This window comes from Leptidea sinapis, chromosome 34, assembly GCF_905404315.1.
Source record: "Leptidea sinapis chromosome 34, ilLepSina1.1, whole genome shotgun sequence".
NCBI classification, from domain to species: domain Eukaryota; kingdom Metazoa; phylum Arthropoda; class Insecta; order Lepidoptera; family Pieridae; genus Leptidea; species Leptidea sinapis.
The window spans coordinates 1,805,711-1,877,799 of record NC_066298.1 but is presented as its reverse complement, the minus strand read 5'-3'; the positions used below and the strand labels follow the sequence as shown (position 1 = coordinate 1,877,799).

At 34.5% G+C, this 72,089-nt stretch overlaps 4 protein-coding genes and 1 pseudogene across 6 annotated transcripts; 3 read left to right on the top strand and 2 right to left on the bottom strand.

Moving 5' to 3' along the window:
* The first annotated feature begins 4,827 nt into the window (after positions 1 to 4,827).
* LOC126975005 (39S ribosomal protein L50, mitochondrial) lies at positions 4,828 to 8,977 on the top strand. Its single transcript, XM_050822793.1, has 5 exons — positions 4,828 to 4,968; positions 5,048 to 5,133; positions 5,246 to 5,442; positions 6,153 to 6,272; positions 8,785 to 8,977. The coding sequence occupies exons 1-5, from the start codon at positions 4,924 to 4,926 to the stop codon at positions 8,898 to 8,900; spliced, it is 564 nt and encodes a 187-aa protein (XP_050678750.1). The 5' UTR covers positions 4,828 to 4,923; the 3' UTR covers positions 8,901 to 8,977.
* Positions 8,978 to 11,831: 2,854 nt separating this feature from the next.
* Positions 11,832 to 15,505, bottom strand: LOC126974986 (uncharacterized; annotated as a pseudogene).
* A 7,364-nt stretch (positions 15,506 to 22,869) lies between these two features.
* LOC126974950 (rabenosyn-5) lies at positions 22,870 to 32,416 on the top strand. 2 transcript variants are annotated; one of them, XM_050822709.1, is made up of 6 exons: positions 22,870 to 23,237; positions 24,352 to 24,495; positions 25,724 to 25,941; positions 28,716 to 28,910; positions 30,924 to 31,181; positions 32,202 to 32,416. In XM_050822709.1, the coding sequence occupies exons 1-6, from the start codon at positions 22,964 to 22,966 to the stop codon at positions 32,274 to 32,276; spliced, it is 1,164 nt and encodes a 387-aa protein (XP_050678666.1). In that variant the 5' UTR covers positions 22,870 to 22,963; the 3' UTR covers positions 32,277 to 32,416. The 2 variants fall into 2 exon arrangements, with proteins under 2 accessions (XP_050678666.1, XP_050678665.1); XM_050822708.1 differs by having other exon boundaries at positions 22,870 to 23,392; positions 24,348 to 24,495.
* Positions 32,343 to 34,705, bottom strand: LOC126974924 (dynein axonemal intermediate chain 4). Its single transcript, XM_050822667.1, has one exon. The coding sequence runs from the start codon at positions 34,663 to 34,665 to the stop codon at positions 32,467 to 32,469; it is 2,199 nt and encodes a 732-aa protein (XP_050678624.1). The 5' UTR covers positions 34,666 to 34,705; the 3' UTR covers positions 32,343 to 32,466.
* Positions 34,706 to 38,277: 3,572 nt separating this feature from the next.
* LOC126974955 (uncharacterized) lies at positions 38,278 to 71,261 on the top strand. 2 transcript variants are annotated; one of them, XM_050822718.1, is made up of 5 exons: positions 38,278 to 38,334; positions 63,684 to 63,763; positions 64,907 to 65,353; positions 68,820 to 69,040; positions 69,885 to 71,261. In XM_050822718.1, the coding sequence occupies exons 1-5, from the start codon at positions 38,304 to 38,306 to the stop codon at positions 70,324 to 70,326; spliced, it is 1,221 nt and encodes a 406-aa protein (XP_050678675.1). In that variant the 5' UTR covers positions 38,278 to 38,303; the 3' UTR covers positions 70,327 to 71,261. The 2 variants fall into 2 exon arrangements, with proteins under 2 accessions (XP_050678675.1, XP_050678676.1); XM_050822719.1 differs by lacking the exon at positions 38,278 to 38,334 and adding an exon at positions 62,084 to 62,356.
* Positions 71,262 to 72,089: the final 828 nt, after the last annotated feature.

The window sequence follows — 72,089 nt, the reverse complement described above, 5'->3', positions numbered from 1 at the left end:
GTGATAACTTTTTAAAGCTGATATTGTTATATATCAAATAAGGCTTTATTGATTACAACACTTTTCATGTGGCTGCATATGTTGGCAATATTGTTGTCTCAACCCGAGTACAAATCAACACTGAATTTTGTGCTCAATCAGTTAATCCTGAATATGGCTATAGTTTGGTGGATTAAAGCACAACAATGGATATGGGCAAGTCATTTGCTGAGAGTACATGACAGCAGTTCATTGAAAATTCTCTCTGGTTGGACGCCACAATAGCCTCGCCTCAGCCACACCAAAAAAGAGTTAGAGAGAGTTGATAAAATGTGTGTCAAGTGAGAACCATGTATTATATTAGGCACACCCAACCTGGCAATTATCTAATAGACCAATGAATGCAATGGTGAAACATAGTTAAAGGAAGACAGAGCTGTAGCTCTGCAGGAAGAACAAGAAGGTTTGAAAGTTAAGTGTCACATAAACCAATGGACTAACCAATAAAAAATGCAAGAAAATAGAGTTAAGGAGAAAATTAAAGTTTTTTATTTCATTTCAAATATTATAGATAGCTTATAAATTTGTACCTACTAATATAAAAATTAGTAATAGGTAATAATAAGCATTTAAAAATGAAATGTCATGTTTATGATATTACATAGTTTTAAAGGTTATTAATCCTGACTTATGTGATTGAATTCAAAAGATATGCAAATTTAATAGTTTCTACATTATTTCCACTTGTAGTACAAATACTTAAAGCCACAGTAAATGTTATGATTTTTGAGAAATTGTGTTTTTAACATGCTACCATTGTAAGTTCTTTGGCAGTCAAGATTACAAAAAAAAATTAACAAAAAAATACCAAGTATCGTTAATTTGCCCCTAAGAATTGAAGAGTTCCATTACTTTGTTATGGATTCCGTAATCAGAAACTAAACAAACTCTCACCAAACTATCTTTGAAGTATATCCTTTCCAGTAAAAAAAGAATTATCGAAATCGGTTGGCGCGATATTGAGTTATTCATAAATTTATCACCAACTTTGCTTTATGTATGTATAGCAAATTTAAGACTTTTATGGTTTTCTCATGGATGCCACTGTCAGATCTGGACCAAATTACAAAGGGAACGCACGAGAAGCACCAGCTTTCAAATAAAAAAAAGAATTATCAAAATCGGTTCACCCAGTCGAAAGTTGAGGTAACAAACTTAAAGAAAAATTATTGAGAACCTCCATTTTTGAAGTCTGTTAAAATATAAATAACTTGCAAAATATTAAACTTCAACAATACTGAAACAAATATTAATTATGGTTAAAATCAAAATAGGGCCAAAACTTGTCCAATTTAGTATTTTCATCCTTACATAATAATTTATCTTTACATAGTTATTTTTATTTATGTAGTAGATAATAGAGTAATGAATTAAGAGGAAGCACATGGTTTGTAAGGACAGAAGCAACTGGCATTCTATTGTCTCTGCCTACCTTGAGGGGAACTAGGTGTGAGTGTGTTTGTAATAGTCTATATGTAAAACACTTATGTTGATGGATAGTATGCAAGACCTTACAAACAAGACATAAAAACAGTGAAAAAGTGAAAAGGGTCAATGGAGTGGGTGTGGCTATCCACAGGGATACCATAATTTTCCAGAGAATGTTGAGGATTTGCCAAACCTCTCATAAAAATAAGGAAGTTCTACAATTATCTTAATACTTTATTTAAGCTTTGCAACCCTATAACACACACATTATATTATATGATTATTATGACATACAGGATCAATAAATTAAACTTTAATACCAATTGATTGAAGTTAACAACAATTCTTTACAAAATGTAGATGTCAGTGTTTATGTCCTATGGTTTGATGTGCCATAGGCCTCCTCCAACTCCTTCCACTGTATTGTCTCTTGCCAATTGTGTCCATTGAGGCCAAGGTATTAGTAAAAGATCATCCTCCCACCTCTTCATAGGTCTCCCTCTGGCTCTCTTGGTTGCTCTCACAGAGTGATCTTGTAACTCAACTCTTTGATTGCTCCCTACTGTATGTACGGACCATCTCCACTTCGCAGATTTAAATGTTTTTGACTTGATTTCTGAGCTACTAATGTTGTTAGTTAATTTTAGACCTAACATACTTTTCTGATTTTTACTCAGGGACCATGTTATACAACCATAAGTTATGCATGCTAACTGTTTTTGTATATAATTTGTTGGTTTAACTACACTCAAACATGTGACCTCGCACCAAACATGAGCGGTAGCTAGCGGGTTCAAGTGTCTCATAATTCATAAATTTTGTTTTCAAATTAAAATTGTGTTTTTGTATACTCAAGGCTAGATCTTAACTTTTCATTATTTAGTAACATTTCTCTAAGAAATATTTGTTTTTTTTTATTTGCCGATTTGAGGATATTACTTGTCTGAGACATAATAATTTAAATATTCAATTTGCTGTTATTCTACTTCCCTTCTGTTGGTCATTTATTTAATTTTTTTGGCAGTCTCTTAGTATGTACTTAAAAATATTAGGTTTTTCTTCAAAAAGGATGATCATTTATTGATTTTAAATATATGTACAGTATTAATGTACTGTTCCAGCACAACTTTCGTGATAGTGACAGTCTAAGTAGTCATCAGATGCGGAGGAGTCTACTGATTTTAGTATGATTGTCAAACAGCTTTTGATTCCATAATTGACATAATTCACAATGTTGACATTTTTTACTAATCATTTTCTCAGGATTGACTGTACATATAGGCATAGTTAATACTGTCCAATGTTTTATAGTAATCAATGTAGGCCAGGTTTTTGGCCTATTTTGTACTTTTCCATAATTTACTTAACAGTGTCAATGACAATGGATCACATCATGTCGAAGTTGTTACTGAAAACAGCTCATACTGTTGGTTGGATTTCATTAAGAGATATCATTATCCTGTCCAGCATCACTTGCAAAGTCTTGGTACACTTATGACATTAGCTTAAAATTGCCAATATCAAAAATGGGGACAGCCATTTTTGTGCAATATGATATTGTGGGACTCATCCATTAATATAGAATTGAATAGCTTTAATATTTACAGTGTTGTGTACATACTTAACTTGGATTAAGAATACATTTTCATTCATTCACAAACTAATTTTTTAAACCAATATGGCAATTGGGTTCTTCGAGTAGTTATTAATTTGTATTTTTTTAATATTTGATTTGATTTTCCTATGATTGGACCACATATAAATTTTTTATCCAGTCTGACAAATATAATAGCAGTGTGTATTGAAAAAAGTTGTGTACTAATGTGGAGAGTGTAATGAACTCCAGACAAGGTTACCCTAGTGAACCAATGCGTCACAACCTTGCGACCTCACCATTCGAAACTGAATTTGGTACCATAAAATACGTCGGGCCTTTAGGAGACTCCTGATCATCAGACAATAATAAAAGCTTAACTAGTAATCGAGATTATAGGTGGCGCATGGTAATATTATTGGTGGAAAATGGAAATTCAGATGCAGCACGCAACGCGTCAAGTGGCAATGGCGCCGGCTAGCAAGGCGCGAGCTGCTCTGCGAGGACGAGCGAGAGCGGCCGCCTTCACCCTCCCCACGACCCTGCCCCCTCGCCTCACCACACACACACACCCGCCGCTAATCCTCCACTGAATACAATCTGATAAAATTCGCGCCAGCTATGAAACATTACGCAAAGCCTCGCAGCTCGCACTTCACACTACGACACCGCTGTAATGAATGACCAAACCGCTTCCTACTATCATTAATCTAATTGAAGCAGCCTTATGAATATAAGTGTAAGAAAGTTATTTCTTCGACCTGGCGAAACTAGTCTCACAAACGCAACTAAACGGTTTACGTTCAAATTAAGTAAATTCAAAATGACCTCTATGAGGTGGTAGCTTCCTATGGCCTCACTCAACTATTGTGACGATATTATAAATGTTAGCGATACGCCATGACTTCATGGCTCAAACTAAGATGCCAGGATGACTAAGACTTGTGCGGCATTACAGAGTTAGCATAAATTCTTCCATATTCAGGTTACAAAATATTTGATCGATTTCATTACGTCCCGCTACACATAAGGGTGAATTTTGTATGACAGCATAGCTAAATGATAATTAGATCGTTTGGACGTCGTGGATTCCAAATGATTGCAGATATACGACGGAGATTTAACTGGAACAATACTTCATAGCGGCAGTATTAACTATTATGGCAAGACGTAATGATTTCGAAAGAAAGGTACCTACGACTTCTTTCATCAATGTAAAAGTGACTTACCAAGGCAAAGAAGTTTGTGTGGCAATCCTCAAGACTAGCACCGTTTGTTTGGTGATTTTGATGCGTCATAGTAGTCCAGGGCACTTCATTTTCATATCACAACACTATAAACAGGTTCAAACTTAAAGAAACCACTCAAAATCTTAAAATCATCACCAACGTTTAGTGAAGTTTTCACCTTTCAATGGCGACTGGAAAATGGCGGATGAGAAACAACAACCCAAGCCGACACTAGCGCATAGGCGACTAGAATTGGAACTACAACCGTTCAGAAATATTTTCTTAACGTTTCTTTCTACGGAATCTAGAATAAATCCGTCGTGCTGATTAAAATATTTCCGTACATTGTAAATTCCATTCAATTGAGTGGTTCAGAGTAATTATATTATTAAATTATTATGGTTTTCAATGTATTAGCGAAGTTAATTGATATGTTGTAGTGATGACATTGTTTAGGATGTAACAGAATTCAAAATTCTGACATTCTAAACCCAAGAAAGCCGTCACTGTCATTCAGCACTCAGCAGACTGTCAAAAGTCAAAACACAAATCCCAAATACCTACAATTTACATTCAGTAAAATTACAAGATTGAAATTTTAATATTACATGTAAAAATTTAAATAAAACAAACATGTTAAGAAATCTTATTTTTCCAATAGCACGAACAAAGTTTCAAGTACGTAGCTAATTCAAATTTGCATAACTTCATACCCAAACATACATTGATTAAATAACGTCCTCCTTCGTAATTTCAGGTTATAAATATAAGAAATAAACAGAAAAAAGTGCCAAAAATTGATAAAAAGTTGCAAGCCGCCACGGAATCACTTGCTGCGAGAGGGTACAGTTGACATATTTTAATATTGTTGAGATAAGAATTAATGTCATGTAGCTGTGGAGTTGTCTGATATTATTTTGTAGTAATATTTACATATTACTCTTTTTATTTTTAGTTTCCTTCGCCCCAACAAACCTTGGGACCCACCAGCTAATATTGATGAGATGATACTTAAGATATGCAGTGAAAATGGATTAAATTCAAAATCTGAATTTAATTCCTTGGAAGTAAAATTTGTTGTACTAAAATCATGTTATGAAGAAACTGGACACAGTGTACCTAATTCTTTGTTACATACAATTGAAACTGTTGGTATGTAAGTTTTTATGTATTTTGTTATTATATTTTGTACAATAATTTTATAACTTATTCTTATTTTATGTAACTATTTCACACATAATTTAGCATGCCGTATTCACCTTAAAAGGTAATGCATTTAGTAATAAGACCCTTGTAAATTTGCATAATAATAATAAATGTATTATTGTTATTCCCACTGGTGAATCTTAATAAATAAGGAGATAATGTAAGTGATTCCATAATAGGGTATTTGAATGCATGAGAGTGTCAATAATAGAATTATATTGTCACTCAAGTACACTTCTTAATTAAAGTAAATTTATTTTCATAAAATTCTTGCCCTCACATTAGTACCTATGAATTTAATGACCTTGTTGTTACATTAATACAAAGGCACAAAGGAGGTTATTAAGATAAACATTATTATTTTTTTACAATTTAAATGTAAGTAATTTAGACAAATTAAGTCTTACATATTTTTATACTACGTAAATCTTAATTTTTTGATTATCATTTTGAATGAACAACCAAAATAATTATTTTTAAAATTATTGATTATTTTCCGCATCCACACTCAATTGATACATTTTGTACATATAGGTGAATAAATATCTAAAAACAAGACAGTTTGAAATGTCAGTCAGTGGTTCAGATGTTGGAGAAATTTGTCAGTGTCTGTTGTGATTTTTTTTGAGATAATATCATAAAACTTATTGTTTAAGATGACTTAAGAACCTTCTATGAAACACCTGTTGATGTAAGAACACCATTTGATGCTCTAAAGAAGATGGATTTACCAAAAAATCTACATGTACAGGAAGATTATGTCAGATTCCATCCTGGTTAGTATTTCCATATGTACATACTCTTAATACAAACTTTTAACATTTAAGTTCATAAAGGAGGAAAGAATAATGGTGAGAATGCATGTATTTTGGGACCCACTGAAAGAAGTGGCATACATCATGGAAACTTATTAAGAATTGTAGAATGTAACAAAACTAATAAAAAAGTAAATCGTAAGTTAGTCTAAAAAAGTGGGAGAAAAAAGATATACCTAAAAGTAAAATACCTATAACCTAAAATTATTAATCAATAGATTTCTATTGTTCAATCAATAATTTGTATCTTATGTCTATGCCTAATTAGATGCTCTAATAGAATCTAGCTTTCAAAAATTATGAACTTGGAATATCTGGAGGAATGCCAGTTTTTCTATGATAGACAATCCTGTTTCCGCCATAGTCAATCTTTGAGGATGCTTATCACAGAAAACGGTTCTGCAAGCTCTGTTTTTCTTGTACATTAAGAAGCCTAAGATGACGCTGTGAGTGGATTGGCTGGTGGTCTTCTGGTAACTCCTAACAAGAAGATGGGCAGGCGCTATCGAAAGTATGAGAGAACACTTTGCAGTTAGTGTTTGTCTGGATACAGCAAATGGCAAGACTGTGATATTCATAATGCTGAGTGCTGACACACTATAAACTCGTTATGCCTACTATTCGGCTTAGTCGAGCTAGTAAGTTCTTGGGTGATGTTTATTCCTTTACAACATGATCCCAGAAAATGTTCAATACAGATAGTATTGAACATTTTCCAGAGAGTACAGACAGTGGCCAGTGACAACACTAATTGCAGGCAAGGCTGCTCGTATTGTGTTGTCACTTAATTGAGTCTTATACTGTATTTATCACAGGGAGTATTCCAGAGAGCTGTGCTCCCTGATTTCTGAATTCCACTTTCACACGACATCCTATAAACTTGAATATCATTCCCATGATTTGAATGTGTGGCGTTCCTCTATGAGTCTACAGTGTGGCTTTCAAGAAATCATAATATTGATCATCGAAAGTAATGGAGGTGTGATAGTTAGACTTGATATTGTTTTGCACCTATATGCTATGCACCCAGATCTTCGCTGGGTGCATAGCATATAGATGAACACTAGAGTTTTCTAAGGCTGTTGTCTTGTCTGGAATCCAGTAACCTGTGGTGTGCGATTCACAGAGATGTGGGTATCATACGTACGTATTTTACCGCATTTATCATGGCCTGCGTTCTAAAGAACGGTTTAATCTGATTTTAACATTGCACCACACGCCGATACTAATATTATGAGTTGGGCTTAGCCACTAAAGAGGGGGCCAAGCGTAATTTGAAAAATGCTATTGATGCATAACTCAAAGTCATAATTCGGGCTGGCCAACAAAACTCCCCCACCTCCAGCCTTTCCCCGAAGAGTGCAATAGGGACAAATGAAAAATACTTACAAAAAAATTATGGGTTTTAGAGGTTTCGTATTCCCCTTTTTTTCTCCTAGGAAATCGAGCTACCAAAAAAAAACAATTTTATGAAATATTTTCAGGAAGAACACGTCTATGTCCCTACGCTTTCTTTTTATCTTAAAAACCTTTCAAATATTTTTTCGTATTCGTCTGAATAGGGCGGTATAAAAATGGCATTTTTTACCATGGTTGAGCCATATTTTCTTACGTCGTTACTTGATTGAAAAAATGAAAACGTAGGGACACAAATTCAAATATTTTTATTCAAAATAGGATATAAAATCACTAATTGAAAGTCAAAAACTAGCACCGAAAGTCATTTATGTTATAATAACCTTTACCACACAAACGTTTTTTAACGATTTCAGTCAGTTTGAGAGAGTACGACTTTTTACGTTTTGGTATTAAATAAAAATTTGAACTTATAATAATTTATAAGATTGTGAGTGACGAATTTTGTGTTTCATGTTTCAATAATTGATAAATGAAAATAATTGATTATTTTTTTAATTATGTGTTTAAAATGGCCAACGGAGACAATTTTGAATGGGTCTAATATTTTTATGCCTTCATATACATATATGAAGTAACTGATGCTACAGTAATAAATGTTTTATGCAATAGAAACAAAAGCTTCTTTTGTACAAAGCTCAATAATATTGTCATCTATATATATAGATGATATAATATAATAGATATTTCCACCGGTAATTGACTCATCACGAAATCTCAGAAACAACAAAGCCTACAAACTTGGAATTTCGAAGGTAGGTTCTTTCTAGGACGTAGGTGTCAGCTAAGAAACGGATTTGAGAAACTTCTCCCCTAAGGGGGTGAAAGGGAGGGTCGAAGGTTGTATGCAAGTCCTATGTTTTTGAAGTTAGAGACGTGAAAATCAACATTTAGGTTATTAACTTTAAATAGTAAAAATCTGTGTCCTTCTGAGTCATTTTGGGAAATCCCCTTGTATTATATATATAATGTGTGTTTCATTTAAAGAAGATTTTAATATGACATATTAAAACTACAAGTGTTCAATAGAAGCTTTACTTTGTATGATTTGTTTCAGAAAAAGATACACTATTCAATGGTCAAACAGTCTTTCCACAAAGTTCCACAATTGTGTCCGGCCTGAAAACAAGAAAGAAGTATGAGGGACACTCTGCTAAGCGGTCATGGCCTTAAATATAAATACGTTGAAAATTCTCTAGCGATAGTGACGAGATAGTGATTATAAGTTTATAATATAAATTAGATAATAACTACATGTTTTATTTTGTTCTGTATTTCCTTAAGTTAAGTCTTAAGAGATAAACATGCCAGTAAATCGGCAATGTAGCTGGCAAGAAAGTTACTGCCATGCATGTAGAAGTAGTTAGCACACTGCGGATACATTTGCAATTAATACTGGCATGCAAGTTGTGCCCTTGCATGCCAGTTATACCATCGCGTATACACAGGACAGTTTGTGAGAGAACTCGTACCTATTGTTGCGCCCTGCCGCGGCTGTTCACACGTGCCAGTTTGGCAACCCCCCCGCGTCTCCTCCCTCAACGGGCATGCAAGTTAATCAAATGTTGTGCTAGCTACGTGTATGCCAGTAAGCTTATGCAAATGACAGTAGCTGGTACGTGCAAGGAGCTGGTATGCTAATGTGCAAGCTACAGGGATGTGTATCCCCTTAGCTTAGCTTTTTTTAACCTTTGGTTACTTGGTAATTTCGCACAAAAACTCAAGGTGGAGACTGACTTGTACCGTTTGTTCGTACTTTTTAATGTATCTTTCGAACTCTTGGCTCAAGTGTGCTCCATATTTTCTTCTTATAATGTCAGACGTAGAGGTTATGTGTGCTTCATTAATTTTACTCTTCTAATGTAAATGTTCTCGTTTTCCACTGCGAGCAAGCGAGAAGACCAGTGCACTGATTTGTGAGCAGTGAACGTTGTTTTCAACAAACTAACACCGATTTTGTTTAAAGTGACTAATAAAAAAACTGTCATTATTATAACATCTGCGTTTGCAAGGCATCTTCACCTCTCTGCCTGCCTGCGCGATCCATAATCAAAACAAATTTAAAAGTTATTCCAAACTTCTCACATAGTAGTACCTTTACATAGAAATCTACCAAAAAAAAACGATGGTACGAATTTAATGAATATTTTTACCAAGTTTTACTGGTCGGTACAGAAATTTTGTAAGAATGTCGTTTTGACCGAATCATTAATTATTTAATTGGACCATTAGTGGGAAAGCAAGATATACATTTTAGGAAAGTTATATCAGTAACAGAAAGACAGCCTGCTACACTATTTTTTTACTCTTCTGGAGATTCTTTTATTAGCTTGGAATAAAAAATAGCTTCCCTTTTTAAAATTTCAAGATAACGAATAGACTTTATACGGAAGGAAGTCATTAAAGCTTTTTTTATTTAAGCTTTAATTATGTAAAGGTGCTTCAACAAGATGCTTCACTGCCTAAGAACAATAGCTTTCTTATAACGACAACTATTAGATGCTTGTGGGCATCTTGACACTCAATGGCATCTTTCAAATTGTGTAACTTACGCTTCGTGCTATTTTATATTGAAATAAATAAATAATAAAATTACTGATGATTTGTGAGTGTCCCAGTGTCTTTATTATTTTTTAGAGTAGATAGGTATTATTTTTACAAAGTTTTACTACGCAACCCGGCATTTTAGTTTCTATGTACTTATTTTGCAAAGTTTAACAGAACATATGGCAGGTCAACGTCAAACAGTATTAGTTGCCAAACTTTGCAACTACGCCTGCGGTATCTAGTTGGAGCGCAGCGGAGACCAATCCATAACTTAAGTGTAATGGTAAGTAATACACCATTTTGTTGTAATTTTTATTTAATACTACGTCATTTAAAAATTCAAATTAGCCGTTTAATTAAATCTTTATTTAGTCAATCAAATCACGAAGTTCCTGAAAAAATCCTTCACTCTTTTGACTACTCACGTTTTGACATGGGTGAAGCTACACTATAGTTGCCTGTAGATATCAGTCATGAAGTTGATGTTGCTGGAGTAGCAAATGTTGGAATTGTTGTTATTTGTGAAATTGGCTGGGATGTAGATGAATAGTCTTGTGAAGTAGAGTAGTCTTGTCGAGTATAACCATAGTTGGATTGATATTCATATTCTCCCCGGCTGCCATTATTTCTTTGGGATCCATGCTAGTTTTCCTTTTTTTTTACCCGCACGTGTAGGTCTCGTCTATTCGCTCGTAAAGCGAATCCAAACCATCAGCGCCTGTATGTTTATCCTTATTTGCACCATCCGGTTTTAACTTTAAAGCCCCATCCACACGCTTGACAAACAATGGCAAACAGCCAACAGCAAACACGGACGTGTGGATGGGTGTTTGTCGTTGTTTGCCTGTTTGTGTTTGTGATGGGCAGTGTTCGGCATCGGTGTCGGTTTTTCTTGCCAGATCAAAGTATGTTTGGCAAACAGTTTGCGACGTATCCACACGTTTGGCAGCGTTCAGTAATGCGCGCGAGCTTGCGGGAGGCGGACGTATTTTCTTGCTACACTTTTTCGATGGCGCGCAAAGCGTAAAAAATGTCTGATTGGTCAACAACTACGATTCTGACATTTTTGGAGGCTTATCAAAATGAGCCACGTCTCTGGAATCCCAAAGATGCCGATCACAAAGATCGGCAAAAGGTTAATGATGCATAGACTCGCCTCAGCATTATAATGAATAAAAGTGTCAAGGAATTGAAGACCAAAAAAGAAATACTGATGGCTACGTTCCGCAGACATTTGAAGAAAAAAAAAGATTCTATTCGGCCCGTGCAGGTAAGTTTAAATAATCAATAAATATTTGTCTAAACACCCCTGCTATGTTCCTTGCGAATAAATTTTATTTTTTCAGGATCCGATGATGTTTATACACCGGTCTGGTTTGCTTATGACCTGATGGAGTCATTTTTAGGACCGGTATATACCTGCTCAAATAACGTAAATTCAGAGGAAGTAAGTAAAACGACTTTTTTTCATTATGGTTTATTCATTCTTAATTAAATTTAAACTATCATTTATATAAAGATTTAATCAGATAAAGTTTTGATTATCTATTTGCAAGAATGGTAGCACTCTAGAAGACGTGACGTCGACTTAGAAGCTGATATTTTTTTCTGTGTAGAGCTCGACATGTAGAACGATGTACTAAAATATTACATTGCGAAGCCTCATAATTTTCGAGAAAAAAAATCCTAAAGTTACGAAAAAAAATACGATTGGCTTAAGTGTCGTTTGACAGGCGGAAGGGGCTATAAGTGGTTAAATCTGGTAGAGGGTGGGGCCCCGATTATAATGTTACCACTCTTATTACAAGGCAATGGATATTGTATCAGAAATTTCCAAAAAATGTTTCTAACCTCAAATCAGATAAAAAGCGTAATAAGTCTTCTGTCTGAGCCGCAAGAATATAGCTATACAGTCTGTATCAAAAAGGTGCAGTAAAACTTAAAAAGGTTAATTTAATATTTGAATGACCTTTTGGCACCTTTTTGTTACATCCTGTGACCTTACTTGTCCTTTTTATATTACTTACTACTTACTTAATGCTACTACTACTTACTTATCCTAATACTTACTAATTACCTATCCTTTCTATGTTGAGGGATAATTTTTAAATAATGTAGAATGCTAAGTAAATCTATTACAAAAATATAACGTAAATTCTTCCCTTATCTGTTTGGCATGCATAGGTGACCTACGGGGTACATTTGGCATGTTCTGAATTGCATTATATTCCTCTTCGTATTTTCGCCAAGATCCACGTGTTATTATTTCACCATTTTTGTCAATCGTATCAAACGTTCCTGGGGGGGTATATCTCTCTGGGGAGTTTTTTCGAAGGAAGTTATCTACTACATAACTTCCTTCGACACAGGTCATTGTTATTTCTGATACAGTAATGGGGTCTAAATAAATTGGACGACGGTAAATACGAAACACTGAAGCTAAGACTCCAAATGTGATTCAATATTCTTTTTGGTGAACCGATGTTATGCTGTCCTGGGTAGGGTTTCATAACATGCATGCTCAATGCAAAAGCACCATCTCCTATGAAAACGTATGGAACGTTAACGTCCGATCCAGGAAGTGGGCATGGTATAGGAAAATCAATTTCATTTTTACAGATTTTTTTCCACAGTAATGAATTATTAAAGACGCCACCATCGCTAATCCTCCCTTGGCATCCTATGTCAACAAATATAAATTTGTAGTGGGCATCAACTAATGCCAATAGAACGATGCTGAACGTTTTCTTATAATTTAAATATTCAGTTCCGCTATGAGGTGGACTTTCTATATTAATATGCTTGCCGTCTATGGAACCAAGACAGTGTGGAAATTTTCTTCTAAACCCTCTTTCTATATTCATCCAAGCATCAGCCGTTGATGGCATCTGAAAACAATCAAAATGAAGTAAATAAAAATTAATTATTTATTTCAGAGAGCATTGCCAGAAGAAAATGAAACTGCAGCTATAGAGGACGTAGAAGTTGTTGAAAATAGAGATTTAGAACAGCCTCTCCCTACACCAAAACCAGTGCGCCGTCGTCCAGCTACCGACACAGCGGAACGGCAAATGTCGTCTGCATTTGGACAGTTGAACAATATTTTAAGCAAAAGACAGAGGGAATATCCACCACCACCACCAAAAGAAGACGAAGACTGCGAACTTTATGGAAAATTACTAGCGAAAAAACTGCGTGAACTTTCACCGGATGAGAGGAAACTATTTATGTATAATATAGACACATTGTTTATAAATAGAATTAAAGACAGGCTTTTTAAGCGACAAACCCTATCTCCCCAATCAGCCCCTTATCAGGCATATTCTGTGCCATAACCAAAAACTTCACCAATTCCAATACGACCATCAACTTCCCAAACATCATATTCCGAACCTTTGCCAAATAATTCACCATCGGCTCCATATCGACCGTCATCTTCCGAAACCTCGTATTCTGAACCTTTGCCAAATACTTTAGTTTTAGGTTCAAACCAGCTATCAACCGCCCAAACGTCACAGTATTTACCATTGGTAATCAATTCACCCCAATCATTCACTTCTCAAAATCACGTTTATTTCAACCAGTCGGGCTCATAAAATTCTACTCCTACCATTCAAATAATATCCAATGAGTTGATTTCCCAAAGAACAGAAACAAACCGTGTAAATGAAGCTTTAATTAAAGCTTATGAAGACTTTGATCGTGAAAATTGAGATAGTTTAATCGGCTTAATTTTTCATGAATTAATTTTTCATTTCAAATTATTGATAATAAAAATAAAAATTTATAAAAAACAACTCACCTTTATTTCATTTCTTAGAACATCATTAATTGCTTTGCAGACTTCAGGTATAATTTTTGATATTGCTTGGGGAGACACTTTGAATAAATAGTGTTACCTTTTATAACTGTCACCACTTGCGATAAACCTTAGTGTTATTGCTAGACGATATTTCGCTGGTATAGCTTCCCTGAAGTCCGTATCTTGTTTCGAAATCAGAGGAGAAATTTTGTCTAGCAAATACTCAAAATCTGTGAAACTCATGCGGCAGAAGTTATGAAACTCCCCTGATGGTTCGTAAAGAAGCTCATTAAATTTTTTTTCTATAAATTGTCTGAAACGAATAAAAATTTTTAAGTAAAATTAAATAACACGGCAAATTAAAGCCCAAATAATAGGTCTAAAGCAGTACCTTATACGATTTCTATGTATTTTAATCATCCACCATCGTCTTTGCTTTCTTCTTTTTTTTTTATTTTTTCTCTCTCTTGCTTTAATTTAAAATAAAAATATGTCAACCCGAAAGTAATAGCTGCCACAAGCTCGTCGTCCGCCATGTTTGCCGATTCGCAATGTTATGAACGTTCGCCAAGCATGTGGATGGCTGTTTGTGTTGGGTGATTGTGGCTGGTGTTTGGGACTTTGCTGTTTGCGGTGTTTGTGACAAACAGCCAGCGTGTGGATCCGGCGTAAAATATTGTTACGAACACACAATGCACAAAGAAACTAGCGCCATCTAGCGTCAGCCAGTAAAACCACATAAAGAACAAAGACAACATGAAACCCTCTACTCAATACTAGATGGCGTTAGAGGAACTACTTTGGAACCACGGAACAGAAAAAACTTGTGGAAGTGGCATGTGGGTGTTACCCTGTCACCACCATTGTGTACTTTTTTTTTTTTTTTAATATTAATTCGTTCTTTCGAACAGGCTATAGCCAGGGGCCTTACTGCCTTGTCGTTAGTATTTTCATTTCTTTGGTATTTATTATTTTCACTATTTTGTTTTACAAAAAGTCCAATCCAGTTTTCTCATTTCATCTTACATTATTTCCATTTTCCTTTTCCAATTATGTATATTCGATAGCGAATATTTATAGTAGTTTCTTTCATCAAATCCAATCCAGTCTTAAAGTCATCAGTTATTTTACCATTTCCGTTAATGTATAATTCTCTAAAGAATATTTTCCATATTTTCCTTTTAGTAAGTCCAAATCCAGTAATATAGTCTCTAATAATTTTCCCCTTTTCTTAAAGTCAAATCCAGTGTAATTTGCATAACTTTTTAGAATAATACCTACCTATTTACATTATCTGTTCAGTTCGCGAATTGCGCTATGCTATTACTAGTTGTATATGTACAAGTTATAACGTATTTACATAATTATAAACAAATTTACAACGTATGTATCTACAAATTACAATGTATTTACAGTACTACATACAAATTTATACAAGGACATATAAGTTGATGTGTCCTTTAATAGATCTATTACTGAGAGCGGGATTATATTGGGTGCACCATATATTTCCAGTAGCTCATCCATCAGCACAAGGCGCTGTATGCCAAAGGACGAACAATCAAAAAAGATGTGATCCAGAGACTGATCTTGTTGCTTATTACAATGGTCACAAAAAGGAGAGGAGACAATTTTTTTGCGATGAAGATGAAAATTCAATCGATAGTGACCAATACGCATTCGTGTTATTGTAGTATAGAACTTTCTGTGAGCGTTATTTTTAAACTTACAAAACCAGGGTGTGCTATTAACGGGATTATCTAACAAAGTATACGAATGAGCCTTATTTTCAACTTCTGTACAATTGTACCAATATCTTCCCCAAAGAAGAGTCATACGCTGTTTTAGATTACTTATAATATCTGTATATGGTATGTTAATGTCTAGATCTTTGCAATCAGGATATAGGGATAGATCGGATATATTAATGATAGTTCTAGCTAGAAAATCAGCGCTTTCGTTTCCTGCTACTCCTATATGGGACGGGACCCAAACGAAATCCACTTTAATATCGATTAAACATAGTTCGAACCACAATTCCTTTATAGCAAAAATGATGTAATTGATGTTAGCACTCATTTTGTTATTTGACAAACTTTTTAACACACTCATACTATCACTAACTATTACCCACTTCTTATTAAGTTGATTTTGTTTCTTAATATGCTTTAAAGCAAAAAGAATAGCGACGGCTTCAGCAGTAAAAATACTGGCATATCTATTAATCTTAAAGCCAATACCCTTCCTAATTTCAGGAAGGTAGATTGCAAAAGAAACATTATTATTGTTTTTTGCGCCATCCGTATAAACAAATTTACAATTAGACCATTCTGACAATAATACATGAACCTCCTCTTTTGAAGTTAAATTTGGATCTATTACAACATTAATTGCAGAATATTTACATCGAAAAGAACCTGCATGGCAGGGAAGTATATCATTATTCCGATGAATATTTAAATCTTGTAGAAATTTAAAAAATGAAGAAAAATCTTGCAAGATAAACAACTGTCTCGGAAATGAAGACGATTGATAAGCAATAAGATTCTTAAGAAGATTGTTCGTCGGCAAGCTATAGAGCTTTAAAATAAATCTTTCTTTAAGATAACTAAATCTAATACACAAAGGAGGAAGGTTGGCCTCGATTTGCATAGCAGCTATTGGGCTAGTTTTAAGTGCACCCAATATTGTACGCATACATTTATTTTGTATTTTATCCAGACTATTAACAATTTTGCTGTCTGCGGCGAAACAATGAAAGCCATATTCAAAATGACTACGAATAAGCGATTTATACAAAATTAACAATATTTTAGGGTCCGCTCCCCACGACGGTGCACACAAAGATTTTAATACATTATAAGCTTTATTCGCTTTAATTATAACACTATCTGTATATTTTTTCCAAGAAAGTTTTGGAGTAAATGTTACACCTAGAAATTTTATGTCACATGAAATAGGCAGTGGAATGCCATTGTATAAAATGGGAGGCAATATGATGCGTTTACGACCAATCACAAAGACTTTTGATTTGGTTGGATTTACATTTAAATTAAGATAAGAAAAGTATTGATATAAATTTACAAGTGCTTTATTAATAGTAGCGGCTAAATTAATCAGATCAACTCCCGATACATAGACGACTAAGTCATCTGCATACTGTAGGTTTACTATATTTGGCCCCAAAATAAGGTTCAATCGTCTTATGTACATAATAAAAATTAAAGGAGACAATATTCCCCCCTGACAAACACCTAGAGAAGAAAGTCGTGGTCCATACAAATGTTTATTAAATTTTACATATACTTTTCTGTCAGTCAAAAGATGGAGTTACCAAAGTCAAGTCAAGAGCATTAGGACGCCAAGATGGAGATCCTATTGTGGTAGCTTGACCATTATTCAGAATAACAAGACCATTCTCATCTATAACCTCTAAAACATCTTTACCTCGAGGCAATGTATCAACACATCCCCACAACATGTGATGAGCATTGAAATCACCTGCAAATATCATTGGCTCTGGAATGGACTTAATTAAACTGTTTAAATTGTTTTTATTAAATGGAGGATTTGAATTGGAAGGACTGTAAAAACTCACAATACTCAGTTCTTTGTTATTAATTTTAATTTTAATGCAAACATTTTGTAGAGCACTATCAAAATATGTATTTATGTTAGAAAATGTGATATTATTATGAATAAAAATTGCTACACCATTGTGTTTATTACCACAATCATTCCTTATTGTGTTATAGCCTTTTATTAAAAAATACTGATGTGGTTTTAACCAAGTTTCCGAAATTATAGCAATATGGATATGATTTTCATATAAAAACCTTGTAAAAATAAGCCTATTACTAATAATACTTTGAGCGTTCCACTGCACTATATTCAATGTATCCATAATAACAATTAACTAGATGTCATTTTTCTAAAAGTGTTATTCAGAATTTCCTTAATACTATTTGAATTTATAGTTAACTTATCTTTATTCGTACAAATTTGTAAAACTGCTTCAACCAAGAGGTTCATAAATTTGTCAGATTTTATAAGATTGCTCAGGTGTGTGTCAATATACTTTGAGTTTAATTGAGGGAAAGCAGATTCATTGAAGAGATCTGAGTATCTAACACTACGGGACTTCACTTTGTTTTCTTCAATTTTTTGTTTTTTCAGAGGACAGGTAGATGAGATAGCTATGTGATCTCCACCACAGTTGGCACATTTTGTTAAAGTTTTTGGACACATTTTAAAATTGTGATTGTCAGAACATATGGAACAAACTTCATTGTTTCTACAAAATTTAGCAATATGGCCAAATTTCATACAGCGTAGACACTGTTTAATAGGGGGTACATATACATTAACCTCATGCCTCCAGTGATCAAGTGTTACATACTCAGGTAACAACGTTGATGCAAATGTGACTGCAACAGTTTGCGTTGGAACAAAGGAGACAACACCCTGTGGGTCCTTTACTCGCCGCATGAACCTTCTCACAGCAATAACTTTTTTACTCGATGCAATTAATTGATGAATTTTTTTGTTGGAGTAATCAGTGGGAACAGAAGTAAGAACTCCAGTGACCTCCGTTTCAGAAGCCGGAATTGAGGCAACCATCTCCAACTCGCTAAGTAACTTTTCATTTTTTAAAAATACATTCGCATTGTTAGGCAGGTCAAAGGTAACACCAACTTTAAAAGCATTAACGGACCTCAGGTGCAACACACCCGATACGCAATGCCTCCTGATTCCATTTGACAGACCCAACCTGTCCTTGTCTGATATTTTGACTTCACCCTGCTTGCGATTGAGAAATACAATAAATTCCTTTTTATTTGAATTTTCGTCGTATAACCTATAATAATTTGTCGCTCTATAAGGGGTATACTTCTCTTTATCCTTTCTTCTTACAATGAGACGTTCAGTCACCTCCGCGTCAGATACCGAGGATTCGGATAGGGGAAGTTCGTCTGCTGGTTCTGCGTCGCTCTGGCCGTTCTTCGGCCTTTTACCTGTACGCTTCCCCATGGCGATGGGGAAGCGCACTTAACAATTTATATATACAAAAATCGAATATTTATAAACCAGGATAAACAATTTACAAGTATGAAAAATATATGTACTATGAACAATAATTTAAACAATTTTTATTTGTATAAGCGCGCCTTCCTTCGTTCACTCGTTCCCGCCAAAAAAACTAAACAAAAAAACAAAACCTAAAAAAACAAAATATCACCATTGTGTACAAATGTCCTACTCTTTCTTTTTTTTTATGTTTATTTAGTGGCACGGGATGCAAATGTCCTACTCATTTTTTTTTTTTTTTTTTATTTATTTAGTGGCACGGGATGCAAATGTCCTACTCGATGCTCAAGTGATACCAGTCATTTGATATCAAGTGAGGCATAATTATCTTTGGAAAAAAATAACAAATATGCCTTATTGTGCCATTTTGCCAAATCACAGCCGCAATAAAAATACCTATGTCCAATGAAGGGATTTCCTATCATCGGTAATCATAATTTCCCGATTTAAATTTATATTAATAATAATAAGCAATTAATATTTTTTGTGTTGTGTAAAATAAAGAATTAAAAATGAGCCATAATATTACGACGTACGGTTCATTTACCTTTACGTTTAATCGATGTAACTTATATTAGAATAATTAATGTAAGCAGGAAAAATATCTTGCTACTCAACAAGCGCATGCATGTACATATCGATATAATTTCATCGAAACAAATTTTATCTTTATAAATTGTATTCAAGTATTGCTCTTTTCCATGCATCATGCGATAAGGGTGTAACTAAGCAAAATTATATGGTCGTGGTAATTGTGTACAAGAGAGACTACGATGAATTTAAATTCTAGCTAATTATTATTTAACAAATATGTGTGCGATTCCAGTCAAACGAAATAAGCGTTAATTTTTAAATATAAACAAATATTTTCAAGCTATTGCATAGCTTCTATCGCGAGAGCGGAGACCAAATCCAGAAATTCCGTAACGAAAATAACCTAACACTTACTTACTAGATCTATATACATATTTCGCCACGGTTATTGCAGTTGCCGTGGAAGTTATCGCGTATGCTTTTTGTGCAGAAGGTCTCAGGTTCGAGCCTGGGGTACGTCTTGATTTTTTTAATTTCTTTTTTTCTTCTTTATCGGTAATCGGTACTTTATCAACCCTGATAACATAATTTCTAGTTTTCACTGACTTTTCGATATGTTTATTCATTTTCGTACAAGACTAGGTATTTTGACAGAAGTCAAATCTATGGTTACAGAGTTCCTATTCCTTCAAGTTTTTTTAATATGTTATTTTTTGCAATTTAAGAAAAAGTTCTGAGGTTGTCATAATCACTTTAAGAATATGATATTTGATAATAATATTGATAATTCTGACACACTTTTTTTACACAAATTATCTTGCCCCAAGTTAAGCATATATAGCATATATAGCCTATAAATTTAAAGTTATGTCTTTTCGTGATTGTGAATTTAGGCCTATCACAAAGCCGGAATTATGTGTGTGTATAACATATTTAATAGATAAATGTGTGAGTTTAGCGACATCGGTTTCCATAGTAAAATGACATGATGCCACTTCTACTAGTTTTTTTCTGTTATGTGTGTGGAACTACATAGAAGTATAGTCTCGAAAACTGAATAGATGCGCACACTTTCTAGAATCATCCAACCCGGTCGATCACGTTCGCGCGAGTCAGGTACGTTCTAGAAAGGAACTTTCTGGAATGGTCTGGGACTCGTCTCGGCCCATATAAATAGCCGCAGGGAGGCGAGCCAGTTCGGTTCAGTTTGAGCTACCTTCGAGGTGACTTTGAAGTGAAAACTAGTTATAAAGAGTGATACCAGTGAAACCCAAGACTTGGCTACGAACTAGGACATCGTTAGTGCTTAGTGTTTGGACCTAGTGCTTTGCGTTGGACCTTGTGCTAGTGACTAAAGTCTTCAAAAGTGTCAGCAGGTCTTTTTCTCCAAATCCTTCGAACCCTACAAACCCACTTATCAATTTTACAGAATTGTAGTTAATGATAAAAAGTACTCTAAACCCACGAGCAAGTATGAAGAGGTGGATGAGTTTGGATGAAGCGAAAGAATTATGCCAAGATCGCGGCGAGTGGAACTCAGTGATCTTTGCCTATCCCTATTAGGGCGAGGCGTTATGTATATATGTATGCCAAAAACACCACAAGACAAGGCTGGTTTTACATCAACAAAATGACACATTATGGAAATTTTCTCCATTGCCTGGGCGCCTTGTATAGCAAACATGTATTATTACAGTCACCCAAGAAAAGCGGAAGCTATTTTTAAAACTATCAAAATTTCTATAATATTAGCCGTTGTGGGAACAAAGTATAATTTTATATATGTGAATGCTGGAAGTTAGGGCAGAATATGAGATGGTGGCGTTTTCAACAACTCTGAACTATATCAAAGAATATCAAATAAAATGCTAAATATTCCCGAATGGTGCCCACTAGCTTCGCAATCTCAAGACATCCCATCTTATTTCATTGGTGACGAAGCTTTTGCCATGTCAGAATATTTAATGAAAATCTATTTGGGATTTCACGCAAAAGGATCTATAGAGAAAACATATAATTACAAAGTTTGTATAGCAAGTAGAGTTGTGGAAAACGTATTTGGCATAATATCAGCAGTTTTAAGTTAACCAATGCTACTAGAAAAGGAAAACGTCTCTACTGTAGTAATGGCAATCACATATGTGCATAAGTTTCTTGCAAAAAGTGACGAATCCAGTGATATTTACACACCTCCAGGAACTTATGATAATAAAATACAAGGAACTGTCAGGCCAGAAAATTGGCGAGATGACACCGAGCTCAACAGTCTTATTCCTTTGGAAAGGAGACCACGTAGATCTCGTATAACAGTGCAACAAATACGTCAGGAAATTGCGGAATATTGTTCACAAGAGGGATCATTGAGCTGGCAAGAAAATTATAATTAGATAAACTTCGGTCCAACACAAATAGCAAATAATTAAATGCAAACCATGTACTAGCATATAATTACTTCGTCAGCAATATATACAGGGTGTGTCGATAATAATTCTTTTAATAAGCAGGTAATATTATAAAATAGTGTACCGAAATTTAGGTAGTATATTTTTATATCCCGTGCACAAAAAAATTACAGTTGCGGAAATAAAAAAAAATATAGTCAAAAATTTTATAGCCCTTTTATTTAATATTTCAGGCATTAATAGTAAAGTTATATAGGGTAAAGTCTGTTAATCAATCTGCCCTCCGAAAATTGCGTTTCATAACACTTAGGGAAGGTACTCAAATTGCCGGTGCCTGAAAGATAGAAAAAATTTGAGGACGGATAGTGTTTGATGTTCTTGTAAAATTCCCATAATTGCAACACTTGTTCAACAGTTGAATGTTCAAAAAGGGTTTAGTCGTAGTATTGTAAATATAGTTATAGGATTTGTTTTGTTTGAATAATAAAATTATTACTAAAAGAGTTTTATTTAAATGTATAACACTCGCGTTAATCAAAGAAATGATACAGTATGGATTTCACTTATAATATGCAATAAATGTAAATACCATATATAGACTATGGAATACATACTTGTTTCAACATTTACTGACGATAGAACAAAAATGAATTTCTATTCATCGTCACCTTGCACCTTGCGGCAATTTTTCATTGTTGTCACTGTCAGACGTCAGTTATCAAATGTCAGCTGAGCTGTGGAGTGTGGAGTTTTCAGTGTAGTTATTTCTGTATGTCATAATAGTCGATCTTGTGTTTTTAGATATCTGTGTTGAGATAAATTAAATATACAGAATAATGCCTTATTATTGAACAATTTTTAAAATGGCAACAGCTAATGATGATGAGATTTTAGAGGGTTTTCTGTGTCCAATTTGTAAAGCCGATTTGAAATCAGCTACTCAACTTACAAATCATTTTGAAACACAGCATGCAGAGGAACAGGATTTACTCAGGTCACTCAAAGATATCTTTGGTAAAGCTAAGAAAATAATTCTTAATGTCGATGAAAATGACCTAAAAGATACATTTGATCGTGCTCTTAAGATTAATACTCAAGATAATAATAGTTGGTATACTGAAGAAACACAAACGGTAGGTGTATCGCGCAGTTCTTCTGAATATTTCAAAGCTGTTCGATCTGCTAGATTAGAGAGATATGCGACAGAAACTAACAAACTGTTGATAAGACTAGATAAATTAGTTTCAAATATGCCAAATGAAGTAAATCAGCGTAAACAGCATGAGCAGGATGTGAGTACTTGATGATATATTTTAATTTGGTGATTCATGTTTTTGTATTACTCCCATTTTACATGAAATTATTACTTAGACTAAGTTAAAACCAAACTAAGCATGATTTAAGCCAGCATAACATGCCAATATATTTATTATATGATTGAATTTTGTGAAATCTGCATAATAAGCAGATTTTGGCTTCACTGTTAATTATAATGTTAGGTTTTAAGGACAGTATAATTTTTTTTGGAAAATAGAGTGAGGCAGGCCCTTGAAGTATTGCAGTGCTCTTTTTATTTATGTCGCCCAGCTTCTTCAAAGTTGCTTACATTATGATAGCAAGTTCTTGAAAATTTGCAAATATAAGATTACTAACTGACCCAGCACACATTGTATTGCCGATATTAAAATCGCGATACAAAAGTAACTGTTGATCATAGATGCGTGAAAATGTTGAAGTTGTATGTATTTTTTAATGCTGACTCATAATCAAACAAATTTTAAAAAAATGTCAAAAAAATTAAAAAAAAAATTGGTGTGGACCACTCTTAACATTTAGGGGGATGAAAAATAGATGTTGTCTGATTCTCAGACCTAACCAATATGCACTCAAAATTCATAAGAATTGGTCAAGCCGTTTCAAAGGAGTTTAGCTACAAACACCGCGACATGAGAATTTTATATATTAGATATTCAAAGGTTTGAAACAATTAATTAATGTTGTTTTTAAATTTTTCTATTATCATCTTTTTTAAACTTTTATTTTTAATTGGATCCTTTTGAGCTTATCATCTATTGACATTACATTTTCACTAAAATTGAATATGGTCGCCCTGCTTGTGATGAGCCCAATGGTTTGTTAATGTGACACATGGGCATAATAGTCAAATAATGGTATCACCACCAAGTTCCCTTTAACACCACAGCAGTCCTTTACAATTGTAAATAAGAAATTATATGTATCTTTCAGGTAGTCCCATGGTTGGATGGCTCATCAGTGAAGCTGTGTCCAAATTGTGCGAAATCATTCAGTTTGACAAGAAGAAAACACCATTGTAGGCTATGTGGATCAATTCTATGTCACGATTGTTCTTTATTTCTTGATTTTAATGTAGCCAGTAAGTTTATGTATTTACTATTTATTTTCATGTTATTTTCACTTGCTTTTTCTTATCAACTAATGTTTTTTTATCTTTAGTGTATTCTGTTGCAATATATTTGAATTGTAAAAATTACATCACATGGGGAAAAGCGATTCAATTAAATCCTACCTGTAACTTTTTTGGCAACCTGTAATAAGCAAATCAGAATGAGACATTTAATACATTTGACCCACAATACTGACAGATTTGTGATATAACTTGTTAATTTACAATCAATTTCATTAATTACAAGTATAATTACTCTGCCCTATGACGCGGTAGAGTGGTTCCTCGTTATAGGAAAACATGTTATAGCAGCACTTCTGTGTAGGGCATTTTTGTGATTTGTAATAATAATAATTAACCACAATTTGTTACAAGTATTTCAAACTATTTGCCTAGTTTTACTATTTTATTAAGGTTTACAACTACACAAATTTAATAAAATAATTTTGTAATAACACAATTGACACATGTGGAAAGGTATGTGAAGTCAATTATGAACTGTACAAGTCATTATAAATTTCACAGTACAAAAATATGTATGTGGGAAATCCCCTGTTATGGGGGCCATTATAATAGCGTAATATGAAACCGCATTATAGGCTGGATTACTGGATTACTGTATAATAAAATTGTCATAATACATAACACTTACACATATAAAATATAATTTTAAATAGGAACTTTCGGACTGTTGGGTTATAAAACAAAATAGTTTGGAATAGACCTCTTTTGTGCTGACTACCTCTATCATAAAGTCTTTGGAAAGGTCTTCCAGGAGAAAAAAACACTTGAATTTTGCCTCTTCTGACTTTATAAGTTATAAAATTATTTAAACCTTCATGAAATATTAATAATTACTAAATTTGTAAATGGCTATCTATATTACAATTTTATTAGTTATGGATCTATCGAAGGCCCTTCATCATCTCTGATTTGAATGTGGTGTGACTCATGACGATGATGATGATAAGATGACGTCTAAGTTATCATAATAGGCATAACCTATTTAAAAATCTATAAATTTTAAAACAAATGTGAATTTGTTGCAAAATGATGTTTTATTTTCATTATAGATGAATATTAAATTACACACATTTTTTTAATTTAGATAGTTTTTCTTGTGTGTAATAAAAAATGTATGCAGTCAAAAAAAATGTTAATCATAATAATTATTAGATAAATATCAATCTATTTACAGAAGGCATAGTAGATCCATCAGCTCCTCAAACATCGACTCCAGACCATGAAGTAACAGAGAAGAATGGCCTTCGACTATGTGAGCACTGTTATATGTTAATTGATCTCCGAAAGCAAGTACAAGATAGCCGTAATGCTAAAACAGCATTGATGACAGCTTATGAACAGATGAGGAGTTTGATGGAGCAAGCCTCACCTGCTGTGGCCATGTATGAAAAGGTATCTTCTTTGATTCTATTTGTAAAACTTGCCTTTAAAGCATTGACATACAATAAAAAACTAGATTCTTAATCACATATTAAATGGTCATCAAAAAATGTCCGAGCTGCGTTGTATGTATGTATACATTAACTTATACAGATAACATTAAAACATTCATTAAAATTATGACCTTATTTTGTGGCAGTAATGTTTAAAGTAATTGTATATGCTCGGACATGAACTACCCAGATCAGGTAATCCACTCTTAACTTTCTTTAGAATTATTTGGAAGGCCATGGGAAACATGGTGGAGTAGAGCTAGTACCTATATTTAGCAGTTTTTAAATGTTATGTCGGATGGCTTTGTAGCATGAAGTAACACATGGTTGTTAGTATAACTGTGCTAAATAAAGTGATATAGTCGTCGGTGATCAAACCTGTATATTATATTGATTTGAACCTGAAAGCCAAGCGGAGGAATGATAACCATTCCTCCGCTCCGAAACAAATAATTGTTTCATTGGAATATAGCATTATAAAAAAAGTTAGTTGCTTCTTTTTTCGGAAAATTAAAGTACGGTAACATTTGTAGACTTAATACATGTTTGCCCAGAGTTTTCCAAAATGTTTGCAAATATCGTCATCAAAAACGTCCTTCATCCGCGTTCTCATATAATCATTGCCCGCTAAAGATCCACTAATCAGTCCGAATCTTGCGCCTTGTATTTTTTTTTTAATTCCGACAATTAAAGATAAGCTACAAGATATATGCAGTCTGTAGAGGGGCTGAATGCGTTCCAAGAGCCCATTCAAGATATCCCTCAGGAAGAATGAAACAACAGCTTTATACAATGGTTCCAAATAATACAAAAGTGTGCAAATAAAAGTGTAAAAATATGGCTCCTTCTCGAGTCCAAATTACGTCAGTTGGTGTTACGTCAGTGTTGGGGCTGCTGCTTCGCCTGCCGACAGCAAACGTTGCAAATATGTCGGTTTCAATGAGTCTCACATCTGTGCCATTTGGTGTTGTGACACTTGGCCCGTGGGGCCCAGAAGCGCGGAGAATGTACAAAGTACTATCTTCTCGCTTCAATAGGGCTACTGGCAACCCAAGCACTGGCAGCTATTTCGGTCAACGGGTCAGCCTAGCTTTCTAAGGTGGAAGTGCTGCTAGTATTTTTGGTACGCTTCCCGTAATGATAGTTTTAATTTAATGTAATCATAGTATTTTTATTGAATTAGGCGTAACTTTGCGGAAATCCATAATTATACAAATGATTTGAGTTTTCTTTAGTGTTAATTCCGCCAATATTTAAAAAAAATCATAGTATTGTAAATGTAGTTACAAGATTTGTTTTGTTAACGTAATATATAATTTAAAAATCATATATGTATGTGTGTGATGTGTATTATCGGGTTTTTCATTACCTACTACGAAAATAAAATTGATATTGTAAGTACATATAAATAGGTACTAAAATCCAATTATAACAACAACATCATGACATAACAGATTTATGTTTTCATTCTATTTTTATCATGAAAGTATAAGACTTCTGTCCTATCTCACAATCTTTAACTTATGATCATTCATATGTAATGTTCATTACCTCTGCTATTTAAAACTGCTCCTGTATTATTAATAAAATCTCAGTAAAGTTATTTCAAGTTTAAAACTTTTTTGGTGTTTTAACAAAAAAAATAAACAGTGATAACTATAACAACGTAAGTGACCTAACAATAACAACGTCTAAAATGGAGTTTATCTTCTTCTATTACAAAACAGGGTTTACACAATTTAACTAAAATGTCGTAAAACACTGAAATGTACAGGAACAATTAAAGGAATGGAACGCATTTCTTGTCAGCTGTCCTCTATCTGTCATCATATAATCTAAATCTTCCACATGCATATGATCTATCAGTTAGAAACACCTTAGACAAGCTTCAGCTCGTGTTTAAATATAAGCAATTTCTAAGCATTGTTAAACGCTAACCAACAGAAAGACAGATTTGTAATAGAACTTTTTTAAACAAGTGTTAAACACTTGTTTCACTTTTTTGTAATAACACCGTACCAATGTCTTTATCTTACCTTTGTCACTACATAATTACATGACAGGAAGAAGTAATTTGAACTTAGAGTAACTTACACTGCATTTATTAATAAGACCGCGCCTGTATTGTATATTGATTAGCTCTTTCACGTTAATTTAGTAGGCAATAATAAAATATTCAGTAAACAATGGTATCTATTAAATATGTTATAAATTAGCCTCAATGAAAATAATACTATAATTTGGTAATATTTCTGATAGAAGACAAAAGTACCTGAGCACATTATCCGTCTTTAGGGGCCATTTATAAATTATGTCACATGTTAAGGGGGAGGGAGGTGTGACATTGTGTGACAAGAGGCGGGGAGGGGTCACGAATTTTGTGACATCATATTTTTCCAAAATATAATACTTTTTTATCTGATCTAAACTTGAACTAGAAAATTAACAAATTTTCATGCCTTTGTTTGTTTGATATTAATTTAATTGGAGATAACAATAATTTCGGAAGACTGCTGTTTTAATAATTCTATAAATTTCTAAAAGTAAATTTGCGAAGTACCTATGTGACATCACACTAGATAGGGAGAGGTCACACAATTGGGACCAGGTGTGGCAAGGACGGGTGAGGGGTCACAAAATCATGAAATTCTTGTGACGTGATTATAGTAAAAATGGGTGGCCCCTTAAAGGGAATGGTATCAAACTCTATGTTAATATTCATTTAATTTCCAGATGTGCCAAAGCCTGTTCGACGGTGAGTCGACGTATAACCTACAGGACGTGAACGCGATGCGCGGAAAGATCGGGAAGCTAGCCGAGGGTATCGACCTCCTGAGCAAGCAGGTGTCCCTGTTCCCCGCGAATCCCGGGACGCGTCAGGCCAGACTGCAGAACTCTATACGCCAAGCTGCCGCTAATTTCATCAAGGTAATAATAATAATTAGATTTTCCCATACATTATTTCAATTACAGCCAAGAATTCATTTATTATGAAGCCACTGCTACACAATGCAATGAATTCTATCGACGGTGCATCGTTTAACCGACGTTGAATTTTTTTTTTATGACAATAAGGGACGAGTCGAGCAGGATGTTCAGCTGATGGTATTTGATACGCTCTGCCCATTGCAATGCAGTGCCGCTCGGGCTTCTTGAAAAACCTAAGAATTCTGAGTGGCACTACAATTGCGCTCGTTACCTTGAGACATAAGATGTTAAGACTCATTTGCCCAGCAATTGCTCCAGAACGAAACAATAATGTAATAATAATTACACATTACTGCTTCACGGCAAAAAAAGGCGCCGTTGTGGTACACTTAGTCTAGCCGGTATCCTGTACAAAGGAGCCTCCCACCAAAGGATACCCTTGGGATGGTACTTCCCTATTCTTTTAATGCCCAGGGAAGCACAGGGTGATCTCTCTCAGAACACGATATTTTCCGAAGTTAAATAAGTCACGTCAAAAATAATTTGGTATTTTTTATTTCATATCTTTTATGAAAGCTTATTATTGAAGCATTGTAAATTGTATTTCGCCCTGTAATTTACCAAATGTTTTTGCAAAAAGAAATGCGGTTTCTATTTATCCGGATACTGGGGTCAGAAGAAACGAGATAGGGCTGAATAAAAAAAATGCTAAAGCTGTCAAAATCAGCTACGATTTGTTAATAAAAGTATAACATCAAAAGTTTTATAAATAACTAAGTATACCTGTGTGTTTGCGTTTTACTTATATTTTGAATTCATATTTATTTTTTAAATATAAAAACGAAGAACTATTTAGAACTCGATAGACATCCCTAAAACATATGTCCTAAAACATATTAACTCCTTTTTAGTTTCTGTAGATCTCGTTTTCGTCTTTTCAAGAAATATTATTTCTGTCTTATTTGATTGTTGACTCTCATTTTTGTGTTCCTTAAATATTAGAAATCTGTATTCTTCAAATAAACAAATGCACAATTATAACACTAAACTAAACGAACACAGAAGAACTTAATTTAAAGTAAAAAGTTTTAAATGGCCCGAATCTACTTGTAGAAACCCGTTCACTTAAACATTAACCCACTTATTCATAATAGTCTGCTAACCTAAAGCATTGCTAATTCGCACTCTGTCTTCGTCTATCGACCTAAGTCAGAATGAGAAAAAACACTCCTAAGTGTCTGTTTAAAGTTAGCGGACCATTATGAATAAGGGGGTAAGAATAATCTTTATGTTATTAAACTGGACGTAAATTAGTGAATTGCCAGCATAAATGAAAAATGTTGCCGTGTAATTAATAGTTGAAATATAAACAAGCGCTAAATAGGCTATAGACAAAGTAGAGACAACGTTAAGAAACACCCAGATTTGTTTCTATTCGACCGGTTAATTCGGTTGTAAAGAAATAATTTTATTAAGATAGTAATGACGTCCGGTTTTATAGTTAACTAGCTGACCCGACAGACGTTGTTCTGTAAGATAATAAAAAAATGTTTTTAATATATTTGTCAAAAAAAATTCAAAACATCAAGAATTATTTCGTAAAATATGCTCCCTGTTGTTATAATGAAATTGTTTCATAGCAGAACTTTCAAACCGTGCTTCAATAAATTCTCTCACAGAAAATATGTCCATACAAAACAAATATTGGAAATAAAAATAATTATGGGTCCCAAATCGAGATATAAAGTATCCTATCTCTCAAGTTGGACTAAACTGCACTCCATGAAGTAATCCCCATTTAAATCCGTTCATTAATTTAGGAGTCTATCGCGAACAAACAACGTTTCACGTAATTTATATATATTAAGATAATATTAAATAAACTGTTGTCATAACTTACCAATGAGTGAGACACATATGCGTGGTATCTTGATTGTTGAACAAAAACTATTGTGAACTATAGGTAGTATAGATATATAAATAGTTTACAGTTGAATATGTTTTATTATTTAGGGAGACTTGTTATCACTTCGCAAGTTACCCACGGAGGCGCAAATTGATGAAGTGAGGAGACAAAGATACGAACGAGCGCAGAAGAAAGTGGAGATGGAACGGCAGGCAGCGGAAAAAGAAAAAGAATGGAAGGAGAGAGAGGGTAGCAGCAGAGACAACTCAGTCCAGCATGATGACGAACTTAACCCGTTATTGGAACAAATGAATATTATCCGAGGGTACATCAAGGAAGCCCGCAAAGAATTAAGGTTTGAGGAAGTAAGTTGTAACACATGTTATTTTAAATTTAATATAGCGACAAGAATCACGAAAAAATCACTGAAACAGGAACATACCGCCATCTTGAAAAATTAAACTTAAATAAACAAATAGTAATGACCTCTTAATAATGAGTATGCAGCTATTTCTCAATTCTAAATAGATGATTATCCTAAAAATATGTATTATAATTGCTGGAAAAATATTTTTTTCTCTACTTTAAATGGAACTTCAATATACTTGATTTCAACACAAACCAGCGATAGGTTTTTCTACGTCATTTTCATGTAGTACGAGAAGCATTTAACTTCAAGTACCACTGTCATTATTTGACAATTGTAGTAACCTGCGAAAATTATTCGATAATGATTTCATATAATATTCCTCATGACATGGTTCATTCATCCAAGAACAAAAATTAAAAAGAGGTTCATATTATCAATGGAATCAATTACTTGCTGCTCGAGTAGTTTTCCCGAACCGATGCGACCTGCAACCATAGAGCATACTCTCAACTTGAAGGCGGGCATTGCATCTCTTGATCCCTGGTGTTTCGAATGTCCAAGGGCGGCTGCCACACCTCTTCCCATCATGTGATCCTCGTGCCCTCTTCTATTTAAAACAAATCTAAAATATATTTTTGATGGCTAAGCTATACCTTTTTTAATTATATGTGTATATAATAGTTCTTCAAATCTTAAGTTACTGAATGCAAGCTTGAGGACAGCCTTTTATTAAAGTGACCACTGCAATCCCAGTGAGTGTAGCGAATCAGTCGGAAAGATGGTTATATCATTGATAGTGTAAGGCACAACAAAATTTTCTTAAGTGCACTTTGGATGAACTCAACAAATAGGAGTACAGTGACGATAATAATCTAGAGAGTGTTGTGTTGTACTATAGTTGAAAAAGTTAAATCTGTCTATTGAAAATATTCGCAGGTTTAAGTTAATCTTGAATGTTTTTATTATATTGGACATAAGATTGGTTATGAAACAATTTGTTTTCTGATCGTTTCAGGTAGCAATCTTAGAAGAAAACCTCAAAGAACTGAAGAAAGAATATCATTTCCAAATGCTCTCTAACAAATCCTAGTCAATGTTAACTAGTTATGAATAATATATAAGTGCAACTTAAGTATTAGAGCAATACATTCACTGATATTTTAATAGTTATATAATTATTATTATTGTACATTTTATATTTATCTATAATAAATTATATTACAGTCATAAGTTGTTACTTTCATTGTAAAAAACCTAAAAAAAAATCTTATCACGTATGATTATAGATCCTGCTTCGAATATTTCTCTTTAAACTTTTTCAGCTTATCAAGCTGTCTCAATAGTTGTGGTCGCGTGCATAATGCGTTCTTGATAGCCTCGTCGAGTAAATGTTTTTGATAAAATGGTGGTATAGGTGTATCCTGTAAATGGAACGTGTGGACTCGACCCAGGGTGTCCCCGACGAAAACATTCTGACCAGACGATGAGAACTTCACGTAGGTCAGACAGACTTGCGCGGGGAATGAGTATTCGGCGCAGGGCATGTGGTTCTTGCGACGCAAGTCCCAAATAGACAAAACGTTGCCACTCGCTGACAATAGTATCGTTGAGTTGATGGGACAGAAGGCGATATCGAAAACAGGGCTAGGGCAATTAAGAGTCATGATAACTTCGTCCATACCTTCGATCCAAAATCTTATTGCGGAATCCGCGCCGCATGAAACTAACAGCGAGCCCATAAACGGAGAGTATTTCAAGCTGTAGACCGGACCGGAGTGAGCCCGGAAGACGTCCATATGTTGGTTCAGATAGTGCGTCGAACATTTGTGGATGCAACCCTCGTCTGTCCCCACCAGGTACACGTGCTGAATCCGGGGGTGCCACAGCATGCACAAAGCGGCAGGGTTCCTTGTTATGGCAACGTCAGCCTTAATGCATTGTTTTGGTGCATCCATTCCCTTCATCTGCCCTTCAACCGTCGATATTCGCATCATCGGGGTACAGATGAAATCATGGGTTTTGGTACTGGTGAACTTATTGATTCTTCCATCTTGGCAAGTTGCCATCAAATATTGACTTTCTTTGTCGGGACCTCTCCAGCTGAGGGCCCAGATTGGTTCAAAACACGGATTAGTATCTCGTTTGCTCTTAGCTACAGTTTTAATAGTGTACGACGTAATGTCTAATATCAGAACGTCTCCATTGACAAAGCCGCACCCCAACCAATTAGGGTTTTGATCCGAAAACGCAACAGACGTTACAGGATCGTCAAAATGATACGTCCTCTCTGGTATACAAGGATTCTTTGTGCACCAAACATTGACCAATCCCTTAAAACTTTCAGCGTAACTGTATTTACCGTGTGCTACAGCCAATATGTCTTCGTTTTTAGGGTTGAAAGAAACACTCGCTATGGGCCTATTAGCTGCCTCATCACATTCTAAAGTCCACAACGGTTTCATTGTATAGATATATATTAAATCTAATGATAGCGGATCCGTTCCTACTAGACCTCTGAATATTTTTTGAGCATCAGAGTATACTGTTGTGGAAAGAACTCTTTCTGTTAATAAGACTGCATCCAAGAATGGGGGCATTGTCGCTACTTCACCAAATATTTTTCCCTTCTTCTCATGTCCAGTCTTGTCTAGAACGACTCGTTTTTTGCGGAGTAATGTTGGCGCAGCCGACTGGTACAGCACCATTTCATCTGGCTCCATCGCTGGCTTTACATTCGCTAGTTTTGCGTAAGTGTCGTGCATGTCCCACATAGACGCGAACGCTGAAGCATTTTGTTTCTGTGGTCTAATAGCTAAAGTATGTCGAGACTGTAAGACGCATTGTTTAGTTTGGGTTTCTTCCATAACCATTTTTCTATTCTTACCCTTACCAACAGTTATGTATTGGTAGAATTCGTTTTCTTCTTCGACCGCAGCGGCTTCGGCTGTATTTTTCTCGTATGAAAAACATGGCAATTCGAATAAGAAAACTGTTTCGGTTTCTTTCAAGACCACGAACACTTCAGGTGGATACGACATTACGGCATATTTTTTATGTAAGTAAAAGGCGGAAGGTGCAACTTCTAAATCACCATCGTAAGGGATATAACCCTCTTCGGTGTTTTGTGTGTGATCGATATGTATGTCGTCAAGGGATATGGTAGTGGCGAATACATTCATACCCATGTCGGCAGTTGATTTAGCTTTAAGAGCGACTTCACTCTTTGTTCGCTGTTTGCTCTCGAAAGCTGCATGTGTAAATGTGTCGATCATTGTAACGAAGTCTGGGTCGACTATATTGTCAGGGGTAACATCTTCGTCATCTACAATCACGTTGTACGTTTTGCGCTTTTCCATAAATGAGTATCCTCCTTTTCCGGGAGTTTCAATAAAGCTCGTCTTTGACGGCTCTCCCGTGGCGCTTGAACTCGGATCTGTAGTGGAATCTGGGGAAACTTGTTGGCTCTCTTGATTCGACATTTTTATGTTAACGTAGCTAAATATGCTTAAAAACAATACTTTTAACAATTAAAACCTACAGTATAAATACAGCTTTTGATGTCGTTGCTATTTGACAATTTAATGACATGTTATTATTTCAAAGTTTGGTAAATAGTTCATAATAAGAATATATAGGTACATCCAACCTCTACTGATAATTATTTGCGAACCCCGCTATTCCTTCTTATGGCATTTCAATAACTATGGAATATTAATTTGCTATCATTTATCTGTTTTTATGATTATAAATATGAGTTGTAAATTAAGATAAAAATATTAAAATGCAGATTCAGGATTGATTGATTTTCTAAATAATCTTAAATTAGACATCGGCAATCGGCCGGAAGTTGAATGCGGCCGATAGACCTACCTTCTTTGAATTCATCAACTTCTTTATAAATGTTTGAACAGCAATACCTCTTACTTGTGCAATTTTGGGGACCTAGGTTTGAGGGATAATCGCAAAAGTCGAATTCTTGTAAGTCCGGTCTAAATTCGCATATGTTAAAAAAGACTGACAAAGTATAATTTCGATTCGAGATCTGGCAATTAATAATACTTAATTTATATAACTAACATATTAAAGTCAAAATCTAATATAATTGTAGGTACTATATAAAGTTTACGCTACTGAAAATAGCTGAGAAGGAACATGATTTAGGCTATCTTGTTCGCATCGTTTATCATTCTCATAAAATTTAAGATATTTGTTTTTTAAAAACATGATTGGTACACTAATGTATGCCGTATCTTCTTAGGTTAAAGTACCTATGCGTATTAACCTACATATAGTTGTAACAAAGACCTAACCTGGGTTTATTTGATACGTCATTTGTTCATAAAAGTCAAGTAATCGGCACATACCTATATAACTCTCAATTAAATATTCAGATTAAATTATTATTTAAAAGAATATAACCCTAAGGTCGCCAGAAGATGTAGACTTGTCTACGACTTACGCGATAGAACGAGAGGCAAGCTTTAGGTGAATAATAGAAAAGAAAATAATGTGGGTTAAAAGCGCTGTGCGATCTGAATTGCATTTAATTGAATAGCAATAGTCCCTATTTCTTTAATTGATTTTGCGGAGTGAGTCTTCGGTACTTAAACTATTATAATAGGTATATTCTTTGGTATCGTCCAGACGGTACACTTTATCGCTCAGTTACTGAATCAATCAATGTTGCCCTCGAGTCAGTCGAGTTGCCTTCTCACCACCCCCTGGGAGGGGCGGAAGGAAGGTGTCAGGGCGAAGCCCTATGCCATAGCTTCATTTTCGAATATGTTGGAAGAATCTTTGCCTCAGCGTCTTTGATAGGTACTTCTTCGGGATCATATTTTTTTTTATATTATCATTATTCTTTTTTATATTGCGTCCTAGTTTGTACCTAATTAATAACTACATAACAATGCAATGCCACTTAGGATTCTTGAAAAACCCAAAAATTCTGAGCGGCACTACAATTATTGCGCTCGTCACCTTGAGACATAAGATGTTAAGTCTCATTTGCCCAGTAATTTCACTAGATACAGCGCCCTTCACACCGAAACACAGTAATGCTTAAACATTACTGTTTCACGGCAGAAATAGGCGCCGTTCTGGTACCTGTAATCTAGCCGGCATTGGACAATCTACTTTACAAGAATTAGAAAGAATAGGTAGGTAAAACAGTCTAGAATCTAGACGTTAAAAAGTTTAATTCCGCTACCTATTGCTTGACAGTGGGAATTCTCACCAAGGGACTCGCCAAAATTAGGTACCTACTGAAAATCGCCGATAGATACATAATATCAGACTTTTGTAACGCTAGCTAGGTATGAGACCTCGGATTATCTTTTGGAGTTAATCGTATACCATTTAAAATTATTTCAACTAGAGTATAATATACTCGGGACTCAGAAACCGCCAGTATCCTGTAGACAATTACGGTTGAGTAAATAGCTCCCCGCGTCCATAGAGCACGAGTTGTGTTGTTGCCCGCTTGCTTACTGGAGCATACTTCCTGTATGTATCTCGGCTAGTTTTAATATTATCTGATTAAGGAAGGCGCTACTGCTGGGAAATGTAAAAATAAATCATGATTTTTGCACTTTAACCTAAAAAACCCCAAATTCACATTGACTTGAGTTTATGAGTATTACCTACCCAAAATTTAGAATTCCAAAGAATTTCATGACTATTAGAAGTAAAGAAGAAATTTACTGCTTCTTTTTCCTTTTCAGTTACATACAGTGAGGCATAAAAAAGTTTACTTCAATTAGGAAAACTATTTATTTTCTCACTTATCACCGCTTGCGAGAAATAAAAAAAATATAAATTAAATTTGCACAATTCATTCTACAATTCTACAGCAAAACCTGATGAACTAAATGTGATGTAACATTGTTCGTTTTATACAATATTTTACATTTATCCCGCATTAAATTATTCTGTGGTATCAATAATAGATATGTATAGGTTTTCTGTTCCGTGCTCTGACTTCTAGAAAACGCCGATCTAGGTACTATTTGAAGCTTAGAATACGTACTCTAAGATTTGAAGGTTCACAAAAAGCATTGATTTTAAAACCAAAGCGAAAATACACACATAAAAAAAGTCTAAGGAACATGTACTAATTTAAATTTTAGGATGGTTGTTCACATTATAACGTTGTATTTTATTTTAATAGTAATATTTTTAGGGTCCTATGAAGTAAAAATAACAGCTGTTGTCTTTATAAGTTCTTTTAATAACAGAAATGAACAATATTAGAATATACTGCAGAAACGAAGGTATATAAGCAACTAAACATTTTCTTAATAAAATGAAATTTCTAAAGAAAATGAATTTATTATGAAAGAATAGGATAATTTAATACAAAGTATAGCCTCCTCTGCTATTCAGAACTTGTCGGCAACGATTATTCATTGAATTACTGAGACTGTTTATGTCATCTTGCGGTATTCGCTCCCAATGGAATTGTAGCAAATCCTTCAGCTGTTGGGTTGTTGTTACTACGTCCAAGTCCTTCAAAACACGTCTCTGGAGCATGTCCCATGCGTGCTCGATGGGGTTGAGGTCTGGAGATTGTGCAGGCCAGGGCAATACCTGGACGTTCTCTTTTGCCAAGTATTGACTGGTTCGCCGAGCTGTATGTGAACGCGCATTGTCATGCATTAACGTAAAATCGGAGCCAAAGGTTTGTGCAAATGGATGGGCATAAGGCGTGAGAAATTAATTAATATAAATGGTAAATTTGTAATATCATGCATGTTGCTTAGACTTTTTTGATGTGTGTAGTTTGGAACGTTGGTTTCGAAATATTACTGCTAATGTTTATTAATTTTGGCTCTGCTTACGTGTTAGCCAGGGTAATATTGATATCGTAAAAACTGTCCTGTTACAAATATGGTGCCATATGTGGGCGTGAGGCCAGACTTATCGAAAGGACCTTATAAGTGATATGATGACTAATGAAGTTTTTGTGCAGATTGGCCCTTAACATGAGTTTATCCACCCCGCATATTTACCGTAGTGTGACTGCATCCGTCAGGCATCGAACCGTGACTGCTGGCATCGCGAGACGCATTAGTGGCCCGCGCGCGTGCCAGCTTGCACCTGTGGTCTGGTCACCATCATGATCAGGATTCTAAGGAAATTTCGGGACAGTGAGTATATTTTTTTATATGCCGTTTAAATTAGCAGAGGAAATAAGAATACCTACGGCCACGCTGCAACTTTTTCACAAACAACGTAAATTAACTTTTGATTAATTTTGGTTTAGTTTGATTCTTGTGAGGAAATTCAAGCTTATCTTCAGGGTATCCATATCGTTGTGAACTGGAAGAACCGCTCAACGACCATTGTTGATTGTATCTACGTTGATGAACGTTTGAACTTTTTGATATTTCCTCATGTAAGTTTCAAACCGGCCAATTTTTATTCAAATTTATAATATTAAGTATTTATGGTAAAGTATATTTAAATTTATTAACTTTAAATTATATATTTTTATCTTGTAATCAGTGTGAAGTAGTGTCACTACGTCATCATGTCGTTTATTATTGTTTTTGATATTTTCTTATTGGACAAGGGCGGTGCTTAAAGGAATGCTTTAACAAAACATCATTTTATCCAGTCGATAAAGGCTCATTTGGTATGTCTCAAAAGCGATCAAAGAACTATTGCAAATTAGTAAAAAATAACATTATAAGTATCTAAAAACACAAAATTAGTATGGAATTATTTTACATATTATGTTAAGATATTGAAATCATTGTTCACTAGGCTTTAAAAAAAATTTAACAAAAAAACAAACGACTCCACAAATAACGACAATCGTTACTAGAATTAGATTTATTAATTAGATTGTATAAAAATACGCAATTATTTTGATAATTTTTATTGCATATAATATCTATTGTTTCGGAATAGGTTTTTTGAAGTCGGTTATTTTTTGTTAATTTTTATTTATTTGTAGTGAAATTTCTTAACTACATAGTACACAAACTAATAATTTGTCTATCAATCTAATCAAGCCCTTACTGTAAGTCGTTAAGGAGTTCCATTGATCATCATCATATATTTGTTGCGCACATACTTATAGCAAATTTAAGACTTTTATGGTTTTGTCATGGTTGCCATTGTCAGATCTGGACCAAATTGCTATGGGACACACGGGACGCACCAGCTTTCAAATAAAAATGAATCATCAAAATCGGTTCACCCAGTCGAAAGTTCTGAGGTAACAAACATAAAAAAACATACCTACGAATTGAGAGCCTCCTCCTTTTTTGAAGTCGGTTAAAAAGAGCGACTCTATTGTTTTCACCGACTGTGTCCTTTCATCAGTCCCATTCTGACAAGCGGGTCTTGTCAAAAATATTGTACCATATTTAATGAAAAAATATTCATTTTATTAAATTACTTCCGCTTTTTGCATATCAATCTTATATATAAATAAAATAGCCGTACCCATGAAAAGTCCCACCAGTTTTTTTTGAGTCGTTAATATATTATTTAAGGACTTTTTATAGCATACTTAGGCTTGCTGATTGACACACAGTTGACACACGACTAAGGAGAAAAGTGTGCTTACATTGTCTTCAAGCACACTTTTACCGTTCCACTGTCAAACTGCGAATGATATGTCCATATGTATAGAATTTCATTGTTGATCCGGGTATTTATTAGAGATGGGCCGATATACTATCGTAGTCGGCGATTATTCGGCAAAAAACGCCGACTATGACCGGCTTCTTACCTTGTAGGTTTTTATGTGTGGATTACAAAAAATAAAAACATTGTTTGTTTATTAATAGTTTTATTTTACAATAAGTCTCTACATTTCGAAATGCAACTTTTCTTTGGTAATCAGATTCCAAAATTAAATTATATTTGTTAAAAAAACATATCTATTCGGCTTGGCCGACTAGTTGGCATCTTTACAACCGAACAATGTGCTTGCTAGTCGGCTAGTGGGCCAAAGTCATAATCGGCACATCTCTAGTATTTATAATATTCATGTTGTATGTTGTATGTTACGTAGACAGCTATAGCCATGAGGTCTTTTAAAGAAATGCTATAAATTACACTCGGACGGTGCATTCGTGATCGCCGGATAATTTTGTGATGTAAGTCAATTTCGGAATTCTTTCGCGGGTCGTAGGGGTCTGCCTGCGGGGCGCGGGGTGAGGCATGCGGGGTCAGAGGTTGCGCGCGCAGACTCCACGCCTACCTAATTGCGAAGCCCCACGCGCGAATAAATACTTTTACACTGAGAACACACGAATTTAATATTAACTATGAAATCAATTTTGTGTTTGCCATTTCGGTTGCATTTTTATACCGTTTATATTAGCTTCACTTGTATGTTTGTAACTGACTCCTTTAGACGCGATTTTGACCGGCCAGATTTCATTCGAACTTTGTAGATTTATCGAGGACCGATGACAATACACTAATTTGATAAGATTATTCCATTATTCAATTTCCAAACTAAGATTTTTGTCAATTAACATAATTTTTATCTATAGTCGATAGGCAGGAATAGATTTTAAAGTAATTAATAGGTTTAAAAATACGCTTTAATAGAAAATTTAACTAAAAATTTATAATTAATAAAAGTTTAAAAAAAAACTAAAAACACGCTTTATATAAAATTCAAATAACAAATAGAAAATAAATTTTAATGAATTAAAATTGAAAATAGTGTAAAAAAAATATATATTTTATTGTAAAAAAAGCGTGGAGTGCTTTTTAAGATATTATTAAAATAATAATTCTTCTACTACTTTAGATCCTACAGTAATTGAAGATTGCTTTTCCGGATTTCTGTTGGTCTTATTAAAGTTATTGTTGGAGAGGGATGTGGAGTTACAGAAAATGTAGTGACAATCATAGACTAAGAATACACTAGCGTACAAACAACCCGGCAGCCCAATAATGTGTTGTCAATGTGTGCGTTAGCTAGTTTAAAAATACTATTTCAAAGCGTGGCTGACTATTGACGACTTGTCAATCAAAATAGGTTAGAGTTTTTTATTGTTTCTACTATCATCACTTGGCGTTGAAGTTTTGTTTTTTATAATACTCGTTAGGATTTATTAATGAGGCGTGACGTCATAATCGGCCACCATGAAACAAGCTTTTTCGCGCGTATCACAAAATTTATTAGATTGTTACAATATACTAATATTTGTTACAACATTTTAGAAGAAAAGTTCAAAATTGTCATCATGCCTATTATAGAGAAGAGAATTTTTGGGTGGTTTGGTCACGGAGAGGACGGATGAAAGCAAATTAACTGCACCACATTTCTAAAGCTAATCTGAATGGTAGTGCCGCAAGGGTTACCGTTTAGTAATTTGAATAGTCCTGACAAAAACTCTGACATTTCGATAAAAGTCCGGACTTTTTAGTTGATCCCGTTTATTTAGATATCGTTTCTCGTAACGACTTAAGACTTAGGTATATGATATTAGTTAATATAAAAAAATAAATGCGGATTAGTTAGAGCCGGACAAAACCCGGACTAGAGTCTCAACGTCTGGATTTGTCAGGTTTAATCTGGACGGTATATATTACGGACGAATGGTAATCCTAAGTACATTGCACGAATAGATTTGGGATGTATCAAACTTCATTTCAAACTTGACTTCCAATGGATATAGAGGTAGTTATTCATATTAGATATAGAGATTCATATTTACGAAACAAATCTTGTTTTGTGGGGCATAAATGGATCTATACTATAAATAAAGGCAAAATAAGTAGATATCAGTTGTTTAGTTTTTAACTAAACTGTTTACGAAGAAGTTTACACTGCTTTCAATCTTACGACTACACAGGTATCTAGTTATAGGTATACAGTTTATATTTAATCACAAATAAATTACATAATTTATTCATTGTTCACATTACGACCGCTGGGCAGTACATACATACATACATAAAATCACGCCTCTTTCCCGTAGGGGTAGGCAGAGACCACTTCTTTCCACTTGCTACGATCCTTACATACTTGTTTCGCTTCGTCCACTTTCATTATTCCTTTCATACATGCTCTCCGGTTCAGGGTGCTCTTGACATGGCCTTTTTTCAAGACGTCCCTGATTTGATCTTGAAACGTCCGCCTAGGTCTATCCCTTCCAACACTTTCATTCACACTGGCCTTATACACTTTCTTCGCCAATCGTTCTTCATTCATTCTCTCGACATGTCCAAACCATCTCAGCATACCTTTCTCAATTTTTGTCACAACATCTTCTTTCAGACCACAACGTTTCCTTGTCTCACTATTTCTTATCCTGTCACTCAGTTATATCTATCATACTGCTCAACGCTCTCATCTCAAGTGCATTTATTCTGCTTTCATGTTTCTTCTGCCATACCCAACTTTCACTTCCGTACATGAGTATTGGAACCAACACCCCCTCATGCACAGCCAAACGAGCCTTATTAGACACCTTCTGCCTTTTCATAAAGGAGTGAAAAGCTCCATTCACCATGTTTCCTGCATTCGCTCTTCTTTCAATATCACTCTCATACTTTCCGCTGGGCAGTGCACCACCAAATTTTAGGAGTAAGTGGGTACGGTTAGAGACTAGAGTTTTTATACTATATTGGTATACTAGAGGCGCGGAGAATATACAAAGAACTATCTTCTCGCTTCAATAGGGCTACTGGCAACCCAATCGCTGGCAGCTATTTCGGTCAACAGATCAGCCTAGCTATCCAACGTGGAAATGCTGCCAGTATTCTTGGTACGCTTCCCCGTATTGATAGTTTTAATTTTATGTAATCACTAGCCTGACAAACGTTGTTTTGCCATATAAATTATATATTTAACCTTCCTTGAGCTTCAACGAATCTATTACAAAAGATTTCATTGAGATCGGTCGAATAGTTTAGGAGTTATTAGGGAATATAACAACATACATTCTCTTTTATATATATAGATAGTATTGTAAATATAGTGCTAAGATTTATTTTGTTGTAATATTAGTAACAATTTAATAAAACAATACACATTAAGTCTCACACATATTTACACACTTATTTTATTGAGTCGGTTATCAAATAAAAATATTAAGTAAACTAAAAATCGTTTGCATTTTGAAACAATTACCAACATCGTTCAATAATAATTAATACAATGTGTGTAAGACGCCTTAGTAATAAGTATTTCTGAAACAACATTTTTCCACGTATGTATAATAAATAAATTTTCTGTTATGAGGTTGGGAGATCTCTACATCGAATTGTTAATAACACGTTGTCGATCTGATGCTATACTTACATAGGTATTATATATGTGCTTACCTCATAAGGTGTTAAGTAATCAGTTAATTAGCTTTTTGTGTAAGCTATCATTACTCCCAGTTATCCATCTAAGGTTTTAAGGTTTTCGGGGATCCATACCTCTAAAGAAAAAGGGATTCTCTCTTATCAATTTGTACTTGTGTCAAGACAGAAATAAATATTTAAACGATTTTATTGAATCTGTATAAAAAAAATCTTCCTCATTATTAAGTAACTCAAAAGATAGGTACAGTTATTATACCTACCTACATCTGATGTAGATAGAGTACATAAATGAAAAAAAAAACGAAAATTGATATTTAAGTCTGTGTTAGCTAAGGTAGGTTTGTAACTACATTCATAGTTATAGATGAGATGTGCTTGAGTCGCACGCGCGACGTGAGAAAGCAAGAGCGGGGCCGCGACGGGAGGACACCGATTCCAAAAATAACAATAATCGTAACTAGAATTAGATTTTTGAGATTTTTACATTATTCATAATGGTCCGCTAACTTTAAACAGCCGCTAAGGAGTGTTTTTTCTCATTCTGACTTAGATCAATAGAAGAAGACAGAGTGAGAATTAGCAATGCTTTAAGTTAGCCGACTATTATGAATAAGGGGGTTAGATTATATAAAGATACGCAACTTGTTTTATATTTTTAGTGGATTGATTATTATTATAGTGTCTATTGGTTTGGAATAGTGTTTTTGAAGTCGGTTGTTTTTTGTTAATTTTTTTTCTATTGTGGTTTGAGCTGGTGGTCTTGTTACCAATGCTCTAAAATAATTAAGAAGATAGGTAGGTACTTCCAAGTTTTTTGTTGAAATGTTAACGCAACCTTCCGTTTATAATAATAGATTACTATTATTATTATTATTCTTATTATTGTTATATATTATTTACATAATAATAATTTATGTAAATAATTTACATCCCTTTTTTTCAAGATAGTTATCAGTTTCGAACAATAATTCAGGCGATAGGGGATGACCAAAAATCGGCTGTTGTTCATTATTAATGGATTCTTCTGATAAGTTACTGGTCTAATGTTGGATTGATTGCATCAAAATAAAATTCCATAACTTAATGTTAATAATAAAGGTTAAATCGTCATATTATCTTAACGACAGCGGATCACATTAAGAACAAAATGATTCGCATAAAGCGGTGACCAACTGTACAGTGTGTTCAATCAATTTCTTGCGAGTGCTCTGAATTCCCTGAATTCTTTATAAATATGGGAAATGGCATCGGCTCCAGGCATGATGCTCGCGTACTATAAAACGATACAAAACTGGAAATTAATCTTCAGTACCTTTACCTTATGAAGGACATAAATTAAATAAGAATAATAAAGTAAGTACTAGTAAGACATGTTAGGTTAAAATGCTTCATATTAATGTTGAATACTTATATGTGTATCTTAATAATTATATACAAGTGGCGTTTATTCCGTAACTATTACAGATATCAAAAATCTTTTAATTGGCATCAATAGGACGTTACCTAATCAGTAAAAATATATCAATAACTTTTTTAAAATCAAACGAGAAGTATCCAGAATATTAATATTCCTTTCCTAATTTAACACATACATTTAGTATGTAATTAGTAGAAAAATTTTAATTTCTTTATTTTAAAAGGTTATTATAACTTAGTGTTGATATTGAAGGAAACTGTTTATTAACCTTATTAATATACATATTTTTATAGATACCTGCCTACTATCTTGCTAATAATTCCTCTGACTCATCTGAAATTAAACCATCACACAGAATCTCCGGGAGTTCTCATATGACACCATGGGATGACACTTTGTAATAATAATTACAAAGAAACACTGAGATACAGATAAGAAAAAGTCAGAACTTGAGAGTTGAGTACAAGACATATACAAGATTTATCAACGATACGTCACTCGAAAGGTTGGCTCATTGGAAGAGCACTCATACGGAACGCGAAAGGTCGCGGGTTCGTGTCCCGCATCGTTCATAAATTTTGTTTATAAATTTAATTTGTGTAAAGATACACTTCATTACAAAGTAGACTTACGGCCGTTCCCAATATACTATCTACAGATAGAGATAAATTACTACCTTCTACTGTCAGTAATTAGCTGTCAATAATCTGAAGCTGCCCCATCCAGCGTGTTATATTGGCACGCGTGAATTGAAAATTCCATACAAACTTCTATCGCTGGTAAGCTATGCGTCGTCCCATTGACAGACAGTGTGTACCGATAAGGTGAGTTACCGTCGATAAGTTTATTGGGACAGAAAAGTCAGCGATAGTTACGATTTTTATCTCAAGTAAGGGATATACTGAATATTGTGAACGGCCTTTAGAATGTTCTAGCGGATAGATAAACAAAGTGTTATAAATAGAATAGATAGAAAACGAAAGCGAATCACATAGTCAATTTAAAATTGGTCAAATAGTATCACTCTGTCAGATCGTCTATACGATAAGTCCAGACTGTCGCCGTTTCTTATGGTATACGATGATACGGGAACGTGTAAGTTACCTAATCTGATTTCATATTTTTGTATGTTCTTCCGAAGCTAATTAATAAAAATTAGTCTTCTGCCGTCCACATAATTATAGGCAATAAATAGGATATTCTTTGGAGATACCCAATGCTTAGACCAGCCCGTTCAATGTTCAAATATTCGTTTTTGTTCATGAAACAAAGACGCGTTTGTCAACTCGACAATAATGAGTCATAACAATTTCTTAAAGTAAACCTAAACCCAGAAAAAGGGGTATCTCTTATCTAGGTTTAGGTGCACATAAAAAAGCGCGTACACCTTTCTTAAAGGCGCGCGTACATCTTTTTAAGAAAGGTGTACGCGCTCTTGTGATTCCTCTGGTGTTGCAAGAGAATGTGGGCGGCGGTGATCACTTAACACCAGGTGACCCGTACGCTCGTTTGTCCTCCTATTCCATAAAAAAAAAATAGGCGCGACCTCTCGCGTTCCAAGCGCTCTTTTCACTGAGCCAACCGTTGGAATAACGTCTTGTTGATAAATCTTTTATTTCTTGTTCAAGTCTCACGCGGGTCCCGGGTTGTGGGTTCGAGTCCCGCATCGTTCATAAATAATATTTTCAAATTTAATTTGTGTAAGCTGAATTATCACAAATTACACACTTGCGCAACGCCAAAAATGCACAAGCGCTTTGCAAATTTTTAGTTTAGGAGCAGCTGTACTTTTAGTGTAGGAGTATTTTCATTTAGATGTAATGTGCAACTTAATTTTTACGTGCACGTTTGAGCAATATTCTTTCGTTGGTAAGCGGATCAAATTGCAATCGTTTTTGATTCGCTCCGGTTCGGATTGATGGCCTGCAATACCACGACACCTGAGAGCGCTCCACTGACCGAGAACATTCCCTTTCCGTTGCTATTTCACGATATTGGCTCATATAATGTATAACTCAATCTAATCACAAGAGCAGCCGGCGAGGAATTATATTGCGCTTTCACTATTTTTCATTAGTTTAATACATTGTTTTGATTTGAATGTAATAGTACAATACAAGAAGGTTTAATAAGTTTCGGGAATGGTAAATAATAATTATTTCTTATTAAAGAAGTGTTTGGGGGAGGCCTTTGTCCAGCAGTGGACGTCTTCCGGCTGATAAATTTAAAATTATATAATCAAACTAGCTGACCCGGCAAACGTTGTTTTGCCATATAAAATATAATTCACGCGATAGTTTTATAAGTAATAAAATATTGCCTATATTATAGCCTGTACATCATTTTGTTCTATTGTCAATAGTTTTTGCAGCGCACGCAAAAATAGGTTTTCGATTTTACACCTTGTGTTACAAAATAGCAATTTTATTACGGATCCCTAATTTGAAAAAAAAACATAGCCTTCCTCGATAAATGGACTACCCAACACTGAAAGAATCATTCAAATCGGACCAGTAGTACCAGAGATTAGCGCGTTCAAACAAACAAACAAACAAACAAACACTGCAGCTTTATAATATTAGTATAGATTAAAATGTAAATTTTGACTTAAATGAGTGGTAATGAGTTTCTTGCTACTTCTTCTCATTAGCTCAACCCTTTACGAAGTAGCGGTAAATTCAATAAGAAACAATAATTTTACAATTTTTTTTACATTTAAGTGTCATTTCCGTGACCTACATGAATAAAGTGTTTTTGAATTTGATGATGATGGTTGAAGTTGGTTACATTAATATCAGTAGGAAGATTGTTAATTTTTTACATACACTTAATTAAAAGTGCGAGTTAGATTCAGCTGTAGAGCCACCCGAAACTTCGAACCGAACCGAACACTTCAAACTGTCTGTTGAAAAGTGTGGTAAAGGTTACTATAACATAAATGATTTTCTTAATTATACCACAGATTGGGAATGGAGCAACCGCCCTCAGGCTATTAAATAATAAGTTTAATTGTAAGTACAATATTACTTTGTAAATATATTTTTGTTTGATGAAAAAAAATTCCCCTGAGTTTGTTGCGCCCATTCTTCTCAGGTCTGAGGAATCGTTTTGGAATGGGTGGTAGTTTTTGACTTTCAATAAGTGATGTCACATCCTATTTTGAATATTATAAATATTTGAATTTGAATATAGGTTTTATTATTTCGTTTGTACTTTTGAGTGTTCTAGGCCTTTGTCGAACGTACTTACCTGTAATTCTGGTATTGCTGCCAATTCTGCATTTACCGAATGCCGATTACAATTTGCGTGTCTAAATTATTGTTGGTACAGTCAGCCGCTTAAATAAACTTATACCTTCTAATAATATGTTATTCATTTTTACTGCATCTAATGCTTTCGTTTATAATTAAAGTTTAATACTTTCTGTGATTTACGCGTCACGCGTGTGTCTACTCGATCTTAGCGATACACGAGAACGTCAGATTTTGGACCGTTACATGATAAATAGGTATATATATTATAGGCAGCTACCGCGCACTTCTCAAAACCAAAACGTAAATAGTTTTCGGTATGTATTTATATTAAAATCTATGTTTTTCTGAATACCCAGAGTATTTAGTACCTTAGTGTTATTCTTATTTCTTCACGGACTTCAAGTTAGGAGTATGCTCTAAGGTTGAAGGTAAATCAATCAATATTGGGTACCACAGATTTATTTTGCCTGGTAGTCATGAGATATGAGATATTCTATTCAAGTATCATTATTAGTATAGTAAATTAATTAATTAATTAAATAAAATTCTTTAACTATCCCAAAATTTTTCTTCTTTCGGAAAATGCTTTCTGCAAAGTATCCACTTAACTCTTAAGACTAGGGTCCTACCGAAACTGAACTCTCGAAATACTTAATTCTATTTAGGTATAATATATAACCTTATATGAGAGTATATAATATAATATATAACCTTATTTAAGAAAATTCTATAGGAATACGAAAATTGTTATATTTTTTAAAACTTCGACCAAAAATTTAGCGCCTTGAAGTACATATAATGAAGAAAATATTTTTCTTTTTCAAAAATAAATAATATGTGCTAAACAATGAGGATTTAAAAACGACACAATTTTTTCATGTTTAAAAAAATAACTGACTGTGACTCTATTTTAATATAATAAGTCGAGTTAACTCCATACTGGTTAAATATTTTGGAATAAAATTTACGTCATTGTATAGGGAATTTAATTTTGTAGATACTAAAGCACCATTCACTATAACCAAAGAATATTCACCAGACGGAGGCTCCTTTGCACAGGATACTACAGGATGTAAAGCATTATAGGGCGCCGTAACTAGTGAAATTACTGGGCAAATGAAACTCAACATCTCAAGGTGACGAGCGTAATTGTAGTGCCGCTCATTATTGTGTTTTTCAAGAATCCTGAGTGGCACTGTACCGTAATGGGTAGGGCGTATCAATTACCATCAGCTGAGCGTCCTGCTCGTCTCGACCCTTATTTTCATAGAAAAAAAAATATAATACCTAGTACGTCATAACTGCGCTCGATTGCTCAGTGCCGCGCGCACAGTACAGATGACTGTATGAAACGATATAATATGAATCCTCTTTAGTTAAAACTAAAAAGTGTGCTACAAAACTATTGTAGGTAAGTATATTTGTTTTTTATAATAATTTCGTATGACTGTACCTACACGCGGGACTGTCCGACCTCGTGGTTTTCTCACGATACAATTATCGACGAACACTTATCGATAATTTGAACCCCGCCGGTATCCCGCCCGTCTGCACCTTACCGGGCATGTGTTCACGAACACTATTTTTACTTCTGATAAGTAATATTATGCAGTTCAAAGAGTAAATCATTATCGTATTACTTACATATAATTAAGTAGGTACATTATCTATATTAAATAGAGGAGAAGCTTATCATGTCATGCGTATTTTATTTATTATGTTTGCTACCTCTGAAGTTCGTCGTTTATCCCAATTTAGAATTTATTTTTTATTTATAATAATATAATACTATACTGACAAGCGCCACATATTATGTTTCGTTATTTAAAAAAAAAACAGTTCTGTCGATCTTATTCTTTGTTAAATAAAGGGACTCCTGAAATGTTATACTTATAACACACCTATAACAATTTTGATATTTTCAAAAAGAATTCAAGCTTCGACTTTCATTGATTGGAGATCTCGACTTGCCGGCGTAATGTTTCTATACAAACTCTTAAACAGTTAAAAACAATACCCTTACAAAATATTAACCTTGCCGTCCCTAATTAATTTCCAAGGTTTTGAAGAATCAAGAGAATCTTCCAATACTTTCTGCAAAAACAACCCGGGAGTTCAGGCGCCTCCCGCTCGAATATTCGCGAATACAATAAGTATTGAGTAGGTACCTAATATGAGTATTGAAGTTTCTTTAATACGTATTATCATATCTGTTTACAATGGAATATTATTTATGATTAATAAATAACGTTTTATAGATTTAATATGTCTTAATTACATAGTGACTGGTAATAATATCTCGTGTAGGCGTTACCAAAGAATCGTCTATGGGATTAACTTTATAATTTTTTGATAATGATCTCACATTATGTGGGACGTCCTCACACACGAGCCGAGAACAGTACGACCAGCTAAGGGAACTGCTAAAATTTAATTACGTTTTTATTCTTTTTAAGTTTATGAATTATCTATGGTTGTGCCACTTTCAAATGAGAATTTTACGATTATTTTTTATGAAATCAGAGAATAGCGTTGCTGGCCTTATAAAGCGTCGAATTCATATTTTATTTTGTCTTAGGCATCAAAGGTCTTCAACGGTAGACGCTCCCAGATTTCAATTTATGTTATTCCTACCTCCGATAAGTTTTCTTTAAGCTACAAAGACCTCGACATTCTCAAACTGAGGATGACAGGGGAGAACTTGAAAGATGGACTTACAGCCACTAGAGTTAAGTAAATGGTGATTTACTCTTCCTTTGGAATAAATGGCATTTCTCAAAATTGACTCCTTTAGGATTCTTTGTGATGTCAGTTCAAAGTTCATACATTACCACCGCCTCGGAAACAAATGGCGCTCTGAGAGAGAAGAAACTGCAAAATAAACTCTCCCAGCATTCTTTTTTGCTCTCTTCTTAATAAAATATACAGTATAGTAACGACCTGGACACGGTAATGTTACTGGAGATACCCATGCACCATGCGAAATATTAATTTACGTAATTGACAACAAATTATAGAGTCATATCTCCAGTTTTAAATTCTGAAACCGCAGATCATCGTCTGTTGCAATAATACTTTCTTGTCGGAAACAATATATCGCGTTAAAAATACGATTCCATTGACGTGACAAAGGCGTGCGTGCGCGCCCTTTGTCACGGCGTGTCACGTTTTCGGCAGTCGTGAATCCTTTGCATTCCAAGTCTAAATAAGCATTCCAGAAATTCCAAAAAGCTTTTGTGATTTATATTTTGAGGTTCATTCTTATATCTACCCTGCTTCATTTGACCATGACCAAAACATTCGAGATTTGGCTCAAAGTTACGCCTGGGGAGTAGGTACCTACTATTACATTTGGCTTGGCAACAACTTCAAATCTATCAAAATGTAGTACATACAAATAATAAATAGTATTTTATTAATATTTGAGGTATAAGATTTCAGTTGTCAGTTTTTTTGAACGTTGTTTTATTTTTTAATTTTTTGTTTCATTCATCAGTTAATCTATAAGATTTCGTTGCTTTTTATTACCATATATTAAATAGTATTTTGTTAAGTTAAGGGTAGGCCTACGAAAAGTTCCGCGTGCCATTATATACACCCCCTATTTCATGTTTACCAGTGGGAGGCTCCTCTACACAGGATGCCGGCTAGATTATGGATACCACAACGGCGTCTATTTCTGCCGTGAAGCAGTAATTTCTAAGCATTACTGTGTTTCGGTCCGATGGGCGCCGTAGCTAGTGAAATTACTGGGCAAATGAGACTTAAAATCTTATGTCTCAAGTTGGCGAGCGCAGTTGTAGTGCCCTTCAGAATTTTTGGGGTTTTTCAAGAATCTTGAGCGGCACTGCATTATAATGGGTAGAGCGTGTCTTTTACCATCAGCTGAACGTCCTGCTCGTCTCGTCTCTTATTTTGATAAAAAAAAATGTTCTTGTGAGACACTGGAATATCGCGAAGAACGTTTGTTAACTTTGAATGACGGGTACAATAAACCCACTTATCCACTAACGGGATAATAATAATAATATTTAATCCTAAATGAAAACTCCTAAAAAAGCAGTACACAAGCTATAATAACATTATCCACGTAAACAATTTGTTATGTTTTTAAAGTGATAACCCTCACTTCTAGGCCTAACCCTTCTTCTTATCAACTGTAAAGTAGATCCTGTAGATGAAGACACAACCTGAGAGTTGAACAAAGCATACAAGATTTTATAACGAGACGTCACTCGAACGGTTAGCTCAGTCGGTTAGAGCACAGGCACGGAACGCCGAAGGTCGTCGGTTCGAGTCCCGCATCGTTCATAAAATTTTGTTGTTTTTCAAATTTTATTTGTGTATTATCATCGTAAATAAAAATATTTATAAAATGAAAACGACTGGGCCAAACTATTTGAAAATTTTCAAGAATCACGAAAATCAGCTAAAAAAAATCTCAGCGTAATCGGTGTGCATACATAAAAAAATACCAATCGAATTGAGAACCTCCTTCTTTTCGAAGTCGGTTAAAAAATTATAATAACTTTTTGTGTGCATTTATATACTTATAAAGGTGAATTGATCCCGCAAATAAAGATGATTTGATTTTGATTTGATTTGAAGGTCTAGTTATACATTTTAGATGCGCTTAGGAATGTAAATCATTCTTGAGCAGCTGTTCCTAATTTAGTGTGATTCTGTTTGCGGTAATCAGTGGCTAGTTATATTGAATCGTTAAAAACAAAATGAACAAAAACTTCTGTTACTGAGTATTCAGCAAACTGCAGAAGCGCAAAAACCGTTACGATTTAATTTAGATTAGAGTTTGATTATGAGGCCATCTTCCGGCGATTCTTGGTAAACTCCTTCGTAATATTTAATGACGGTAATAACATTATTCTGCTAATGAACGGACTATTTAATAGTGATATATTTACTTTTCAACAATACTTGATTCCATCCTTGCTGGAGTCTTTCAGATATAATAACTGCCCACTTGAATTTAATAAATAATGAATAATAAAGAATAATTGTTTTTTTTAACTGACAAATGAAACGGAAAAAGTTAATAACAGCAATTAAAATATAAGGCGACTGCTATAAAATGCCAGCTGTGTTTATTTGATGACCATGACAGGCAACTTGTGAGAAATATTACAAAGTTTTGTTCAATAGCCATGTTATGTACGTCCTAGAAAGGGTTCAGTTGGACGCTATTTAGCAAATACCGTTAAATTCACCTAAAGTTTTACGAAAAAAGTTTTATGTTTGAGCTATGAAGGCCTGGCTGATTGTACGTTTTTAAAAATATATAATTATTTACGAGTAAACATGCCACCTTTCAAATTCGCGCTGGTTGCCGCACAACCTCACCGAAACTCAGAACCTGGCCCGCGTGGAATGGTGCCGTGACATGATCAATAAATTTGAATTGAAGCAGGCTTGTCTCGGCGAGTTTACGACATTGTGACAGGTGACAAATCCTGGATTTATCAACACGATCCCGAAATAAAGTGTCAGTGGACAGTGTGACTGTTTCAAAACGAACCAACGCCTACCAAAGTGAAGCGATCGAGAAGCACAGGAAATATTTTGATCACTAGTTTCTTCGCTGTGACGGGGTATTTAGTGTCGATTCCACTACGAAATCAAAGCTGCATTAACGCCGAATGGTAGGTTTACTACAAAATGCCTGCCAGGAGTTTTCACTGGCTTGAGCGACAGGCGACCTAATACCGGGCTCTGTGCTATTGCTTCACCACGACAACGCGCCCGCAAACTCAGCGCTCAAAACAAGGGAATTACGTGACACCACACCAGTGTCATGAGTCCCCCTTCTTATAGTCCTGATCTAGCACAGTGTGACTTTTTATTCCCTAAAATACAAAATCAACTGAAAGGGATCGCCGATGGTGATACGCTAAGCGTTCGAGAAGGCCGTAGAAGATCTCTTCAACGGTAAGTCGGTAACGAAACACTTTTTAACACTTTAAAAAAAAAATCTAAAACTGGTTTAGAGACTGTATTGAAACTGGTGAAGAGTACTATGAAAATATTAATTAAATTATTTTATCCATAAAGTGATTTTTTAGTTTCGCATAACTTTCTGAGTGCCCAACTTAGCCCCACCCTATCTCCACTTTTATAGGCACGTCATGGAATTGATCAAATGATCTATTGATTTACTAACAGAATAATGCGAGATTAATGCCTTATATGATACTAGCTGACCCGACAGACGCCGTTCTGTAGATAATAAAAAAATACTGTTTTATAGGAATTTTCCAATAATATTTCAAAACATCAAGAATTATTTCGTGAAACATGCTCTCTGTTGTTATAATGAAATTGTTTCACAGCGGAACTGTCAAACCGTGCGTCACTAAATTCTCTCATAGAAAAAATGTCCATACAAAACAAATATTGAAAATAAAAATAATTGTGGGTCAAAATTGGAAATAAAAACTATCCTTTCTCTCAAGTTGAACCAAACTGCACTCCATGAAGTAATCCCCATTAAAATCCGTTCATTAGTTTAGGAGTCCATCTCGGACAAACAACGTGTCACGTAATTTATATATATTAGATTATGTCGTATTACTGATAATACACAATAACTATTAGTAGAATTACTTTAATAATATCATTATTGACGTACATGTTTTATCCATCTATCAACTCAAACTGCCTAGTTTCTCTCATTATCTTGTTTCCGCACCTATTACGAACACATCTGTAGTTTCTTGTACAAACGCTTCCTTCATTAAGGCACTAGTTACTGTACGCGCATCGAGACATTCCTCAAAAGCCTTTGTTTATACGCAGGTGTTGAATGCTTGTCGATTCAATTTGACCGCGTAAATGACTGAGTTAGACCTTGCCTTTCAACATCGTCTCTTATAACGATTACTTACTCTTGGTCCCAGACCGACTATTTATGGACCGTCAATACTAATCGTTGTTTACATTATTGTTTAACATACAAAACAATTCTTAAATACAAAAGTACACTATACTAAGTAGTGTATAAGTATCCTACTAATATTATAAACGTAATAGTAGTATTTGTATGAATGTATTTTTGATACTCCGTTACGCAAAAACTACTGAATGGATTTTATATGAGACTTTGCAATAACATAGCTTACACATAGGCTATAATTTATAAAGATATAGTGTGAATTATCCAAAATATAACGATAAGTGTCAAGTAAGTAAGAAAAAAGCTGCCACCAGCTGCCAATAACATGTAAATTGTACAAGGTTTTTGGGATTGTTTATCTTAAATAGTCCTACAAGAAAGCCCGCGACATATAATAATATTATCGCCAAAACTAGTGAACCATAAATACAATAAAAATATTGATAATTTAATGCCCATTTGGTAGTTTCAAATTGATGTTATATCTAAATAAACACTTTTATCGCTTCTGTTATTTATTTTCGCGGGACGCAGATTTCATTCACGATAGCATATAATATATATATATACATCATCATTTCAGAAAATGCTTAAGTACCTACCTAGTAGGTTTTACCTTTCTGTGTTTAGTAGAAATTTATTAAATTGAAATTTTGATTTAATTTAAATAAAACACTTTTTATAGGATTAAAACGCGTGTAATTGTAACTGTGTTTTTGCATTCGAGTTAGTGTTAAATTACATTTTTATTATTATTTTAGCTAACCCGACGCTTCGTGACCTTTCCAGATCACGTTTTCAGGGGGACTGTGTCCCAGACAGGGGGATTGACACGCGTTAATCAAATACACTATTTTGATTTTTTTTTGGTAAAATATTATTTTGCTTTCTTTTTTATTTGCCTCGCAGTTGTAGTAGGTATATTATGCTGTGTACGTTAATGGAGAAAGTGTGATTCCAGTACTGGGATATTGTTTAAAGGGAAAATGACAGGGACGTTAGGGATCGCTAACATGGAGAATGTTTTAGAAGTACTATTTCACATCTGCTTGAAAATATATTATTTGTCACGAAATTTCAAAGTAATTCTCTATTTCCTCTCAAAAAGCAGTTGTACTTCTTAGACCATTTATACATCTAGATAGATTTATGACAGCTGTGAAAACGTCGAAAAAAAAGAAAAAAAGGTTGAGTTCAGAACTAATTTCTATTTTGAGCAATTCACAAAGTGTCATCGCGAGTGTAAGACGTAGCTTGTCACGCACATTAAAGTAATATTCCTGGTCTGTTTTCGTCTGTTGTATAACAGCAAAAGACTCTATCTAGACGTATTAATTATCTAAGATGTAGATTTATGCTTTAGAGATTAGTTAGGGATGATTTTGTGTTGAATTTAGAACTAACAATAATAAGTAGATAATAATAAATAACACAAAAAAATATAATAAATTGTGGCATTACATAGAGTTGCGTTGACTCTATCACTTTTAAACATTTTAATGTTGAGCTGATACTAATTGACTCCGTTTATAAATCAACGAGTTTTAGATTATTAATATAATATTAATAATCACTTTTTCCTCTAATAAAATAATTTTACTAGGGGAAAAATTAACATATATATATCTTAGAGTTTATGATGATTTTGTTTGAAATGGACATCAACAAAAAAAAGTCAAGGCCCTTAAAATAGTTATACATATTATTAATAGTAAAGTTTAATGACTGCAGGAATTATTATTTTTCAAGAACTTTCTTTTAATTGTCTCGTTGAAAGTGTGAATAGTAGACTATTTGCCTTCAGAATAGAGCCGTCTTAGTCTTGTACTTCTTGAATACATCCTTTTACTAAGGACTCTACATCACTCCCTCACAAAAAATAAATTATTCTGGAGTTATATACCAATATTTCACCTATGGCGAAAGACAGTCCTTTATTCCCTGTATAATCTACTATTACGGATATCGTGGAATTTTATAACCAAGAGGATGTAAATACTACGAAATAAGAGCCGGGACTGCCTAAAATTAAATTTTTGTGTAGTATGAAACGTGCAGTGATTTGACATAAGTTTGAAATAGTCATTACAATAATAGTGCGACGAAGTATAATCCGGCTAAGTTTGAAAGCGAACAGTTGCTTAAAACGTAGTGGATTTCGGCTATATCCGTTTTTTACAAGATTATAACCGTCATCTGTTATTCTATCAATGACTACGTTTCATACAATCGCTTTTTTCTTAGATAGTTTCGCTAGGCTGTTATATAGTGCTCTATATAGTCTGTACACACAGCTTCCGCTATTTAAAACCAGAAACGGTCTCATTGTTGAATGTTGTGAGTATAATTTTATGATACATAATCTAATATATAAAATTCTCATGTCGCGGTGTTTGTAGTTAAACTCCTTCGAAACGGCTAGACCGATTCTCATAAAATTTTAAATGCCTTTTGGGTAGGTCTGAGAATCGGACAATATCTATTTCTCATCCCCCTAAATGTTAAGGGTGGTCCACGCCAAATTTGATTTTTTTATTTTTTTGACATTTTTTTTTAAATTTGTTTGATTATGAGTCAGCATTAAAAAATACATATAACTCCAAATTTTCACCCATCTACGATCAACAGTTACTTTTGTATCATACAATACAACGTTTGCTGGGTCAGCTAGTATAGTATAACTTTATTAAGAATCTTATAATGACATGACATGAGCTGACTTAACATATTTTTTTTTACAATAGATAAAATAATGAGAGATAAGGAATTTTAGTTAAATTATGCGTTATAAGTTAATTAAAATGACAGAGTCCCAGGAACAACTGCTATCAATAAGTAAAAATAATAGAAAAATCAAGAACCTTGTAAAGTCTTGCACAAAACGTGTTTTTTTTATTTTTTATTTTTATTAAACTAAATTTCTTTCATTATTTCATGTATTTTACCAGTGGGAGGCTCCTATGCACAGAATGTTGGATAGATTATGGGTACTAAAACGGCGCCTATTTCTGCTGTGAAGCAGTAATGTGTAAACATTATTGTGTTTCGGTCTGAAGGGCGCCGTTGCTAGTGAAATTACTGGGTAAATGAAACTTGATATTTTATGTCTCAAGGAGACGAGCGCAATTATGGTGCCGATTAGAATTTTTGGATCTTTCAAGAATCCTGAGGGGACTACATTGTAATGGGCAGGGCGTATCAATTACCATCAGCTGAACGTCCTGCTCGTCTCGTCCCTTATTGTCTTAAAAAAAGTAAGGAATAGAGTTATATTAAGTTTCATTTGGTACATATAATTTAATCATTGAAGAGATTAGGGTAAAAATAATGCCAATGCAGCTCAAAAGTCGAGGTTATATCGTCAGCGTTTGCGAGAAAAAACAATTGCGCGCACACGTTTATCTGACCGAAGTTGAAATAACGCTGAACTTTGAACCATTGCATAATGGCGATAGTTTCATAAATGAAGGTAAATGAGGGTAACATAATGAATGGTTCGTGACCGGGTCCCCTCTGCGGCGTGTAGCCCGACATGACCGGCTCTCCCGGGGCATTTCGCGTGTGCTGTGAGCTGTCTGCCAGAGCGCGGCCCGGCCCGTGAGAATATGCATCGAATTTAAAGACTCGCGATTGTTATGTATACAGTGTGTTTTATTTTACTGGTACTGGGGAAATCTTAAGGCTGCTATCCCAAGAAATTGTCAAAATTGCGCATAGTTGAATCCATTTCTTGACGGTTTATATAAAGCTTATATTTTGACAAAAAATAATTTTATATCTACAGAATATGAGAAGAAAAGTCATTATTTCATTAAATTTATATTTTTTATCACATCACCAAAATTTTAACTTTTACTAACCCCTAACTTTTACAGTTGGAGCCATGATAATCATTCAATCTAGATAAAAATTGTACGAAAATTTATTAATAATACGAGGGGAGGTCAAAAAGTTCGCGGAATGACTGGGAAAAAAGATGAAATGATACATTATGTTATTTTTCCTTTTCAATATATTCCCCCTTAACACGAATACATTTTTGGGATCTGGCATATAACTTATTAATACCGTCGAAAAAATAGGTTTTGTCTTGGGCGTCAAAATACGCCGAAATCGCCGACTTGACTTCATCATCGTCTCTAAATTTTTTTCCACGCAGCTCTTTCTTCATCTTTGGGAATAAATAAAAATCGCTAGGGGCCAGGTCTGGACTGTAGGGTGGATGGCGTAGTTGTTCAAAACCGCATCGATGAATGGCAGCCGTCGCAACATGACTCGTGTGAACGGGCGCGTTGTCGTGCAAAAGGAGTACACCTTTTGTCAGTTTTCCTCTTCTTTTTTCTTTAATAGCTTCTTTTAATCGGTCCAATAGGGAAGCGTAGTACTCTCCCGTTATAGAAACACCACGTTCTTTATAATCGATCAAAAGAATACCTTCAGTATCCCAAAAAATAGTCGCCATGATCTTTCCGGCCGATTGCGACACTTTAAATTTTTTTGGGGGTGGTGTGCCTTTTTTGTGCCACTGCATCGACTCCTGCTTTGACTCAGGCTCATAGTGGTGAACCCAAGTTTCATCACCGGTTACAATTCGGGCCATAATTTCTTCCCTAACTTCTCCACAGCGGTCCAAATACTCGCGGGAACAGTTGACGCGCTCACGTTTTTGCAGCGGCGTGAGCATTCTCGGGACCCACCTTGAACACACTTTACTCATGCCAAGATGTTGATGAAGAATATTTAAAATTGTGGTTTCTGATACTCCAACTGATGCTGCAAGTTGTTTCTTCTTCAACCTTCCGTCTTCCAATACAAGTTTTTCAACTTTTTCAATGATTTCCGGCGTAGTGGCCTCAATGGGCCGTCCAGGTCGAGGATCATCTTCAATTGACTCCCTTCCTTGCTTGAAAAGGCCGTGCCATTTGTAAATCATGGTTTTACCAGGAGCAGAGTCTCCGTAAACAGCTAACATCTCTTGCAAAATAGTTTGAGGCGTTTTTCCTTGTTTGGTGAGGAACTTTACGACGGCGCGATGTTCAATTTTCTCCATAGTGGCTAGTTTGTTCCCGATTTACTTGTTCACTCGTTTGTAACTCGAAAGCTAATGACCCAATTAGGCTAGAAATTGGCATATATAGTAATTATGAGTTACTCAAGTAGCGGCTACCTGGAGGAGCGACCTCACCCCCGCCAACCCCGCCATTCCGCGAACTTTTTGACCGCCCCTCGTACACCAATACTATTTAACATGACATAGTTAAATTTGGAAAGAAAATAATTATGAATAAAATTAAAAATGCTTTAATTCCGAATTAAAACTATCTATCTAATCTTGTACGGGATAGGCAACATAGGTTCGATTCCTCAAGGCCGTTGGCTCGTTCCTCAGCCTTAATACGGAAGATATACAGAAGCACTGTCTTGGGAACCATATGCTCTTTTTCTGTGATAACAATTTTGACAGTAATTTTTGATCAAGCGCGAGTTGTCCATAAAAATGAGTCATCTGGATGGAGGTCAATGGATTTGTTTTAATGCGGATCCACTCAGTTTCATGTCAGGATCATTTCATAGTATTGAGAGAAAAAAATCTGAGCAGAAGTTAGTCAAATATAATAAAATATTTTCTCATCCTAAAAGCCACAAGTGTTCCGCATTTAAATATAAAATTTTGTTGACACTTTAGACCTCTATGCTCTTGCGAGTTTAAAAAATTAGGAAAAAAGCATCTAAAACGCAGAAGTAAATCAAATTTAAGAAATTAATAAGGTTTGTGAGCTAAACTTTATTATTTCAGACTTACTACGTGCGTCAATCATAAATCACTGTCTCGGATGCCCTAAATATGTCAGAAAAATTGCAATTATAAACGAATTAGTGCGATATTGGCGCTTTCTTTTTTTACGAAGGCTGACGTGCCCCTTAGCACGGTAGCGGTCGGCGAGGTGGTCGCGGAATCGATTTCAACTCTTTTTGCATACTTCGAATATTTTCGTGAAAAAACTGCTTTAAATATCCATGACGCGATAACTGGTGTTTATGAAAGTAATGAATTGGAGCAACTTGCTTTTGTTTTGTGAAGTTTGTTCAGCAGTCACTTATAGATTATATAATTTATTATTTTGACTATAATCTATATCCCTACTTAACATTATAAATGTGAATGTAAGTTTGTTGGTTACGCTTTCACGCCTAAACTACTCAACTAATTACGATCAAATTTAATACGGAGATACAATAGAGCCTTGAAAAGGACATCGGCTACATTTTGTTACGAAAACATAAATGGAGAATATTTGTATAGAATTTCGTCATTATCGAGGGTGACTCCATAACTTTGTATTTAGGCACTTGATAAGAAGTAAATAAATATTTAGTCTAGCGTTTCTAAAATTTCGACATGTGTAGGGATAAATTAAGGGATGAATATTCGTATGTATGGAAGTCCGAACAACGTCACGCTTTCACGCCTAACTCTGAATTCGATTTTGATTTTATTTGGTACAAAAATAGGTAATATGATTTACTTATATACGTGTAACTTTAAACATACTTAATGATTGCGTTTCGTTATATAATACTAGCTGCCCCGACAGACATTGTTCTGTAGATAATATAAAAAAACTTTTTTATAGGGATTTGCAAATATTTCAAAACATCAATTATTTCGTTATAAATGCTCCCTGTTGTTATAATGAAATTGTTTCTCAGCGGAACTGTCAAACCGTGCGTCACTAAATTCTCTCATAGAAAATATGTCCATACAAAATGAATATTGAAAATAAAAATAATTATGGGTCGCAAATCGAAATAAAAACTATCCTATCTCTCAAGTTGGACCAAACTCCATGAAGTAATCCCCATTAAAATCCGTTCATTAGTTTAGGAGTCCATCGCGGACAAACAACGTGTCACGTAATTTATATATATTAAAATTGAATATTTCTAATAGAAAACAACATGTTTGTTTCATCCCGGAGTTGTCATAGACCCTCCTTCGTAACAAAAAAAAGTGCTGAAAGGAGGAGAAACCATTTCAACTTCTCAATATCGCTTCAGAGTAGGTAGAGTTGGTTCAGTGATCAGTCGCGAACGCGTGCTCACTACAGCAGATCGCGTATCAACGGCGTACTCTGAATGCGAGAACACGATAGTTATTTGTATCTTACGCCCAATATTACGTCTTGTTGAGTTCGGTTATCATCCATCATTATTTCATACGACGTATTCCGATTGATTTTCTTTTGTACGATGTGCTCTCGGACTGTACTTTTGTGAAGTGAATGACAGTTAAATTAATTAAGGTAAAACATAAATTATTGATTCAATAAATAATTAATGAAATAGAGAGTTTTTATAAGTTTTTATTTACTGATGATTTTTTTATAATCAATATTTTATATTAAAGGCATAAAAAGGCATTAATTTTCTCAAAATTGATTCCTTTAGAATTCTTTTTGATGTCATTTCTAATAACTACTAGATACTACTACCGCTTCGGAAACAAATGGCGCTCTGAGAGAGAAGAAGCGGTGCAAGAAACTCTCAGCAGCATTCTTTTTTTGCGCTCTTTTCAATAAAAATATACAATATTGTATAGTCATTTCTATCGCTATAAAATAATTACAATCTAGTCCCAGGCTGTCCGATAATTTAGATATTAGCAGTGGAGTAATAGGCTTTACGAGCGAGCCATTATTTTATAAAACATTTAAATTTATTTATAGATAATGCCTGAACAGTGGCTGGGACTTTATTATAGAAGTGTATACATTTACCCTTAAAGCTATTATGTATCTTATGTCAAAATTAAATTCTCATGTCACAATTTTTTTTCAATTTCGATGTATGTATATGACAAACGTTTGCTGGCTCAGCTAGTATAAAATAATATTATGTAGGTGCTGTACATTTAAATCTGAATCTCGATTACCCATTTGATTCGAGAGAGCACTCAATCCAAACGGTCCTTATAATATTTTTTAAGTTTGTATCTGCTAGGTTGGGGTAAAATATTATTTTTTAATAATTAAGTATTGTATATTATTTTTGCTTGTGTTCATAAGTGATAATATTTTTTTATTTTTTGGTATATCTATAACGTTAATGTGCTTTTCAAGGAATTTTTTTCCACTTACAACAAAACTTGTGACCAAATATGGAATAAATTTTCTTGCACGGCATTTTCAGATAACACATGGGTAGGCTGGTAACTTAAATGTGATTTGTTTTAAGTTACAAGAGAGTATAAGCCAGATAAGAAGTTTTACCAGTGGGAGGCTCCTTTGCACAGGATGCCGGCTAGAGTATGACAACGGCGCCTTTTTCTGCCGTGAAGCAGTAATGTGTAAGCATTATTATCTAGTGAAATTACTCGGCAAATGAGACTTAACATCTTATGTCTCAAGGTGACGAGCGCAATTGTAGTACTGCTCAGTATTTTTGGGTTTTTCAAGAATCTTTAGCGGAACTTCGTTGTAATGGGAGGGCATATCATTACCATCAGCTGAACGTCCTGCTCGTCTCGTCCCTTGTTGTCATAAAAAAAAGCCGAGATGATATCTTTCAGGTGAATCCGTAAGCAGTTTCTCTTGCCCTAAAATTTATATAAACGATACGTTTTTTTTATAGAAATCTCTTCTAAGCGTTCACCACCACCTTACAGCGTCGAAGATCAGAATCTGGGAAATGCCAACGGAGAACGAGATGATGTGAGTTCAAATTTATATTTCTTCCTTTAAAATGTAAGAAAAAAACTGGTGGAATGACCACTGTTTGAATGGAATGAAATTCGTACCAAGATCCCGTTGCGGGACCCACGTCCTAATATTTGGCGAGAGAAGCGATGGTCCATGCGTTATGGTCGCTGCTAGGGATGAGTGTCGATCATGGTATCACGATCTACTGTATTTAAAGTTACCTATATTTCTAAAAATGTCACACAGGTAGTACATATTCATTCATAAAATGCTCATATAATAATACCTATTACCTAAATACATTAATCCATGTATCCACTGTAGGTACTCTAAAGAAATATTTTAGTGTGTTTTTTTAAGGTTCCGTAGCCAAATGGCAAAAAACGGAACCTTTATAGATTCATCATGTCCCTCTGTCCGTGTATGTCACAGCCACTTTTTTCCAAAACTATAGAACTGTTGAAACTCAGTAAGTAGATGTATTCTGTGAACCGTATTAACATTTTCACACAAAAATAGCAAAAAAAAAAACATAAATTTTGGGGGTTCCCCATACTTAAAACTGAAACTGAAAAGTTTTTTTCATCAAACGTGTGGGATAGGTCTTCAAAATGATATTGAGGTTTCTACTATATTTTTTTTAATTGAATAGTTTGCGCGAGAGACACTTCCAAAATGTGTATGTGTGTGAGCCGCTGATCGTAAAGGGTCGATAACAATTCTTTTGTTGCAAGCGAGCAAGGTCGGACTCGATCACTAATAAAAGATTGTCAAAAGATATTTTAATTTGGCATTTATGCTAACTCATTAATAGTAGGTACGAGATCTCTATAAGGCAAAATGTATAGAAATTGTATATATAGAAGTGAGAGTTATCACTTTAAAAAAAATAACAAGCTGTTTAGATTTGAAAGGGCGACATCTCAAGTTAATTTATGCAAATATTGGGTTTTAGCAGGCTATCAACTCTAAAGTAGATCCTATAGATGGAGCCACAACCGGAGAGTTGAACAAGACATATCAAGATTTATGAACGTTGGCTCAGTGGAGGAGCGCTCGCACGGAACGCGAGAGGTCGCGGGTCCGAATCCCGCATCATTCATAAATCTCGTTTACAAATTTAATTTGTGTAGAGAGTATATTTTAAAATTTCAGGTCCCAGTAGAATCTGTTCATGAAGTAATTGATCTTCTAGCTTCATGCAAATTAAACGATCCTGATGAAGCCCAGACAGATGTTGAGTACGCTGAAATCGACATGGGTCTGTGGCACTCCACCCCACTAGCACGGAGGCACAAATCTAAAATATCCCTCACGTGGGTCCTCAAAGAAAATCTTGAAAAAAACATCGACAAAGAAAAAGTATTACAAGACAAAAACTTCGAAAGAAAAGTGCGAGACAGAGTTTTAAGCAGAAGCGAATTTTATCAAAATAATCGTTTTAAGAGTGCATGTGATGAGTTTAACGGTGCAGATTCGTTCTCGGATACCAGTGACGAAACGGAATACATCAGGAAAAAGCACAGACACCGGCACAAGAGGAAAAAGAAACACCCCCGATTCGGTTATGATATCACAGATTTAGACAGCTTTCTGAGTGAGGTAAGTTATATAGCAGTGATTAACTTTTATTGTAAATTAGCTGACCCGACAGACGTTGTTCTTTCAATAAACGGTTCGAGAGATATGGTAAATGCATGGGTGAGTGCGTGGGTGGGATCGCGATACGACAAACTATATATAACTATGTAAACCTTCCTTGAGCTTCAACGAATCTATTACAAATTTCATTGAGATCGGTCGAATAGTTTAGGAGTTAATAGGGAACATACAAAGATACATTCTCTTTTATATATATCGATAGATTGTACGTGCACGCTTGCACCTAAGCAGGTGTCGCTTTTATCTTTAACAACTATGTTCTCAGTGAGACGTTCCAAGGCAACATTTGTAATTATTTTAGTTAGTTAAAATTTGAATGTGTGTTTAATCTTTTATTTCAGTTTTTGTTTCCAATGACGTTAAAAAATAATTAAAGTCTGCTGCGCTATTATACACCCGGGGAGGTCAGTGGTCAACAATTCATTTATTTCTATTTTCTAATTGATACATACAACAGAACTTCAATAAATACACACAAGAAAGCTATCAGCTAAATACAAAATAGAATGAACTTCACGTGCTCACACACCCTTTAGTTAGATGCTTAGCACGTTTAGCAGAAATAGATACAATAATAATAAACGATCTTAGAAATAGCTATGTAACGGGTATATTAAGTATATAAGATAATAAGAAACAGAGAGAACATATCAAATGAATATAAAATAAACGTGGATAATAATGATAATGCCAAATTAAGAACTTTTGATTAACTTAAGCTAATTAAGGATTTAATATCAACTAGATGTCCATTTATATGAGACGAATTGTGGATGTCAGCTACTCCACGATTTTCCTGTAGCAGGCTGTTTTATTGGCGCCCCTTCGCCGTTTGGTTCTTTTATCCCCATTCTGGTAACAAAACGAGAAGAGGATCGAAGCGACCTTATGTCAAAAAGTCATTCCCGACTCGTGGTCACACCAGTTTATAACACACGTGTGACTACGAGTATTTTTTTCCTCCTCAACACACCACGCATATATTGCACCCTGTAATTAATATTTTTAGCATCCGACATTCTCGATAGTTTAGATAAAGAATGTTATGGACGGAATTTTTCCTCCAGAACTTTTAGCGTGTTTGTCTTATTCTTGTATTATTCTAAATAACTCATAAATCCTCTCCTCATTTTGCTTTGCGTCACAAACTATCAAAGCAATAAAAGTTTTCATATTTTTATTAATACACTATATATTTTTAAAGCATTGGTGACGCCGACGGTAAAACTCATAATTTGCCTGAAACTTATTAAAACACCAAGTGGGAAAAATAGTTTTGATGATGTCGAAAAATGTTATATGACCCTTCATTCTTATTGCTCATAAGGACATGAATCAAGGGCACTTCTTTGGTCTTATTGGAGGTGGGACACTCTTAAAAGTAGCATCGAAAAATGCTCGTCTATAGTTCCCATTTAGTTCTAGAAGCGTTTTTACAAAAAGGATTATCCTATTGCCTAGTACACCATTGTGTATCATCATTTCGATAATTCAACACGACATGATGTCATCGGGGGCTACCTACCTACGAACAAGTCAGCCCCCCATGTCCAACGAATACGTGAAACAATTGGTCAATCAATAAACTCGTAAACTTAAACTTTTTTTTTGTCTTGTAAACTTTGATAAGTCAGATATTAAATAGCGGGCTGCAATGCACATTCTTCGCACAATAATAACGATCATTTCGTAGTAAATTACATTTAATACGACGCGGCAAGCTCGCGGTTTCGAAGCAGGATTATCGGATGTAATTTTATCCCGAAATTTTGGACAACACTTGATTACTTGCGGTTCACGTTGTTTCTCAGAACAATGAGGTAACATTTCGTTTGAAAAATTCGGAGCGCATTCGGAGTACTTCCTTATATTTTATATTTATATTACATTATAAGTCGGATAGGTATTAAAAAATAGTGTATGTACATACCTATGTACGCACGTAAAAAGTTATACTTCTGTGGTACGCTAAAAATTCTCAATAAAATAAATTTTTGTGCTATTTTACGTTTGTAGAAAGAACAATATTGTTATAATAATTTTTCCCAAACACGCCAAAAGAAGTATTACTTCAAAAACCTGCTCAAATTGTTGTGAGGTAAGTATCATCAAATCTCTGTATTTACATATTCCCATTAATTTTAGATTAATTTTTTATTAGACATAACTTTAAGTGATGTAAGTATATAAATAAAAAATCAGATAGCGGTTACGGGTTCGTTCATGTTCTGTGTTAGATTAGAACATATACCTACCTCATCTAAATATCATAGATTGTTCAGAATTTGCAATCTCGGTTACAGAATTAGAAACAAATTGGAGATTAAATTTGTTGGTATGGCTAGTTTCTCGTGGCATATTTCTATGTACTTTAAACACGCTTAAATGTTCTCATATAAAATAGTATATGTATACTTTTACAAGGATCGAAACTATTTTTGTTAATTCTCTACAATAATTGGGTACCTACTAAGGTAATGTTAAAATTAAATCACTGTATTAAATTATTATGTCTGGTTAAAAAAGCAAGTATTGTAAAAATGTAGATCTTGATCTAAGTATTTTACTTAAGAAGATTAAAGAGATATAATTATGATTGACTTTCCGTAACGACGCCTAAGAATTTAGGTAAGTATATTATTAAAATAGTACAAGTAAGGATGCTGCTCATGTATGGAGAAGTAGAAGCTTCAAAACGGTCACGATATTATCTACAAAGGAACCCGCGCACGAATATTTGAAACTAAATATAAAAAATCATTGTGAGCAAAATTTAAAGAAATAAACATCTTGACTGTTGCCTCTTAATATCTTCTTGATAATGTAATGTATGTACATAGGCATATAAGTGAATATGCTAGAAACTGTCCCAGGAATAAACATAAACTTGTAATGCCTACTCGGCTAAGTCGAGTTAGGAAGTCTTTTGTGGGGCGTTGTGTATGCTTTTACAACAATATCCCACAAAATAGCGAGCAGGCTATTAAATAATAAATTTTAATATTAGATTTTACATTGTAACCTAATTTAAAAAAAAGAAGCCCGCTGAGTTTGTTGCGCCTGATCAACTTTCAATATTCAAAAGAATCGTTAAGGAAAAAGTATATGTGGTAAAGTTTAATGACTTTCTTAGGCACAGATTGGGAATAGAGCGACTGCCCCCAGGCTCTTCACTTATAAGATTTTTGTGACGAAATTTTGTTGAAACGCGAGTTTCTTTACACGTCTTAAGTATAAATGTTCGAATAGGTGGTAGTTTTTAGCGTTCATAAGTGATTTTTTAATCCTATTTTGAAAAAAAATGTTTGAATTTAAATAGGCAATCCAAATATTAAGAGATTTTTCTGGTAAATCAATAAATATACTATTATGCAAGTAGAAAAATTTGATGTTTTTATTGTTTCAGGCCACCTTAGAACAGCCAGGCAACATTCCAGTTGTGATAGCGTTTCCCACAACCCTGTACCAGACGCAGAAAGAGCTGCAGTGTGAGTTGTCGCTGCCGCTGGGTACCGTCGTGAACGCGGTGTTCAAGAACCAGCAGTGGCTGTACGCGCAGACCCCGCACGGTGACGAGGGCTACGTCCAGTACACGGCATGTCTTCCGCTGGGAATATTGCCCACAAGGTATTTTAATGTTGAATGGTATGAATATCTCATGATGGGATATCACGAAGGAACGGTCATGGTATTTTTATTTTTATGACTACTGTAAAAAAGGGACTAGACTAGGGACGACTAGATACTAGGGACGAGACGAGCAGTACGTTCAGCTTATGGTAATTGATTACAATGCAGTGCTGCTCAGGATTCTTGAAAAACCCAAAAATTCTGAACGACTCTACATTTGCGCTCGTCACCTTGAGACATAAGATGTTAAGCCTCATTTGCCCAGTAATTTCACTAAGTAGCGCGCCCGTCAGAACTATAAAGAACAGAACAATAAAGCTAACAAATTACTGCTTCACGGCAGAAATAGAAGCCGTTGTGGTACCCATAATCTAGCCCGCATCCTGTGCAAAATAGCATCCCACTGGAAATGGTAGCAGCGACAGGAAATCACAGGAGCGCGCGTTGTCGGCCTTGTACTCGCTTCCTGGAAGAAACCCTCAGGTCATTTCGATTTCACTTAAGATCCCGCGCTTGGCCGTAACCTATCAATAATAATTAAAGTCTCCGCACGAAGCAAGTTATGTTATAAAACAAGGAGCATCAATTACGACTTTGCTTTTACTTTTGGTGATTGCGTCGATATTAATTTACATTGGCAACTCAGGATTGTTGACGCCAGACGCTCACAAAAAGGAACGCTAACTATTTACCTACTCGGGATAGTCCTAGGCATTTTAACTTGATATTATATGAATTATAAGTCTCGCAGTTACTTTTACTTAGTTTATACATCATTAAATGTTCACCTTATCAGGTTACTTATCTATTATATTAACTACATTTGCATATAATTTTTCAGGTCATCTCTCCAGAAAAAGATGCCTTGCTGGGAGAGCAGCACAGATATTTACCCACGGCCGTGTGGCAACCTCACGGACACAGAAAAGGATCTCAGAGACAGAACGCGGTCCGAATGCACATATAAACGAACTAAGAGATATAAAACATCCTGTGCGGAGAAAGAGTTCGATAACTTATACTTGAAAACGAAATCTGTGTCCAATATCAGCGCGTATGATAAAGAAAATGCAACCAATTTTAGTCGGACAATGATAATAGTGAATAGTGACTACGTTGGGAGTACTTTGAACAAAACACTGACCGTGTTTAAAGGGGACGTTGTGGTGATGTTAGAAGGAGTGCGAGAAAGTGATGTAGATTCAGAATGGTATTATGTTAGGAAAATTGATGGCAGTGAAGGTTTTATCCCGGCGTCAATCACTGCGCGTGGTTTTAATTGACGACAAAATATATAGTATTACGTGAACTGTGAACACAACTGATGTGAGTTAATAATCGTATTACGTTAACCCATACGAAGTGAGTTAATAGTCGTATTACGTGAACTGTGAACACAACTGGTGTGAGTTAATAATCGTATTACGTTAACCCATACAAAGTGAGTTAATAGTCGTATTACGTGAACTGTGAACACAACTGATATGAGTTAATAATCGTATTACGTTAACCCATACGAAGTGAGTTAATAGTCGTATTACGTGAACTGTGAACACAACTGATGTGAGTTAATAATCGTATTACGTTAACCCATACGAAGTGAGTTCATAGTCGTATTACGTGAACTGTGAACACAACTGATATGAGTTAATAATCGTATTACGTTAACCCATACGAAGTGAGTTAATAGTCGTATTACGTGAACTGTGAACACAACTGATATGAGTTAATAATCGTATTACGTTAACCCATACGAAGTGAGTTAATAGTCGTATTACGTGAACTGTGAACACAACTGATGTGAGTTAATAATCGTATTACGTTAACCCATACGAAGTGAGTTCATAGTCGTATTACGTGAACACAAGTGAATTGAAATTACACACCTGAAGTGCGATGAAAGATTATTTTAAAGAAAATGAACAAACGTGAAAGAAACGATATTCTGGCTGTAGGTATCAGTTCAAGTACTACTTTCTTGTTTAGAAAATTAAGACCTACAATATCATAAGAATTTAAAACAGCGGTTTCTTCTTGCAACCGTGTTATTGTTGTTTTTAAATTAAACATATTGTTTAGGCTGAGGAATCACGTTCTATACATTTGTACGAGTATACGAACGTCATTGGGATTAAGACACTATTATTGTTACTTATTTTTGTGTTAGTTATGTTTATTGTCAATGCTCCAAAATCGAAATAAACTTACTAAATAATTAGTATTTTCTTTGATTAACGCAAGTGTTACACATTTACTTAAATAAATTATGTAACTGTATTTCTACATTAGGTTCTTTCGTAAAAGTTAAATTATTATCATATTATTACTAGCTTTTTTTATTTATTTGAAGAAAGGAAAGAGCGCAGTTCACGATACCACAATGTGGGTAACTAAACGGTTCAGAGGGAAAGCTTCTTAAGAACTGGCAGGATTGTTATTTATTTTAGTAGGAATGTCACAAAAAGTTAAAAGAAATAAAACAAATCATTTTTCATTAGCTTTTTTTGGGTTTCAACCTCGATATTATAAAACCCTAGATACAAGATTTCATACAACTTTAACTATAACTTAGTTAAAGATTAATTTTAATATTAGAAACATCTATTAAATTATTATTATAAATTGTATCTTACCGTCTAGTTTAGGTATTTGAAAGATACTATATATTTTTAAATACCATTATTTCATCATCATTATTTAATTTAAAGACAGACCGAGTAAAAAACAAGAAATAAGAACAGTGTAAGTATTGATGACAACCTTTCATTAAAGACGCTTTTTTAACTTAAGCTTAAATAGATATTAAAAGTTTCATGTTCATGTTCATTGAAGAGTTCCCTCGTGAGTAGACAGTTTTATATGCAGCTACAGTTTATGGTGAAGAGAAAATTTATAAAAGTCTCGCTCCAGCTTTTGGCGAGTCAGCAGCTCCTGGAGTTACCTCGTGTAGAGGTAAAACACTTGTCGTTATAATTTTTGTGAATAATGGCGAAATTAACACTATCATTATTTAAAACGAACTTAAATTTACATACAATATTTAGCG

What these genes read in the sequence shown, in the direction of transcription:
- LOC126975005 (XM_050822793.1), top strand. Translation starts at nt 4,924, where the DNA reads ATGTTAAGAAATCTTATTTTTCCAATAGCACGAACAAAGTTTCAA. An exon ending in TAGCACGAACAAAGTTTCAA is followed by an intron (nt 4,969 to 5,047) that starts GTACGTAGCTAA and finishes TCGTAATTTCAG; the next exon opens with GTTATAAATATAAGAAATAA. An exon ending in ACATACAATTGAAACTGTTG is followed by an intron (nt 5,443 to 6,152) that starts GTATGTAAGTTT and finishes TTATTGTTTAAG; the next exon opens with ATGACTTAAGAACCTTCTAT.
- LOC126974955 (XM_050822718.1), top strand. Translation starts at nt 38,304, where the DNA reads ATGATCAGGATTCTAAGGAAATTTCGGGACA. An exon ending in CCAACGGAGAACGAGATGAT is followed by an intron (nt 63,764 to 64,906) that starts GTGAGTTCAAAT and finishes TTAAAATTTCAG; the next exon opens with GTCCCAGTAGAATCTGTTCA. An exon ending in TAGACAGCTTTCTGAGTGAG is followed by an intron (nt 65,354 to 68,819) that starts GTAAGTTATATA and finishes TTATTGTTTCAG; the next exon opens with GCCACCTTAGAACAGCCAGG.
- LOC126974950 (XM_050822708.1), top strand. Translation starts at nt 22,964, where the DNA reads ATGGCAACAGCTAATGATGATGAGATTTTAGAGGGTTTTCTGTGTCCA. An exon ending in TCTTGATTTTAATGTAGCCA is followed by an intron (nt 24,496 to 25,723) that starts GTAAGTTTATGT and finishes ATCTATTTACAG; the next exon opens with AAGGCATAGTAGATCCATCA. An exon ending in AAGAATTAAGGTTTGAGGAA is followed by an intron (nt 31,182 to 32,201) that starts GTAAGTTGTAAC and finishes TGATCGTTTCAG; the next exon opens with GTAGCAATCTTAGAAGAAAA.
- LOC126974924 (XM_050822667.1), bottom strand. Translation starts at nt 34,665, where the DNA reads ATGTCGAATCAAGAGAGCCAACAAGTTTCCCCAGATTCCACTACAGAT.